General features: G+C 42.9%; 3 protein-coding genes across 3 annotated transcripts; all 3 read right to left on the bottom strand.

The window, feature by feature from the left end:
* Nucleotides 1–43,636: 43,636 nt before the first annotated feature.
* On the bottom strand, nt 43,637–44,632 carry LOC134286565 (uncharacterized). Its single transcript, XM_062848195.1, has one exon. The coding sequence runs from the start codon at nt 44,630–44,632 to the stop codon at nt 43,637–43,639; it is 996 nt and encodes a 331-aa protein (XP_062704179.1).
* Nucleotides 44,633–44,742: 110 nt separating this feature from the next.
* LOC134286566 (uncharacterized) lies at nt 44,743–46,317 on the bottom strand. Its single transcript, XM_062848196.1, has one exon. The coding sequence runs from the start codon at nt 46,315–46,317 to the stop codon at nt 44,743–44,745; it is 1,575 nt and encodes a 524-aa protein (XP_062704180.1).
* A 102-nt stretch (nt 46,318–46,419) lies between these two features.
* Nucleotides 46,420–48,469, bottom strand: LOC134286567 (uncharacterized). The gene is made up of 3 exons (XM_062848197.1): nt 48,001–48,469; nt 47,135–47,933; nt 46,420–46,894 (listed from the first exon to the last, which is right to left on the bottom strand). Exons 1-3 carry the CDS (start codon nt 48,467–48,469, stop codon nt 46,420–46,422), a joined length of 1,743 nt encoding a protein of 580 aa, XP_062704181.1.
* Between the last annotated feature and the right edge of the window lie 12,479 nt (nt 48,470–60,948).

Here is a 60,948-nt window from a genome sequence, read left to right on the forward strand (position 1 = left end):
CATTGATAACGGTTGTAGATCTTCAGGTCTTTACTCGTGGAAGTTCTTAGAGAACCTACAACATCTATGGAAATTAGATCCTTACAGAAAAAATGTTCATGGACTTGTAGCATGTTACAACGTATTAGAAATGTAACAACAATCCATTGATTACGCTTGTAGATCTTAAGGCCTTCACTCGCGGAAGTTCTTGGAGGTGCTAGAGCATCTTCGGAAATTATTTCTCTACAGAACTATGCTTCCTGGACCTGAATGACGCTACACTGTATTAGTAATGTGACAACAAACCATTGATAACGCTGGTAGATGTTCAGGTCTTTACTCATGGAAGTTCTTGGAGGTACTAGATCATGTTTGGAAATTATTTCTCTACAGGACTATGCTCCCTGGACCTGTAGGACGCTACACTATATCAGTAATATGGCAACACACCATTGATAACGTTTGTAGATCTTAAGGCCTTTACTCGCGGAAGTTCTTGGAGGTCCTAGATCATTTTTGGAAATTATTTCTCTAAAGACCTATGCTCACTGGACCTGTAGGACGCTACACTGTATTAGTAATGAGATAACAAACCATTGATAACGCTTGTAGATATTCAGGTCTTTACTCATGGAAGTTCTTGGAGGTCCTAGATCATCTTTGGAAATTATTTCTCTACAGAACTAGGCTCCCTGGACCTGTAGGACGCTACACTGTATTAGTAATGTGACAACAAACCATTGATAGATAACGCTTGTAGATATTCAGGTCTTTACTCATGGAAGTTCTTGGAAGACCTAGAACATCTGTGAAAATTATTTCTATACAGAAAAATGGTTCATGGACCTGTAGCATTCTACAAGGTATTAGAAATGTAACAACAATCCATTGATTACGCTTGTAGATCTTAAGGACGTTACTTGCGGAACTTCTTGAAGGTCCTAGATCATCTTTGGAAATTATTTCTCTACAGAACTATGCTCCCTGGACCTGTGCGACGCTACACTGTATCAGTAATGTGACAACAAACCATTGATAACGCTCGTAGATCTTCAGGTCTTTACTCATGGAAGTTCTTGGAGGACCTAGAACATCTGTGGAAATTAGTTTCTTACAGAAAAAATGTTCATGAACCTGTTGCATGGTACGACATATTAGAAATGTAACAAAAATCCATTGATTACGCTTGTAGATCTTAAGGCCTTAACTCGCGTAAGTTCATGGAAGACCTAGCATATCTTTAGAAATGAATACTCTTCAGTACAATGCTCAACGGACCTCTGTGATGTTACAATGTATCGGTAATGTAGCAAGAAACCATTGGCTATGTTTGTAGTTCTTGTGGCCTTTACTCGCGGAAGTTCTTGGAGATCAAAATTGGAGGTCAAGTTTGAAAATTATTTATTTACAGAACAATGCTCCGTGGACCTGTAGGATGTTGAACAGTATCAGTGATGTAACAACAATCAATCGATTACACTCGTAGATATTAAAGCCTTTACTCGCGAAAGTTCCTGGGTGTCCTGGAACATCTTTCTCTACACCACCATGCTGCATGCATGGACCTGTAGGGTGTTGACAGTCTCCTAGATTCTTCATTTCGTTCGTCTAGACAGTCCTTAGCACCCCAAAATATCCTTTGCGATCTTCCTTTGAAACAGTATGCACTCTGCTCCCCATAACCCATCCCTTCCCCCCTTCCCCAATAACCCCTAGATTCAACCCACTACCCCCCCCCCCCCTTTCCTTATTAACTCTCTAAAACAAACCTCGAATATCTGAAGGTGAGGACATTTCAAATATTTTCAGATTCCCCTTAGTTTTTTTACACGGATTCCCGAATTAGCACGGTATTTTTTTACATGGTTTCTCAAATTAACACGGTTTTTTTACACGGTTTCGCGAATTAACAAGGTTTTTTTTACACGGTTTCGCGAATTAACACGGTTTTTTACACGGTTTTTTTACACGGGACCGGGCACGGGACGTATCCCCCGTGTAAAAAAAGACCTTAGTGTATTTACCCGTTTTATCCAATTCGATTGGGCAATAACGGGTGGTCACTAAATAACGGGAATGCTTTTAGCAGCTGATTAAAAACAATAGATGCGTCCATAGAGTAAACATTTTTTAGACAAAACCATCGTCTATCTATCCACAAAGTCAGCGTATTTTTTATTTTGTGTCAACTTATTCTGTTCTGCAGAAAACGACATTGAAACAGGAAGCACTACCAAAACGCCTTGGACGGCTGTACTGATTGCTCAAAACAACCGTAAAAAAAAGTTAATAGTAAACCATTATAAAACTAGAACCCGCCCGGTTTTGAATGAATTCCACATTTCGGCATCCCAAGAAACAGATCCTGAAGGAAATAGAGGAAAACTAGCAAAACCAATAAGCATGATATCATTTCACATAATAAAATCTTCTTTTGTGACATGGGCTGGATAAATTAATAGAATGCCTTGTTAAATAACAAATATTTACATCAAATCACATTTACACATTGAACAACATGTAAATGGTTCGTTATAAAAAAAAATAGCACAAAAAAAGTTCAACAATGAACCGCAGTGCACAAATTACATCGACACGTTTTGGTTATCACCAAAAACCAGAAAAATAACATTTTTTGGAAATTTCTATAAATGTCATTTACGGGAAAAGGCTACAACCAAAGCAAAAAAAAAAAACAAGTCAGTATCCCCATTTTTTCTTATTACTGTTTGAATGTGTAGATGCTAAAGGTAGCTGAGAAACCATTTATTTTGACCAACGATTTCACAGACGCAGAAAATGCGTGAAAGTAAACTCTGAAAAGTCGTACAAAGCAGTTGCTCCAACATCACTGCAAAAAAATACTGTACAAATTACGACGTTCAACTTTCTTAAATTTTATATTTTCCATGGACGTACATTGTTAAACCTTTATGATAGTTAAATTCAGATTGCCATTTTTAAAGATCATATATTTTTAAGAGCACATTCAAAGCATTCCCGTTATTTAGTGACCACCCGTTATTTGCTTATGCAATCTGAATAGCTTTTGAATTGGCGTGCATTTTTGTGTGCAGAAAAATTCGCGCTAGTGTCCGTGTGTTAAAATGTCACTTGTCTCTATGGAGAGCAACTCATGATTGTGGATCTTGGTGAATGGTAGATGTGGCTGTTATTTGGGTGATGTTGTTGATTGCTGTAATTCTCCCTACATAAGAGTGCAGATCAGAGCGAATGGGTCTCTGGCTAAAAAAGAAGCGAACAGGTCTCTGACTGCAAAACGAATATAGTGGAGCGAGTAGGTCTCCAGCTGAAACAAAAGCAGCAGAGCGAGTAGGTCTCTGGATGCAAAACGAAACAGCGGAGCGAGTAGGTATCCTGCTGAAAACAAAGTAGCTGAGCGAGTAGGTCTCTGGCTACAAACAAAGCAGCGGAGCGAGTAGGTCTCCAGCTGAAACAAAAGCAGCAGAGCGAGTAGGTCTCTGGGTGGAAAACGAAAACAGTGGAGCGAGTAGACCTCCTGCTGAAAACAAAGTAGCTGAGCGAGTAGGTATCTGGCTACAAACAAAGCAGTGGAGCGAGTAGGTCTCCAGCTAAAACAAGACCAACAGGGCGAGTAGGCCTCTGGGCGCAGTACTAAAACAGCGGAGCGAGTAGGTGTCCAGCTAAAAATAATATGAATGAGTATCTATGGAAAGGAATATTTGAGGAAGCGTATGAATATAAGCGCAGTTTCGAGTTCAAAAGGAATCGCTCAAGAAACTTCTTGAGCGATTCCTGGTAGAAACTTTCTATGATGACTGCCATCTGAATTGTCATTTCTTCGCAACTGCGTACTGCGATGGAAGAAAAACGGTTTCTTGGGTAATTCAGGCAAGGAATTTCCCATGCATCAAGATAGGCCGAAAAATTCCTTCTGAACTGCAAACAGCCCTATACTCTGAAACGAATTATGAACAGTTGGAAAAGAAAATATAGCTAAGGAATATCTAAGAAAGTATTGGAATATGCTCTGGACACATTGAGCCTGGAAAGATAAATCCAAATGAGCGTGTCTGAGATCAGAAATTATGAATAGTTAGAAAAGGAAACCTAGCATGAACAAAATCTAAGGAAGCGTTGGAATATGTTCTGGTTTTGATACTCGATTGGACACATTGAGTCTGGAAAACTCAATCCAAGGGAGCGTGTTTAAGATTAGAAATTGTGAATAGTTTGAAAAGAAAACCTAGCAAGTAGAACATTTAAGAAAGCGTTGGAATATGTTCTTGTTTTGATGCTCGATTGGACACATTGAGTCTGGCAAACTCAATCCAAGAGTGCGTGTTTGAGATCAGAAATTTTGAATCGTTGGAAAAGAAAACCTAGCAAATAGAACATCTCAGAAAGCGTTGGGATATGTTCGAGTTTTTATGCTGGAAAACTCAATCCAACAGAGCGTGTTTGAGATCAGAAATTGTGAATAGTTTGAAAAGAAAACCTAGCAAGTAGAACATCTAAGAAAGCGTTGGAATATGTTCTGGTTTTGATGCTCGATTGGACACATTGAGTCTGGCAAACTCAATCCAAGAGTGCGTGTTTGAGATCAGAAACTTGGAATAGTTCGAAGAGAAAACCTAGCAAGTAGAACATCTAAGCAAGCGTTGGCATATGTTCTGGTTTTGTTTGTTTATTTGTTTCTTTATTATACGTAACATAAGACTTACATCTTTTCGCGTTACAAGAAATTATCATAGCTGACGAAGTGTGGTATTTTTGTTAGGGATGTATCATCAATAACTATTCAAAAAAAACGAACAATTTTACAATTATACATTACAGACAAAAACAACTAGAAAACTTCTCGACACCTTTTTATGAATGCTGCTTTACCGACAATAGTGGAAATATCTTGTGGCAATTCGTCCCAATAGACAACGAAAAATGACCTTCCATATTGTGTGGTAGAATACCTTGGCAAAACAAGTTGGTTCAATCTATTACTTCGAAATGGGCACAGCTTGCTGTAGAGATAATCTGGCGTTTTACTGGTGATTACCTGGTGAATGATAGTAATCGGAAAATTATCTAAAGAGTATCCTAATAAACTTTTTTGAAGGTGGGTTACGTACCTATTAAGTTTATACACAAAGCGAACACATGAATTTAACGAAACTTTTAATTTATTCATTGCAAACGCAGAAACATTTGTTAGCAAATAATCTATAAGCATGAAGTGTGGTATAATTAACGCCTTGAATAGTTTAAGTTTCGTGTTAGTATTTAGATCGTACGCCCAAGGATAAATAGATCTCAGCGCTGCATATATCTTTCCACACTGCTTGAAAATTTGCCTATCCCAACAAAGACTCGAATCTATAATGATTCCTAAGCTTTGTAACCCGTGGTTACAATTTTGTGTACTTTTGTCGTTACGTGCATTCCACCCACCTACACCACTGTGTTTTGGATCATTTTAATTTGTTTGTTTTTATATTTACTTTTTATTTGATATTTACTTAGTTAGAATGTAGGGAAATTGTATCGCACTTATTGTATCGGTGAGTCATTTGACCCCCGATCTCCCCCTCATTGCACACATCGACAGCAGCAGCAGCAGCAGAAACAATCGAGTGCGGTGTGTGGCTGTTTTGTTTGGATTCAGGGGAAAGTTACGAACCGCGAAGCGCGACGGACACAATTTGACTCCCGCATCAATTGGTCCGGGAAAAGTGCAATCAAATCCCCGTGTCGTTTTATTTTCTGCTGGATGGCAGTTCCCAGCCACGTCGGGAGTGCGCGTTAATAGTCCCCACGGAGGAAAGTGCCGGCCCGCGGTTCGGGAACATTAGAGTGCTGTGATAGTTCAGTGCGAAAAGGGTACGAACCGCCACCATTTTGGGAGTGCTAAGTGCAAAGGAACAAATCGCCTCCCGGTGGTTCAGTTAAAGGTTCGAATACCCACCGTTCTCGCTACGGCCGTTCAGCCGAATGAGCCAGTCTCACGGCCGTAGCTAAAAGCCAAGGAGAACGAAGGTAGGTCAGTGCAAAGGGGCGTACTGCCAACGATAGTTTACTGCGGTAACTATCGGGACCACTACGCGGAGTAGACCGGTCCGGTGTTTATACACCACCGTCGCTAGGGGGGATCCGACAAAGGAGCCCGCTCTTCCCCCTAGCTAACTGCCAAGGACGGTTGCTTCGGCAACCCCAGTGCCCAAAAAAGAAGAAGAAGAAGAAGGAGAAGAAGAAAGAAGAAGAAGAAGGGCCCCAACGAGTGACGTCGACCAGTGCCTTGGGGAGAACGGGGCAAAACAGGTCAGGCGTAGATAATAGAGTTTTTATTGCAAAATTTATTTAATAATATTTTATACATTCAATTTCATCCGAAGTCCTTAATTTAGTGGAAGTACCATGCTATAGGCCGCCCTGCCGGGTAACAGCGGGTAAGGGCTGAAAGCCCTCCTTACAGCTTGTAGCTTGATCTACAAATGGAATTCTTTGGTGGTCTAAGAATAGTTCGGGTAAATCAATGTCAGATCTTCTCCTAGAAAGAGTAATGAAAAGAGCGTTGGTTTTTGAGGCATTGAGCTTTAAACAATTAGCTTTCGACCAATTACTAATGTTCAGCAGTTCTTCATTTAGCAGGACATTAATTTGTTCGAGACTCATATTTGCACAGTCAAAGTATATTTGCACATTGTGGTACCGAGATCCGAAGCACACGCGTCTAAGCATCAGAATGACTGAATGTGTTCGCTCCGCGGTTAGTCGAAGCGTCGGTATCAGTGAGGTGGCACCAATACACAACCCACACATATATGCGGAGGCGGGATATACTAACGACTTTCGCTGTCTACCACATCCCCTCCTTTATAAATAAAAGGCTATTGCTATAATTATAACATTCCACATAAGTATATATATACCGGACAGTTCATACTCTACAACTTTCGCAATCATTTTGAACGTCAGAAGATTCGTCATCTGGACTTCTTGGGATTCTGACCAGATCAGTTCTTATTATTATTCCGATTCAGACATCCTTTCCAAGTCAACAATGTCAATTTTGTAAGTTATCTCTATCTCCAATCCACCTCTCCTTGAGGAAGTTTATCACTAGTTGACTTGTTGGATGATCGCTTTGTATAAGAACGCTGCATGTTCACGCCCCTTGTTCAAAAACTCCATTTGTGAAGCAGTAATCAGCGAAATCGGCAGAAGGAACTGCTATCCAAAAACTCACCATAGCCTCGTAAGAGCTTTTCGATTTTCATTAAATTCATTCGCCGCTTCATTGGCAGTGGAGTGCAGAGCTCCGTTGCATTAACTTCTCTATCCACCATGGCACTCTGCACGGTGCAACTTGCATATTGGTCTAAACTAGGTCACCAAGTGTCTCGCAGGTGAACTCTCTCCCAATACTCCATCGACCAATCAACGTACTAACGATGGCAAGCACCACCATCCCGTTTCTCAAGGCTCATAGATGAAATAGATAACAAACATACAATCTCAGAGAACAAGAATAGGTACTCATACGTATGGTAGAACTCGATTTCGCCTGGACCGACCCACAGTACTCAGCTACCAATGTGTCTTTCACGGTCTGCAGCACGCCATCATTCCTATAGTAAACATTTAACCTCTAAACCTCAGAAATGTCATCTGTAGCAGCTTTCTCAATCCATTCCTCACAGAGGGAAAATCAGCCAACACTGGAGCAATACATTGTCAAATGCATACCTGTGAAAACTCCTAACAAGAACAATCTTTGACGATGAACCTCTTGTTCGAACGACTGTAAAGTTTGAAGTCTGTGGTCTGAGCCATTCCATTCCGCAAGCATTCATTGGACGATATTTCTTTTCTAACAAAAACGGTATACCAATAAAGCAACTTGTAACAGCTTCAACTCTCCGGAATTCAAAAGTCATTCCTTCTACCGTTCAAGTCTCGATAGAGGACGCGATGCATAGCAGATGACATGAGATTGTTCTTGATTCATCTGCATCAGCTCTGTACTGCGTCCTACTTCTAAAGATGCAGCAAATCCGTGATCCACGATATAGACTTCTCGAAAAAGTTGTTTCCGATGAGCATTGGAAACTGTTCCAAGACAGTTACAGCCCTCGTATAGGACGAACATCGGTTGCTAAAGCTTAGTATGAAGCGAGAAACATTCGATACAAGTCCAAGAAAAATGTGGAGTTCCACCTTATTCCTGTGTGGCTGTCAGACAAAGATCCTTGAGAGGAATTGCACAAAAGGTTCACCCTCAATCCGAAGAAATGCACAACGTAATGAAATACTTCACTCTTGTAAAACCTAACAATAGCCAAAGAAAGATTCAATCACTGAACTGCACATATCAATCCACAATCTCAAGCTTTTTTTTTGTCATCACTATGAGTACTAAGAGTGATACTCGGGGCTTGAATTTGTAACCAATCCGATGTTTCCTGAATATGAATCATTGAAACGAACTTTGCTGACATTTGCCGCATCAAAACAAAGGAATCACCATATATGGGCTTTAACATTGTCACGGCAGTCGAGTTATGTCAAACACACAGGTGGCCCTATCTGTTCATTTCATAGCGGGCGTGTTAGTTATTTTAATGATCCATTCTCGACCAAGAATGGTATTTGGGCAATGGTAGAGCGGCAGAGCGATGGGAGATCCAAATGATTAACAAGCAATACCAACAGTAAATCTTTGGTTCATGTTTACCTTCTCTATATCAAAGACTATTTTCGCAATCCTTCAACCGCTAGCAGGTATGCGACTATCGTTCTACGGACAGTGAGATTACAGCAGACAGAAGATCGCTTGAGAAAAATCTTGAGAAACGGTACTCTACATGGTTGACACGCTTCCCAAAAGACCCCGAAAAATAAACTCGTTAAAGTTTCAGTTTTTTTCCACAATACCTAGAAGTAACTGTTGGCCACCTGCAAATGATAAACTTTAAGACAATTTCATATCCGTCCATATGACATCAGAGACTGAGACAAAAACCGTATCATTTCACCGCTTTGAATGGTCGTCTCTCTCGGCCTTGAATCCATTATTCCTCTGCTGTAATAGCTTCTACGTTGCGTCGTCCACTATGTGCTGGATACATTCGTGAACATTTCGAATCTTACTGCTCCCATTTTCGTTTGAGCCTTCCAACCTTACTGTTTTTTTCCGCTGCAGTCATCAATCATTTACGAGCCACTAAAATCAGTGAATCTATACTTTTCCTATCTCGAATGGCAGAGTATGAGAAAATCTGAACTGCGGATGACTTTAGGATCAAAAACATGTCCTAGTCGAACATCTTGAACAAATCCTCCTGTCAACAAGCCCATGTCTTACGAAATGAGAACCACCGCAAACCCGTCATACACCAGTATGAGAATGAAATCAACTTAAGAAACACTTTTCCGAACTGTTTTTTTAAGTGACACCGACATGAAAGAACATCTTCCAACCAGTGAATCTAATCACATTCATGTTTCTTTATTCACGTACTTTTCTCTATTCGTTTGTTTTCGATGGTTGAGTGAATTTAATCACCATTTACATAACTCAAGTGAATTTAATCCAAGCCCCTGGCAGCAATGAAATTTATCGTAGCCAACATCTAACTGCCTTATACTCATATTCGTGCAAATTGAAACGAGCGTGTTATCAACAAACGTTGCTTTTGTTTGATGTTGTTAGCCACACACGAAATGCACATGCTACATGCGTGTTTGTTGCGTTGCTTTATTCAGCTAATCGAATGCTCCTCTTACCGTACATTGATATTAAAGCGAGTTTGAAGTGTTTTGTGATCATAAGAGGTGGAAAAAATGATTCCAAAAATTGATCAACAAACCAAAATAAACGTTAAACAAAAAATTGTTGATGTTTTTGCATTTGACAGTGGGCGCTATTTACTAGCGCCCAGGACATCCTGTCTACCATGATTCCAATGCATTGATATAGGCCGTGTCGGGGGCCTGATTTAATCACTTTATATTCCTTCTCATGCGTATCAGTGAATCCAATCACATCTCCTTACTGTTACCTTTCAAAAAGGTTACATTTTGTAAATAATATTATTTCCTTGTTAATATTTGTTTTCTTTTTTTGTATAGTCAATATTATTTCATTTTGGATATTCTTTGCATAATTATTCATAGATTGAAGAACTTTATTACTATTTACAATTGCGAAATAAAACAGAATCTAAACTGAAATAATCGAATTATTAGAACTTAAAAAAACATCGAAAGTTGCTTTCCTTGGACATCCCCATTATTTCCATAATTCCCACCCTTTGATCACCACCTTGTTACCAACCGTTACCGACTGGTTGTCATAACCAGTGACATTTCGCCATGTCCTTCATGGTAGTGGTAGCAGCTCGATGCCCATCACTGCACCGACAGGTGGAAAAAACTGCTTGTCACCGTAGGAGCAGTCTCTATTAGTGAACGCGTCGAAATAGGCAGTGTACCAGAACTTGTGATCTAAGGGACATAGGACGAGTGCCGTTTTGAACCCGACGCAAAGTGACCGCCGAATTGATTAAGTGCGTGAGTGATTTCGGCCGTCGTCACCAAGATACGCTGTGAGAAAAAGTGAAGCTTGTCCATCGACCGCCATTTTGTTTGGTCCACCTCTTTGGCACGTGCAAGATCGCCACCCGCGGTGCAACCCTATCAACTCAACCGGTGTGCCATTCAGCACGTTCTTTGGCCCGGTAATTCGTTGTGCTATCCAGAACGCCCGCCAGTGCGTCATCCATCACCCTCGGTGCCGTTTGATCGACTGCCGGCGTGCCATCCAGCACGTTCTTTGGCCCGGCAGCGAGGATCCCCGAACCCTCCAGCACGGCCCGATTTCATCATGCCATCCAGAACACCCTGGGCGTCATTCAACTCCCTCGGGGCAGTTCCATCGACTCCGCCGGTGTGCCATCTAGTACGTTCGTTAGCCCGGCATCCGAGTCCCGCCGAACACCAGCAAGACCCGGCTCGCCATTGTGACATCGGGAACATCCACCGACGTGCTGTCATCACCCCTGGTCCGGCCATCTCGGAAACAAGCCAAGGACTATCCCAGACGTTTGCGGTGATGCGCCGAATACAGCCACGTAGTTTTGAAGAGCGACTGGCCCGCCTGGTAAGACGGACCGAACGGCAAGAAACCTGTTCCCCGGGACTTCTCCCTGGATACTCTGGTATGTGATTTTCCTTTTATTCCTTTCCCACAAAATGAAACAATCAAAATGAATACATGATGTCAAATTGAATTTTAGCGAATTTCTCATTATTTCGCCAATCAATTCCCTATTTCACTCTTTTTTCCGTTGATTGGTCCACCTTGGACATTTTTTTTTAAGGGAAGTCGTTTCGTAGCCTCCCAATTCCTCTTCGGAGCCATTGTATCGACCCTGAGGCCCAGGACGAAGCCTGGGGGGCCACAAAAGGGTGGCCCAAGTAGTAGTGAAATCTAACAATTGGCGCCCAACGCAAAATAAAGGAAAAGGTTTCCATTTTAACCTTAAAGTGGAACCCTTTTCAGAGTAGCTCCGGGAGGAATTGGAATCCTTTATATTCCAATTGTTCTTTTTATGAATAGTGAAGTGAATTGTATCGAAATAGTATTGTGCTAAACGGAATTCTTTTGTTCTTTTGGAATCGTTCGGATGATGAGAACTACTGCTGTTAATCGTTCTTTTCCTTTCGATTCGTCTTTATAAATTAGCCGCTTCTCTTTATAACAGAAAAAGTGAATTAGTCTATTAGTAGAGTTTAATGAATTATTTTTGAAATTTTGCTTCCTTTTATACACAGTGCCTCTAATTTAAAAGTCTTTTGTAAATATTTTTTCTTTTTTCATTTTTATACTTTCTAGTGTCTAGTTTAGCATAATATATGCTGGATTGATTTATTAATTTTTTCTTTAACATTTTTTTTTGGTTTTTTTTCCTAATTTAATAGAAATAAGCTATTATTTAAGCCACTTCTTCGTTTTTTTTGGGCGAAAAGTAGCTGTACTGTTTTTTTTTGTAGGTTTAGCTTATTTTGTTTATTTTTTTGGTTTCATTTCTTATTTTTAATTTTACATTCTCATTTGAGATATGGCGGAGGCATTTGAAACACAATTCGCACACGCCGTTGAGAAGATTCGGGAATGGTACCACGGCTTAAGGGTGGACCATTTGTCTCCAGAGGAGTTGGACTTCGAAACCAATATTCGTTCGATCGTCATTCGGGATGATCCCACCTACTCACGAAGGCGAAGGTGGCTCCGTGAGCATATGAAAACTGAGAAGCAGAATGATACTATTATTGAAGAGGTAGTTTTAGAGGGGAATAGTGAGGAAGTTGTACAGTTCTGTCGCCGCAACTTCGACGAACTTTTTGCAGGGTTGCAGCAGAGCGATAAGAATTCAAGGGTAAGGGGCAAAGCAAAATTGCTACATTTCGGTCACCGGCTTATCCTTTATATAAAGCACTTTAGGGATTCGGAGGAAACAGAAAGTTTCCTCAAGTCAATGCTTGTTGATGTGGTGGATCTGTTGGACCGGTATTTCTACACTAAAACCTCTGCATCTGAACAGCACAATCAGGAGGGACTGGAGGAACAAGCTCTGATCGACTTGTTTCGTTCGGAGAATGTTTCGGCAGTTCCACCTCTTCGAAATGCAGATCCAGGTGCAGACGTTTCAGTGAGTACTACTGCTTCAGGAATTCCTGCAGTAGCTAACCAGTTTGAAGGCAGCGACTGTGTACGCTCTTTACTAGCTCGCATTAATGAGTTGGAAGCGAAAATGGCCAGGATGGGAACACCGTGTGAAGAAGAAGCTCAGCACAATGAAACGGAGCTTCCGAGTGGAAGTTCACAGCCACTGGTGGGTGCGCCACCAGTTCTTCAAGTTTCTTCAGCTCCTCATTCCTCTTTCACACCTTTTCCGGGATTCACCAGCCTCTCGCAAGGGTTGAGCTCTTCGGTAGCTGCCAATCCTTCTAGGCCGATTACTAGTGTAACTTTTTTGTTACCGCAAAGTCATCCTACTGCACAGCCGCAGCCACCTTCATCGTGGCACAGCTACCTTCAGAACCATCAACAGCCGTTTCAACCTCCGATCACCAACCCATGGTTAGGATTCCCTGGTACCTCTACCGTACCATCATTGAATCCTGTTCCGGGGTCCACGGCTATGAGCCTTGGACATCCTGGGAATCCATGGCTTGGAAATCCCACTTTCACTACTCCGCCGGTCAATCCGTGGGCTGGAACCTCAGTTCCGATATCAACCCCATTCGCTCATCCTTCGCTCGCTTCGTTGAATCCATTGCCTCTGAGCAACCCGGCGCGGCATACTTTGCCCGTGTCCAAGTGGACAGTTACGAAATACGATGGCGAAGATCAAGGGTTGAAATTAAACCAATTCCTTGGAATGGTTCACGCCATGGCCGTCGCAGAACATGCTTCGGAAGCTGAACTATTTGATTCGGCGATCCACCTTTTCAAAGGGTCAGCATTGCAGTGGTACATGACCATGCGTGCCACAGGTCGTCTGATGAACTGGCAGCATTTGGTTCTAGAACTTAGGAGGACTTTCATGCACCCTGATCTAGACACGCTAATCAAAATGAAGGTGTATCAGCGACACCAGTCACGAAACGAGACCTTCCTACAGTTCTATCACGGTATGGAGGAGCTTTTCGGGACAATGAGTGTTCCCTTGCCGGAACACGAGAAAGTCCAAATCCTTCTTCAGAACATGAGGATTGATTACAAAAAACAACTCAATTTCCTCCCTATTGCTGATCTTCCGACACTTGTGTCTGCTGGTCAGAAAATCGATGCCGTGAACTTCTCAGTCTCCAACAAGGTTTTTGGACCTGAGAAGTCGGTTAACGTAGTAGAGTACTCGGAACCGAAGAAATGCTTATCCCAGGATAAGCCCAATAAATCCTCTACTCCACATCAACAAGCATCGTTGAGAAATACGAAGGCCCACTCTCCTCCACAGACCAATCAGAATCGGAAGGGTTCCGAAACCGGAACCGATACCTCTCGCGGACCAGCTAGGGCACCAACCACCTTGGAAGACATGATCAAGTCTCATAAACCCTTATCCAGCCGCCCGCTGAACCCAAACTACTAAGCGTAAATCCCCCTCCATTTTTTGAAGTGGCCACCGAGAACCTTTATCCGGAAACGCCTGCTTCCTACACCATCTCATATCCACATGCCAATGACAACCGTCCATACATTTCGGTTCACATTTTTGGGATTACTGTTTCTGCCTTACTTGACAGCGGGAGTAATCTCACGTTGATCAACGATGCAGTGTACAATATGGTTAAACCTAAGCGCTTATTCCCTCTCCGTGATCCACCCGTCTTGCGTACCGCAAACGGAGAAGCGCTCGAGGTTCGTGGTAAAGTTTATTTACCTTTTTCATGGAACGGCACCGTCAGGGTTGTTCCGACATTAGTCATCCCGAATCTGGCAATAAACTGCGTTTGTGGAATGGATTTCTGGAAGAAATTCCAAATTCAACCCACAATCGTAGGCTGCGCTACGGTGGAGTATACGGGAGAAATCTCTACCTCGACTTCGTTGCCTTCATCTTCTGTTTTGACTGCTTCAGAACAGCAGACAATCGATCAGATCAAAACCCTTTTGATACCTGCCCGTCCGGGAAGGTTAACCACTACTCCTCTGGCGGAGCATTCAATCGAACTCGCCGAAGAGTGGCGAAAAAAACCGCCGGTCAGGCAATTCCCCTACGTAATGTCTCCCAAAACGCAAGGTTTGGTGTCCGTGGAGCTGCAACGTTTGCTCGACGCTGGCATAATCGAACCCAGCCATTCTGATTGGTCGCTGAACTGTGTACCCGTTATCAAGCCTCACAAGGTTCGGCTCTGTTTGGATGCGCGCAAGATCAATGAACGAACTGTTCGTGATGCTTACCCCTTGCCGCACCCCTGTCGAATTCTTGGCCAACTTCCCAAGGCGAAATACCTTTCAACGATTGACTTGTCGGAGGCTTTCCTGCAAGTTCCGCTGGAGAAATCTTCAAGGAAGTATACGGCCTTTAGCGTGCAAGGTAAGGGGTTGTTTCAGTACACCAGAATGCCTTTTGGTCTTGTAAATAGTCCAGCTACGTTGGCAAGACTGATGGACCGAGTTCTAGGCCATGGTGTACTGGAACCTTATGTCTTCGTTTACCTCGACGATATCGTCGTAGTAACGGAGACATTTGAGCATCACGTACAGCTCCTTCGTGAAATTGCGCGCAGGTTAAACGGAGCCAACCTTATGATAAACCTGGAGAAGTCTCAATTTGGGGTGCCGGAAATTCCCTTCCTAGGGTATCTCTTGAGTTCGGAAGACCTTCGTGGGAATCCCGATAAGATACGACCGATCGTCGAATATGAAAGGCCAACCACTATTACCAAACTCAGGAGATTCCTTGGGATGGCGAATTATTATCGCCGGTTCATCCCAAACTTTAGTGAGACTTGTGGGCCTCTCCTAAAGTCAAAAACCAAGGTCATCGGTTGGAACGAAGCCGCGGAGAGAGCTTTCTGCAAAATCAAGGAGCAGCTTATCAGCACTCCTATCCTGGGGAGCCCGGATTTTTCTCGGGAATTCGTCATCCAAACGGATGCCAGCGACGAAGCCGTCGCTGGAGTTCTAACTCAGCAGCAGGAAGATGGTGAGAGAGTCATCTCATACTTCTCCCGGAAGCTCACCACTCCGCAGAAGAACTATCACGCTGCTGAAAAGGAAGCTCTCGCCGCTCTTCTCTCAATCGAGGCGTTTCGGGGGTACATTGAAGGCTATCATTTCACCCTCGTGACGGATTCCTCCGCACTCACCCACGTTCTGAAGACGAAGTGGAAGGTGGGATCTCGATGCAGTCGGTGGAGCTTGGACTTCCAGCAATTCGACATGACAGTAGTACACCGTAAAGGCAAAGAAAATGTGGTTCCGGATGCTCTGTCGCGTAGCATTGCTGTAGTCCAAGATTCACCGGCCTCCACGTGGTACTCTTCTTTAATGGAGAAGGTCACCAGTCGTCCAGACGACTTTGTCGACTTCAAGGTCGAGAACGGCAAACTTTTTAAGTTCATTACAGCCAAAAATGTACCCTTTGACTCTCGATTTGAGTGGAAGGAGCTTGTTCCAACTGATGACGTCCCCCGGGTGCTACTAAATGCACATGATAATAACTTTCACCCGGGGTTTGACAAAACGCTATCTCGTGTCCAACAACGCTACTATTGGCCCAAAATGGCCAAGGATATAAGGGCGTATGTACACGCTTGCCCAACCTGTAAGGAGGTCAAACCTTCCTATGTCCAAACTGCCCCCGAGATGGGCAAAATGCGTTGCGCGTCCCGACCATGGCAGATCATTTCTATGGACTTCGTTGGTCCGTTGCCACGTAGTCGAAAGGGAAATCAGCATATTTTAGTAATATGCGACTACTTTTCCAAGTGGGTAATGATTCACCCGGTGAAGAAACTGGATAGTTCAGCCGTGTGTGTGATTTTGAAAAATCAGTGGTTCTATAGGAATTCTGTCCCTGAAACCATTATCACCGATAACGGCAGCTCTTTCGTTTCGAAGGAGTTCAAAGAACTATTAGACCACTTCAAAATCACACACTGGCTGAACTCCCGCTATCATTCCCAGTCGAACCCCGTGGAGCGAGTGAACCGAACACTTAACGCGGCCATCCGCACTTACGTCCAAGAAGACCAAAGGATCTGGGACACCAAGATCCCGGAGATCGAGCTGATGCTCAACACCAGCGTTCACTCCTCCACTGGGTTCACTCCGTATTTCATTACCCACGGACACGAGATAGCGGAACAGGGATCCGATCATCGTCTTTCTCGACACGACGAGGAACTTTCTGCGGATGAAAAGGAGGAAAGGCGCAAGCAGGCGTTCGCCAAAATCCACGAGATCGTTCGCAAAAACCTCGAAAAGTCTCACGAGGTCTCTCGGGACCGATACAACTTGCGAAACCGTACTTTCGCGAAATCTTTTACGGTGGGACAGCTGGTCTACCGCCGGAACATGAAACAGTCCTCGGCGGCTGAACATTATAACGCCAAGTTAGGGCGTCAATATCTTCCCTGCAAAGTGAAGGGCAAGATAGGCTCGTCTTCCTACGAATTGGAGGACTTAAACGGGAAAAATTTGGGAATCTGGCCAGCTGTTCACCTGAAACCTGGATGATATCAATCCACGTAAGTACAATAGATCCTGCTTCGCTTTCCTCCAACCGATCCTCCGAATTCCCTAAAAAGGACTTCACGGCCGGTAACATAGACCGAATACTCACCTGCTGCATCCTGTTTTCCTTTTCATTCATGCCTGTTCGTCGATGTCGTCAGAGCTATTATGTTTTTATTTATACTCCTCTTCGCCTCATTCGCAACACCATCTGCTTCTCTTCTATTTTGTTTTGTTCTCTTTGTTCTTCCTTAAACAGGGTCGAACTAAGGAGATTGTTTACATTTTGCGTAACGCCTCCCAGGTGGCGAATTTCGATCGTAGTTTTATGGTCCAACCGAGGGGTCTAGAGCGTTGTTGCTAGGCCTCCTCATATTTTTTAGTAATAGGGTGCCCTAGAATCTTAGTTTAAAGAATATTAGCGTGTGAATGAATTGTGTGTTGTCCTGGTGTGTCAAGTTTTGATCCAGACAACCGTGTGAATGAGATGAATGAATGAATGTAATTGTATGAATGGTGGGGAGAATGACTGTGTATGAGTGTATGCGTATATTTTCTGTTTCCGAACGAAGTATTCGGTGAAAAACAAGGAAGGGGCAGATTTCGCAAAAGTTTATTTTCTCTCCTAAGTAAAAAAAAGGTTTTTTTAATAACTCAAAAAAAAATAAACAAATACAATTACAATCATAATTAAAATAAAAGTTGAATTTATGAAGATTTGATGGTGAGAGGATGGATAAGAACGCTTTTTTTCTGACGAACATTTTTCTGGAAGGCTGTTTTTCAATTTCATATACTATTTCGATACAAATCAATCATCGACCTTATAGCCGAGCAGCAAAAGAGAGCTTCTTCGCTGAACTCCTCAATCGTCCCTTCCTGGTGGACAGTCTCTATTATTAAGTGTTATGTGATTATGTGGGAAAGAGTTCCTCTACATGGACAAAATCATTCCACATAATCAGCTAACACTTAACAAGAGGAGGGCCACAATTTTATGACTTTTCCCGAGTGGACAGTCTCTATTATTGAGGGTTGAGTGATTATGTGGGAAAGAGTTCCTCTACATGGACAAAATCATTCCACATAATCAAACTAACGTTCAACAAGAGGAGGGCCACAATCTCCCGGTGGACAGTCTCTATTATTGATTGTTACGTGATTTTGTGGGAAAGAGTTCCTCTACATGGACAAAATCATTCCACAAAATCAGCTTAACAATTAACAAGAGGAGGGCCACAATTCCCGGTGGACAGTCTCTATTATTAAGTGTTATGTGATTATGTGGGAAAGAGTTCCTCTACATGGACAAAATCATTCCACATAATCAGCTAACACTTAACAAGAGGAGGGCCACTAAAACAAATCCATTTCCCCGTCGTCCCCTAAAAAAAAAAACAAGGTTTTTTTTTATCTGGAGTGAGGGATGAATGTTACCTTTCAAAAAGGTTACATTTTGTAAATAATATTATTTCCTTGTTAATATTTGTTTTCTTTTTTTGTATAGTCAATATTATTTCATTTTGGATATTCTTTGCATAATTATTCATAGATTGAAGAACTTTATTACTATTTACAATTGCGAAATAAAACAGAATCTAAACTGAAATAATCGAATTATTAGAACTTAAAAAAAAACATCGAAAGTTGCTTTCCTTAGACATCCCCATTATTTCCATAATTCCCACCCTTTGATCACCACCTTGTTACCAACCGTTACCGACTGGTTGTCATAACCAGTGACATTTCGCCATGTCCTTCATGGTAGTGGTAGCAGCTCGATGCCCATCACTGCACGGACAGGTGGAAAAAACTGCTTGTCACCGTAGGAGCAGTCTCTATTAGTGAACGCGTCGAAATAGGCAGTGTACCAGAACTTGTGATCTAAGGGACATAGGACGAGTGCCGTTTTGAACCCGACGCAAAGTGACCTCCGAATTGATTAAGTGCGTGAGTGATTTCGGCCGTCGTCACCAAGATACGCTGTGAGAAAAAGTGAAGCTTGTCCATCGACCGCCATTTTGTTTGGTCCACCTCTTTGGCACGTGCAAGATCGCCACCCGCGGTGCAACCCTATCAACTCAACCGGTGTGCCATTCAGCACGTTCTTTGGCCCGGTAATTCGTTGTGCTATCCAGAACGCCCGCCAGGGCGTCATCCATCACCCTCGGTGCCGTTTGATCGACTGCCGGCGTGCCATCCAGCACGTTCTTTGGCCCGGCAGCGAGGATCCCCGAACCCTCCAGCACGGCCCGATTTCATCGTGCCATCCAGAACACCCTGGGCGTCATTCAACTCCCTCGGGGCAGTTCCATCGACTCCGCCGGTGTGCCATCTAGTACGTTCGTTGGCCCGGCATCCGAGTCCCGCCGAACACCAGCAAGACCCGGCTCGCCATTGTGACATCGGGAACATCCACCGACGTGCTGTCATCACCCCTGGTCCGGCCATCTCGGAAACAAGCCAAGGACTATCCCAGACGTTTGCGGTGATGCGCCGAATACAGCCACGTAGTTTTGAAGAGCGACTGGCCCGCCTGGTAAGACGGACCGAACGGCAAGAAACCTGTTCCCCGGGACTACTCCCTGGATACTCTGGTATGTGATTTTCCTTTTTTTCCTTTCCCACAAAATGAAACAATCAAAATGAATACATGATGTCAAATTGAATTTTAGCGAATTTCTCATTATTTCGCCAATCAATTCCCTATTTCACTCTTTTTTCCGTTGATTGGTCCACCTTGGACATTTTTTTTAAGGGAAGTCGTTTCGTAGCCTCCCAATTCCTCTTCGGAGCCATTGTATCGACCCTGAGGCCCAGGACAAAGCCTGGGGGGCCACAAAAGGGTGGCCCAAGTAGTAGTGAAATCTAACATTACACACGCTAGTGAATTGAATCACTTCACATTTTATATTTAATATAAGTAGACCATTCATGAGCGGGAGAGAACAGCTGTAGAACACCAATCAGTTATACATATAAAATCGAATGACTGCAACCTGAATGAAGCATGGAATGGTCCCGTATAGTAAGCGCAATACCTAAAACAACACCTCATGTGCAGTCTACGAACACCCAGTGCATGTTTATTCCAGACATATAGAAACATATAGAGACACCCAGACAACAATAGGCAACTATTCCTTCTCAGACAATCCACTTACAAACCTCTTTTCGTTCTGCTCGTGTTCATCCGCATCACCCCCAACTGCAAGTTTTATGCGTGCACCAACCTTGTAGTTACCTATCACAAAGTATCCATCGTCCATACCATGAAAATCGGGAGGCTACGGTGGGCGGGACATACCACCAGGATGTCAGATAACTACCCGGTAAAAATGGTTCTCAAGGGCAATCCAACCAGTACAAGACGACGTGGTGCGCAGTGACCAAGATGGATCAATCAAGTGGAGGACGTTTAGTGGACCCTTCGCAGAATGCGTGACCGGCGACGCACGACCATGGACCGAGTCGTATGAAGATGACTCCTACGTACAGCAGAGGACACTCAGGCCTTAGTCTGGCCGTTTAGGTAAGTATCTATCCAAAAAGTGAAGACAACATCCAAATTAATTGCTAAATGCATTCCAAGATCATCAAGGTTGTTGCCTTCAGTGCATAACCGACCCTTGCTATCATCGACAGATCATCGACGGTGTCAACTATTACCATATTCATCCAAGCCAAAATGTGAGCACCACGAATCATTGAAACTAAAATAGGAAGTAATGGAACAAAGAAAGAAAACTAATTTTCAAGTACCCGAAACACTCTGTGTCAAATGGGAAAAAAACTGTGTCAACTTAGGTTAAATCTCTGCAATGTAGGGTGCATGTCGGTGATTTGACCTGACCCACGAGCTGGCTAACGTTTGCCACTATGAGCGGAAAGATTCACCTTAGTTTCTCTATTGGCAGTGCAGTGTCGTAGAGCGAAACCAAAAATGAGAAACACAAAAAATAACAGTCATACAAGAAACCTCAATACAGACACCTCATTGCCCACTATAAACCACTGACTGCGCTATCAAGGTCAACACTCAATGTTCACTTCTCTCGAATCACGTTCCATCCTGCATGCTTCGTTCCTATTAGACTTCCTTTCCGAACGCTCAAACAACCAGTGATCGGAATCACACGGTCGAAAATCCAATTCACGGTCAAACTCTCACAATGAAAACAAATCTCTCACTTTGGCTCTCCGTGCATTTGTTCGTCGGACTCACCCATGCCGTCGTTTTTCATCCGTCCATAGAGCAGCAATACTGTCATACAAGTTACCACTGCTACCAGTGCACGGCTGACATCACATTCATACACGCATCGCAGATGATGCGCGTAGCGCGCGCACTTTGCTAAGCCCACGTGGTAGCGAGTGTGAACGCTTAAATCTGAACATGTGAGCTTGTCGCGTTTCAACAGCACACGGCTACCGCTGACCCACACTCCATTACACCGTCAAGCGTCACTATTGACGACCAAAGAAAACAACAAAAACCTCCTCCGTGCAGCACAAATGACGCCATCCAAAACCACTCTTATGAATAGGCTTGTACATACCTTGAAAACCGCGAACGATGCTAAATATGAATGAACTCGCCTGAAGCAGCTTACCAAAACACTAAAACATCCTGCAATACAGCGGGCAAGGATTGCACATAGCAGCCACTCCGTTAGCCCGCAAGCCTTCCTGCATCAAATCACAATTTCAATGGCCCACATCACCAAATATGCCGCTTCAAAAACCATTATTTTGTTTTATTTTTCACTTCACAGAGCACATATTCCAACTTTTCTTTCATTTTATACTTTTTTTTTTCACCGTTGGTCATATAGATTGCCGAACATTTATTTTTCATCACTGCATGTTTCATTTTCAACATGGCGTATCACGAGCGTGGTCGATCACAATTTTCCCCATCTTCATTTACGCTTTTTTTTTTCATTATTTTCACATCGATTTTTTTTTTGTATGGCTACTAGCGTGGAACATAAAAAGACATTTTACTCCTGTACACTTTTTGAGTTCCATTTTAGCCCCATAGCAACTGTGCAAAGTTTCAGCTCAATCGGAGAAACTATATTTTAGCGCCAGCCGTTTTAAGTTTTCATACGATTTGCTATGGGGAAAATCACTTTTTCAAAGAAAAATCGCCCCAGGTTGCCCCTTAAAAATATATCGATGAATGATTTCTTTTCGGAATTTTAAGAGGAACAAACCCTCCGAAGAGCGCAAAGCGATCTAAGGCACGTGGAGAAAGTTATTGACTGAAAACCGAATGGCATGCAAACGCTGTTTAACACGTAAGGAATAACAATAAATAATAAAATCTCGTCATTTTATCGATCGGGTAAGGCTTAATAACTTTTTCCACGAATGTCGCATCGCTTTGTGGTCTTGGGAGGTCTGATTCCTCGTGAAGTTTTCTACATAAATCATTCAACGGCTTATTTTTAGGGATCAATGGGTGACCTCAAGCGATTTTTCTTTGAAGAAGTAAATTTTCCCCATAGTAAATCGTATGAAAAATTAAGAATGGCTGGCGCTAAAATATAGTTTCTTCGATCGATCTGAAATTTTGCACAGTTGATATGGGACCAAAATGGAACTCAAAAAGTATACAGGAGTTGCAATTTTTCCATTTTTTATATTTTCTGATATAAACCGTGTACCAGGCTAATGGCTACACACATTATTTTCACTTAGGACTGGCCTTCCACAAGTTGTGGACCACAACCTATTTATTTTATTTTTATTTTTTTCACCCTCGTCGCCAACTTGTGGTACCGAGATCCGAAGCACACGCGTCTAAGCATCAGAATGACTGAATGTGTTCGCTCCGCGGTTAGTCGAAGCGTCGGTATCAGTGAGGTGGCACCAATACACAACCCACACATATATGCGGAGGCGGGATATACTAACGACTTGCGCTGTCTACCACACACATCATCTGCAAACATATGGATGTAACAACGTTTCAAAATGTTGGGAAGGTCATTCACATACAGCGAAAACAGAATTGGCCCCAACACCGAGCCTTGTGGAACTCCCGATAAAATGGGCAAGAAACTAGAAAGAATGCCATTATGGAAAACAGCTTGTTGACGTTCCGACAAGTACGATCGTATTAAACAGACAGCAGTATCAGAGAATCCAAAATTATTTTTAAGTTTATTATATAACTGAACATGCGATATTGCATCAAAAGCTTTAGAATAATCTAACAGAATCATCACTACGGGGTGACCACTATCTAAAACAATAGCAATGTCGTCAATAGGAAGCAATCAGTGAAGTACTAGATTGAAAGTAGTGAGCTGGATTTTTGTATGGTGAGATGATCAATTCTCCGTTTCTGCAATGAAATGGTGCAAACAGCGTGTGGGTTATATGATTTCTTGGCTAATTTGATGCTGTTTGAGCAAAACTTTGGATAACTGTGTTGTTGTATTATTTTTTCTTGCAACTTCAACAACACAGTTATCCAAAGTTTTGCTCAAACAGCATCAAATTAGTCCAGAAATCATATAACCCACGCTATTTGCACCATTTCATTGCAGAAACGGAGAATTGATCATCTCACCATACAAAAATCCAGCTCACTACTTTCAATCTGGTACTTCACTGATTGCGTCCTATTACTTTAAGCATTGCCGTTTTGTTACTATAACCAGATCGGTATCCCGATTGGTACGGAGAGAGCAAGTTTTCTCTATTTACATAAGAACAGATCTGATTTTTTATCACACGTTCAAATGCTTTTGACAATGCGCATAAAATAGAAATCGGACGCATATTTGATAAAGAATCTGAATTTGGTTTCTTTTTTATCGGAATTATTTTTGATAATTTCCATCCCTCGGGAAATGTGCTGGTATTAATGATGCAGTTGAACAAGTGTGTAATAGGTTTGAGAATAATTGGTAAAATAAGTTTTATAAATTTTATGGGTATTTCATCTAATCCAACAGCATTTGACTTAATTTCGTATACAGCATTGACAACATCTATCTCGTCGATTTCATTAAAAACAAATGTTGATCTAACACATACATTATATCAGTCCTTGGGCTGTTACTTGAGTGGGAAAAATTAGATGTAAAGAATCTATTAATATCACTAGCTGAATGGTGACATGCTTCATCGTTCTTCTTTTTAATAAGACCTAAACTTTTTATTTTGTTCCAAAACTGATCACTTGTCATTTCTGAGTCAAACAAACTATCAAAATAAGTTTTTCTAGCTTTTTTCACCAAAGCGGTTACTCGGTTACGCATTCTTTTATACAAATTAAAATCAGTCTGTTCATTGGATCTCTTCCACATACGATGCATAAGATTTCGATCAATGATAGCACGTTGAATCTCGGCATTAAACCACGGGTTATATGGTTTCTTGGGACGAAATGACCTCAGAGGAACAGAAGCCTCAAATAATCTTTTGATGTTATTGTTGAAAAACTCTAGTAACATATTTGGGTCATCCGAGTCAAAAAATTGATGCCAAGGAATTTCATAAAAATTATCAAGCACAAAAACAGGATTGATGTTTTTGTAGTCCCTATATGTGACGCTCCTCTCACAAACCGTGCAATCATAGTCAAAAGAAGCAAATATAAGATCGTGATTGGATATTCCCGGAACACTCACTTGATTAAAGGGTGCTATTACACTCTTTGCCCAGATGCCAAATATTTGACCACTTTTGACAGATAAATTTTGGCAGGTTGTTTGGCTCTGCGTCGTCCACTATGTGCTGGATACATTCGTGAACATTTCGAATCTTACTGCTCCCATTTTCGTTTGAGCCTTTCGACCTTACTGTTTTTTTCCGCTGCAGTTATCAATCATTTACGAGCCACTAAAATCAGTGAATCTATTCTTTTCCTATCTCGAATGGCAGAGTATGAGAAAATCTGAACTGCGGATGACTTTAGGATCAAAAACATGTCCTAGTCGAACATCTTGAACAAATCCTCCTGTCAACAAGCCCATGTCTTACGAAATGAGAATCACCGCAAACCCGTCATACACCAGTATGAGAATGAAATCAACTTAAGAAACACCTTTCCGAACTGATTTTTTTAAGTGACACCGACATGAAAGAACATCTTCCAACCAGTGAATCTAATCACATTCATGTTTCTTTATTCACGTACTTTTCTCTATTCGTTTGTTTTCGATGGTTGAGTGAATTTAATCACCATTTACATAACTCAAGTGAATTTAATCACTTTATTTTCTTTCTCATGCGTATCAGTGAATCCAATCACATCTCCTTACACACGCTAGTGAATTGAATCACTTCACATTTTATATTTAATATAAGTAGACCATTCATGAGCGGGAGAGAACAGCTGTAGAACACCAATCAGTTATACATATAAAATCGAATGACTGCAACCTGAATGAAGCATGGAATGGTCCCGTATAGTAAGCGCAATACCTAAAACAACACCTCATGTGCAGTCTACGAACACCCAGTGCATGTTTATTCCAGACATATAGAGACATATAGAGACACCCAGACAACAATCGGCAACTATTCCTTCTCAGACAATCCGCTTACAAACCTCTTTTCGTTCTGCTCGTGTTCATCCGCATCACCCCCAACTGCAAGTTTTATGCGTGCACCAACCTTGTAGTTACCTATCGCAAAGTATCCATCGTCCATACCATGAAAATCGGGAGGCTACGGTGGGCGGGACATACCACCAGGATGTCAGATAACTACCCGGTAAAAATGGTTCTCAAGGGCAATCCGACCAGTACAAGACGACGTGGTGCGCAGTGAGCAAGATGGATCAATCAAGTGGAGGACGTTTAGTGGACCCTTCGCAGAATGCGCGACCGGCGACGCACGACCATGGACCGAGTCGTATGGAGATGACTCCTACGTACAGCAGAGGACACTCAGGCCTTAGTCTGGCCGTTTAGGTAAGTATCGATCCAAAAAGTGAAGAAAACATCCAAATTAATTGCTAAATGCATTCCAAGATCATCAAGGTTGTTGCCTTCAGTGCATAACCGACCCTTGCTATCATCGACAGATCATCGACGGTGTCAACTATTACCATACTAGCTGACCCGACGTGGCTAGCCACGTTAGCTAGAAAAAAATGTTTTTAAAATTCCAGTTACACTTTTTCAATGAAACTGTTTTCGAGAGAATGCTTCTCTCTTGAGCGTTTAGTAATCTCCAGAAAGTTCTCAAAATTTAATGAATTCTGATTTTCCAGAACTTTTCAGAAGGTCCATTGGACATTTTTTTTTCTTAAACGAATGATATTTGTTCCAGAAAATTCCAGAAGGTTAGTTTTCTTATTCTTTCTGAAACATTCAGTAACTTCTGGAAAGTACCTGGGAAGTTTAATGTTCCAGAATATTCTAGAGATTTTTCTGTTTTCATTTGGAATGCTCAGTAGCTTCCAGAAATTTCTCAAACATTTTATGAAATTGGTTGTTCCAGAACCTTTTTAATGGGTATTTTTCATTTTTTCTGGAACGTTCACAAACTCTCAGACACTTTTCGTAAATTTAAAAAAGTTTGCAGAAGGTCTTTGTCTTGTTTTTGTCCAGTAACTTCTCAAAAGTTCTAAGAATTATGATTATCTAGAACATTTTCGTAGATTATTATTCTTCTTTCTGAAACATTCAGTAATCTCTAGAAAGGTGTCGAAATTTAATGAATTATGGTGTTCCAGAACATTTTAGAAGGCCTTTTACTTCTTTCTTGGACTTCCATTAACTTCCAGAAAGTTCTTGAATTTAAGAATGAAAAGTGTACAGAACATTCCAGAAGGTTCTTCTCCTTTCTCTGATTGAAACGTTCAGTAACGCACAGAAAGTTTTCGATATTTGAGGAAGTGTGATATCCAGAATATCTCAGGAGATTGATTTACTTTTGTAACGTTCAGTATCTTTCAGGAGGTTTCTGGAATTTTTATGGATTTTTATGTTCCAGAACATTGTAGAGGTTCCTTGCTCGTTCCCTAACGTCCATAACCTTTTCCCAATATAATAAAGTTTCATGCTCTAGAACATTCTAGAAGGTTCTTTTCTAAAGCGTTTAACAACTTAGAAGTGGTTATTAGAAGACGAAGTTCTCAGTTAATAACTGAGCTCATTCATAGACACTAAGCTGAGAAACAGGGTTTGTCCCAGTTGGGATGTTACGCCAAAAAAACGTGTTCCATAATGCTGCAGAAGGGTCTTCTTCTTCTTCTTTCTGAAGCGTCCAGAAACTTCAAGGGGATTCTCGAAAATTTAAGAAGTTCCATATTTTAGAGCATTCCAGAACGTTATTTACTTTCTGGAACTTCCAGATAGTTCTTAGAATTTTTAGAATATTGATGTCCCAGAACATTCCAGAAGGTTCTTCTTATTATTCCTAGAAAGTCAAAAATATCCAGAATGTTCTCGTACCTTTTAGAAATTTGATATAACCACAGAGAACAGACATCCATGCTAGAACAAATTTCATTCGGAAAGTTGTGTAAGGATTTGAATATTTACTTGAGTAAGGTTGCAAACCAATACACGATGACAACACTAACGCCACCAAACACCATATTGCCACAGTCAGTGGTGAATTGAAACATTTCAAGTGGTGAATTAAATTAGTATGGGAAATTAACCGATTGCAGCGCCACGCTATTGCCACTTGTGTTGCCGATTTCAAATGGCCGTTAAATTCCTTACACAGTTTCGGGACTGGACTTGGACGTCTGTTCTCTGTGATATAACTATGGTGAAACATTTCAACGAAACATTTCAAAGCGTTACGGACAGACAGACAGGCAACGCTGGGATTTTATATATATGATTCATCCAAGCCAAAATGTGAGCACCACGAATCATTGAAACTAAAATAGGAAGTAATGGAACAAAGAAAGAAAACTAATTTTCAAGTACCCGAAACACTCTGTGTCAAATGGGAAAAAAACTGTGTCAACTTAGGTTAAATCTCTGCAATGTAGGGTGCATGTCGGTGCTTTGACCTGACCCACGAGCTGGCTAACGTTTGCCACTATGAGCGGAAAGATTCACCGTAGTTTCTCTATTGACAGTGCAGTGTCGTAGAGCGAAACCAAAAATGAGAAACACAAAAAATAACAGTCATACAAGAAACCTCAATACAGACACCTCATTGCCCACTATAAACCACTGACTGCGCTATCAAGGTCAACACTCACTGTTCACTTCTCTCGAATCACGTTCCATCCTGCATGCTTCGTTCCTATTAGACTTCCTTTCCGAACGCTCAAACAACCAGTGATCGGAATCACACGGTCGAAAATCCAATTCACGGTCAAACTCTCACAATGAAAACAAATCTCTCACTTTGGCTCTCCGTGCATTTGTTCGTCGGACTCACCCATGCCGTCGTTTTTCATCCGTCCATAGAGCAGCAATACTGTCATACAAGTTACCACTGCTACCAGTGCACGGCTGACATCACATTCATACACGCATCGCAGATGATGCGCGGAGCGCGCGCACTTTGCTAAGCCCACGTGGTAGCGAGTGTGAACGCTTACATCTGAACATGTGAGCTTGTCGCGTTTCAACAGTACACGGCTACCGCTGACCCACACTCCATTACACCGTCAAGCGTCACTATTGACGACCAAAGAAAACAACAAAAACCTCCTCCGTGCAGCACAAATGACGCCATCCAAAACCACTCTTATGAATAGGCTTGTACATACCTTGAAAACCGCGAACGATGCTAAATATGAATGAACTCGCCTGAAGCAGCTTACCAAAACACTAAAACATCCTGCAATACAGCGGGCAAGGATTGCACATAGCAGCCACTCCGTTAGCCCGCAAGCCTTCCTGCATCAAATCACAATTTCAATGGCCCACATAACCAAATATGCCGCTTCAAAAACCATTATTTTGTTTTATTTTTCACTTCACAGAGCACATATTCCAACTTTTCTTTCATTTTATACTTTTTTTTTCACCGTTGGTCATATAGATTGCCGAACATTTATTTCTCATCACTGCATGTTTCATTTTCAACATGCATCGCTTTGTGGTCTTGGGAGGTCTGATTCCTCGTGAAGTTTTCTACATAAATCATTCAACGGCTTATTTTTAGGGATCAACGGGTGACCTTAAGCGATTTTTCTTTGAAGAAGTAAATTTTCCCCATAGTAAATCGTATGAAAAATTAAGAATGGCTGGCGCTAAAATATAGTTTCTTCGATCGATCTGAAATTTTGCACAGTTGATATGGGACCAAAATGGAACTCAAAAAGTATACAGGAGTTGCAGTTTTTCCATTTTTTATATTTTCTGATATAAACCGTGTACCAGGCTAATGGCTACACACATTATTTTCACTTAGGACTGGTCTTCCACAAGTTGTGGACCACAACCTATTTATTTTATTTTTATTTTTTTCACCCTTGTCGCCAACTTGTGGTACCGAGATCCGAAGCACACGCGTCTAAGCATCAGAATGACTGAATGTGTTCGCTCCGCGGTTAGTCGAAGCGTCGGTATCAGTGAGGTGGCACCAATACACAACCCACACATATATGCGGAGGCGGGATATACTAACGACTTGCGCTGTCTACCACACACATCATCTGCAAACATATGGATGTAACAACGTTTCAAAATGTTGGTAAGGTCATTCACATACAGCGAAAACAGAATTGGCCCCAACACCGAGCCTTGTGGAACTCCCGATAAAATGGGCAAGAAACTAGAAAGAATGCCATTATGGAAAACAGCTTGTTGACGCTCCGACAAGTACGATCGTATTAAACAGACAGCAGTATCAGAGAATCCAAAATTATTTTTAAGTTTATTATATAACTGAACATGCGATATTGCATCAAAAGCTTTAGAATAATCTAACAGAATCATCACTACGGGGTGACCACTATCTAAAACAATAGCAATGTCGTCAATAGGAAGCAATCAGTGAAGTACTAGATTGAAAGTAGTGAGCTGGATTTTTGTATGGTGAGATGATCAATTCTCCGTTTCTGCAATGAAATGGTGCAAACAGCGTGGGTTATATGATTTCTTGGCTAATTTGATGCTGTTTGAGCAAAACTTTGGATAACTGTGTTGTTGTATTATTTTTTCTTGCAACTTCAACAACACAGTTATCCAAAGTTTTGCTCAAACAGCATCAAATTAGTCCAGAAATCATATAACCCACGCTATTTGCACCATTTCATTGCAGAAACGGAGAATAGATCATCTCACCATACAAAAATCCAGCTCACTACTTTCAACCTGGTACTTCACTGATTGCGTCCTATTACTTTAAGCATTGCCGTTTTGTTACTATAACCAGATCGGTATCCCGATTGGTACGGAGAGAGCAAGTTTTCTCTATTTACATAAGAACAGATCTGATTTTTTATCACACGTTCAAATGCTTTTGACAATGCGCATAAAATAGAAATCGGACGCATATTTGATAAAGAATCTGAATTTGGTTTCTTTTTTATCGGAATTATTTTTGATAATTTCCATCCCTCGGGAAATGTGCTGGTATTAATGATGCAGTTGAACAAGTGTGTAATAGGTTTGAGAATAATTGGTAAAATAAGTTTTATAAATTTTATGGGTATTTCATCTAATCCAACAGCATTTGACTTAATTTCGTATACAGCATTGACAACATCTATCTCGTCGATTTCATTATAAACAAATGTTGATCTAACACATACATTATATCAGTCCTTGGGCTGTTACTTGAGTGGGAAAAATTAGATGTAAAGAATCTATTAATATCACTAGCTGAATGGTGACATGCTTCATCGTTCTTCTTTTTAATAAGACCTAAACTTTTTATTTTGTTCCAAAACTGATCACTTGTCATTTCTGAGTCAAACAAACTATCAAAATAAGTTTTTCTAGCTTTTTTCACCAAAGCGGTTACTCGGTTACGCATTCTTTTATACAAATTAAAATCAGTCTGTTCATTGGATCTCTTCCACATACGATGCATAAGATTTCGATCAATGATAGCACGTTGAATCTCGGCATTAAACCACGGGTTATATGGTTTCTTGGGACGAAATGACCTCAGAGGAACAGAAGCCTCAAATAATCTTTTGATGTTATTGTTGAAAAACTCTAGTAACATATTTGGGTCATCCGAGTCAAAAAATTGATGCCAAGGAATTTCATAAAAATTATCAAGCACAAAAACAGGATTGATGTTTTTGTAGTCCCTATATGTGACGCTCCTCTCACAAACCGTGCAATCATAGTCAAAAGAAGCAAATATAAGATCGTGATTGGATATTCCCGGAACACTCACTTGATTAAAGGGTGCTATTACACTCTTTGCCCAGATGCCAAATATTTGACCACTTTTGACAGATAAATTTTGGCTCTGCGTCGTCCACTATGTGCTGGATACATTCGTGAACATTTCGAATCTTACTGCTCCCATTTTCGTTTGAGCCTTCCGACCTTACTGTTTTTTCCGCTGCAGTCATCAATCATTTACGAGCCACTAAAATCAGTGAATTTATTCTTTTCCTATCTCGAATGGCAGAGTATGAGAAAATCTGAACTGCGGATGACTTTAGGATCAAAAACATGTCCTAGTCGAACATCTTGAACAAATCCTCCTGTCAACAAGCCCATGTCTTACGAAATGAGAACCACCGCAAACCCGTCATACACCAGTATGAGAATGAAATCAACTTAAGAAACACCTTTCCGAACTGATTTTTTTTAAGTGACACCGACATGAAAGAACATCTTCCAACCAGTGAATCTAATCACATAGGAAGTAATGGAACAAAGAAAGAAAACTAATTTTCAAGTACCCGAAACACTCTGTGTCAAATGGGAAAAAAACTGTGTCAACTTAGGTTAAATCTCTGCAATGTAGGGTGCATGTCGGTGCTTTGACCTGACCCACGAGCTGGCTAACGTTTGCCACTATGAGCGGAAAGATTCACCTTAGTTTCTCTATTGACAGTGCAGTGTCGTAGAGCGAAACCAAAAATGAGAAACACAAAAAATAACAGTCATACAAGAAACCTCAATACAGACACCTCATTGCCCACTATAAACCACTGACTGCGCTATCAAGGTCAACACTCACTGTTCACTTCTCTCGAATCACGTTCCATCCTGCATGCTTCGTTCCTATTAGACTTCCTTTCCGAACGCTCAAACAACCAGTGATCGGAATCACACGGTCGAAAATCCAATTCACGGTCAAACTCTCACAATGAAAACAAATCTCTCACTTTGGTTCTCCGTGCATTTGTTCGTCGGACTCACCCATGCCGTCGTTTTTCATCCGTCCATAGAGCAGTAATACTGTCATACAAGTTACCACTGCTACCAGTGCACGGCTGACATCACATTCATACACGCATCGCAGATGATGCGCGGAGCGCGCGCACTTTGTTAAGCCCACGTGGTAGCGAGTGTGAACGCTTACATCTGAACATGTGAGCTTGTCGCGTTTCAACAGTACACGGCTACCGCTGACCCACACTCCATTACACCGTCAAGCGTCACTATTGACGACCAAAGAAAACAACAAAAACCTCCTCCGTGCAGCACAAATGACGCCATCCAAAACCACTCTTATGAATAGGCTTGTACATACCTTGAAAACCGCGAACGATGCTAAACATGAATGAACTCGCCTGAAGCAGCTTACCAAAACACTAAAACATCCTGCAATACAGCGGGCAAGGATTGCACATAGCAGCCACTCCGTTAGCCCGCAAGCCTTCCTGCATCAAATCACAATTTCAATGGCCCACATCACCAAATATGCCGCTTCAAAAACCATTATTTTGTTTTATTTTTCACTTCACAGAGCACATATTCCAACTTTTCTTTCATTTTATACTTTTTTTTTCACCGTTGGTCATATAGATTGCCGAACATTTATTTTTCATCACTGCATGTTTCATTTTCAACATGGCGTATCACGAGCGTGGTCGATCACAATTTTCCCCATCTTCATTTACGCTTTTTTTTCATTATTTTCACATCGATTTTTTTTTGTATGGCTACTAGCGTGGAACACAAAAAGACATTTTACTCCTGTACACTTTTTGAGTTCCATTTTAGCCCCATAGCAACTGTGCAAAGTTTCAGCTCGATCGGAGAAACTATATTTTAGCGCCAGCCGTTTTAAGTTTTCATACGATTTGCTATGGGGAAAATCACTTTTTCAAAGAAAAATCGCCCCAGGTTGCCCCTTAAAAATATATCGATGAATGATTTCTTTTCGGAATTTTAAGAGGAACAAACCCTCCGAAGAGCGCAAAGCGATCTAAGGCACGTGGAAAAAGTTATTGACTGAAAACCGAATGGCATGCAAACGCTGTTTAACACGTAAGGAATAACAATAAATAATAAAATCTCGTCATTTTATCGATCGGGTAAGGCTTAATAACTTTTTCCACGAATGTCGCATCGCTTTGTGGTCTTGGGAGGTCTGATTCCTCGTGAAGTTTTCTACATAAATCATTCAACGGCTTATTTTTAGGGATCAATGGGTGACCTCAAGCGATTTTTCTTTGAAGAAGTAAATTTTCCCCATAGTAAATCATATGAAAAATTAAGAATGGCTGGCGCTAAAATATAGTTTCTTCGATCGATCTGAAATTTTGCACAGTTGATATGGGACCAAAATGGAACTCAAAAAGTATACAGGAGTTGCAGTTTTTCCATTTTTTATATTTTCTGATATAAACCGTGTACCAGGCTAATGGCTACACACATTATTTTCACTTAGGACTGGTCTTCCACAAGTTGTGGACCACAACCTATTTATTTTATTTTTATTTTTATCACCCTCGTTGCCAACTTGTGGTACCGAGATCCGAAGCACACGCGTCTAAGCATCAGAATGACTGAATGTGTTCGCTCCGCGGTTAGTCGAAGCGTCGGTATCAGTGAGGTGGCACCAATACACAACCCACAAATATATGCGGAGGCGGGATATACTAACGACTTGCGCTGTCTACCACACACATCATCTGCAAACATATGGATGTAACAACGTTTCAAAATGTTGGGAAGGTCATTCACATACAGTGAAAACAGAATTGGCCCCAACACCGAGCCTTGTGGAACTCCCGATAAAATGGGCAAGAAACTAGAAAGAATGCCATTATGGAAAACAGCTTGTTGACGTTCCGACAAGTACGATCGTATTAAACAGACAGCAGTATCAGAGAATCCAAAATTATTTTTAAGTTTATTATATAACTGAACATGCGATATTGCATCAAAAGCTTTAGAATAATCTAACAGAATCATCACTACGGGGTGACCACTATCTAAAACAATAGCAATGTCGTCAATAGGAAGCAATCAGTGAAGTACTAGATTGAAAGTAGTGAGCTGGATTTTTGTATGGTGAGATGATCAATTCTCCGTTTCTGCAATGAAATGGTGCAAACAGCGTGTGGGTTATATGATTTCTTGGCTAATTTGATGCTGTTTGAGCAAAACTTTGGATAACTGTGTTGTTGTATTATTTTTTCTTGCAACTTCAACAACACAGTTATCCAAAGTTTTGCTCAAACAGCATCAAATTAGTCCAGAAATCATATAACTCACGCTATTTGCACCATTTCATTGCAGAAACGGAGAATTGATCATCTCACAATACAAAAATCCAGCTCACTACTTTCAATCTGGTACTTCACTGATTGCGTCCTATTACTTTAAGCATTGCCGTTTTGTTACTATAACCAGATCGGTATCCCGATTGGTACGGAGAGAGCAAGTTTTCTCTATTTACATAAGAACAGATCTGATTTTTTATCACACGTTCAAATGCTTTTGACAATGCGCATAAAATAGAAATCGGACGCATATTTGATAAAGAATCTGAATTTGGTTTCTTTTTTATCGGAATTATTTTTGATAATTTCCATCCCTCGGGAAATGTGCTGGTATTAATGATGCAGTTGAACAAGTGTGTAATAGGTTTGAGAATAATTGGTAAAATAAGTTTTATAAATTTTATGGGTATTTCATCTAATCCAACAGCATTTGACTTAATTTCGTATACAGCATTGACAACATCTATCTCGTCGATTTCATTAAAAACAAATGTTGATCTAACACATACATTATATCAGTCCTTGGGCTGTTACTTGAGTGGGAAAAATTAGATGTAAAGAATCTATTAATATCACTAGCTGAATGGTGACATGCTTCATCGTTCTTCTTTTTAATAAGACCTAAACTTTTTATTTTGTTCCAAAACTGATCACTTGTCATTTCTGAGTCAAACAAACTATCAAAATAAGTTTTTCTAGCTTTTTTCACCAAAGCGGTTACTCGGTTACGCATTCTTTTATACAAATTAAAATCAGTCTGTTCATTGGATCTCTTCCACATACGATGCATAAGATTTCGATCAATGATAGCACGTTGAATCTCGGCATTAAACCACGGGTTATATGGTTTCTTGGGACGAAATGACCTCAGAGGAACAGAAGCCTCAAATAATCTTTTGATGTTATTGTTGAAAAACTCTAGTAACATATTTGGGTCATCCGAGTCAAAAAATTGATGCCAAGGAATTTCATAAAAATTATCAAGCACAAAAACAGGATTGATGTTTTTGTAGTCCCTATATGTGACGCTCCTCTCACAAACCGTGCAATCATAGTCAAAAGAACCAAATATAAGATCGTGATTGGATATTCCCGGAACACTCACTTGATTAAAGGGTGCTATTACACTCTTTGACAAGATGCCAAATATTTGACCACCTTTGACAGATAAATTTTGGCAGGTTGTTTGGCTCTGTTTGTTCCTATGGGCCTTTTCATTTGACGTCTTAAATCAGCTGATTGTTCGGGCGTTTGACAGTTCTTCTATGAAGATGACACGTTCTTGTTAGCAGCTGTTGTTCAAGCTTTGTAAACAAATGCATGCACGGATCTGTCACATGAAAAGGCCTATTCGTTTTTCAAGAGTGACAAATATTTTTGTTTGCCAGGTACACCTTGGTCAAAATTTAACTGTCAAAAGTGGTCAAATATTTGGCATTGGTCAAAAAGTGTCATACTAGATAAAGCGAATGAGCTTATCTGGCATGTTTGTCAATATTAGGTCAAGCTGAGAAGCTCCATTACTATGAAAAAAAAGTTGGTTCAATGCCAGAATTGATGAGATCGAGTGAATCGAGAACAGATATAAAATTACTAACTTTTCTAGTACAACAGTTTAAAACATTAGTATTAAAATCTCCTGACAAGATAATGTTGTCGTATGCTACACCAATTGTACTTATTTTATCAAAAACTAGCTGTACCCGGCAAACTTAGTTTTGCCTACTGCGTTTTTTGACGTTTCAAGTCTCTAGTCAAGTCCAAGTCCCCGTTCAAAATGCACAAAAACCCGATTTTCAAAAAAACTCCAAATTTCTTCATGTTTCAGGCCTCATAAACCTTCCTTGGGTGAAAACTAACAGAACAAAACTTAGACGACCCAAATCGGTCCATCCGTTCGCAAGTTATGCGCGGTCCCACGTATGCCACTGCATTTTTATATATATAGATATATAGATTAACTCATTGCACGAGAGATTGGGCGGATTATAAAACACACCTAGCAATATTCTAGAGCGGGCTACAACAAGCTCGATAAAAATGAATTCCGTGTTATCAACGTCTACCGCATTGCAAGAAACTTCAACGATTCTATGTTTTATACGACTGTTGATAAAAATTAGAATACCTCCACCTTGTTTTCTAATTCGATCATGCCTTACTGCACTATAACCATCAATAGAAACATTACTATCGTTCACTTTATCATTCAACCATGACTCAACAATGCAAATGACATCGACATTGGCTGTCCTAATAATAAAGCATGTATCCGCAATAATCGGGACACAGAAGTACGGCTGTAGCTCTGTAATGAATCGGTAATATTGACCAAATAATTGACTGAGAACTCTTTGGTGTATGTTTATTATTTGTGCCAAATTTCATAAAAATCTATGCATTACTTTTAACTGTAGATGAAAAACAAACAGACGTGGTTTTAAGCATTTTGTACAATCATGACCAATTTTCATTCGCATAATAGATGGTTCTTCTACGCTACAGTTCAAAGTTTTGTGATGATAATTATAAAATTTCGTTAGCAGCTTTGATACTTATAGAGACACTTTTTTGCAAAATTTCATTAACTTTTATCAATTAGTTTGAAAGCTACTGGTGTTGATACGGGTGAGTGTTAGTGAAAATTTGTCGTGTTTTCCATGTGCGATATTTGCCAATTCATAACTTTTGAATTTCTCTGCCAATTTTCATGAAATTTTCACAGAAGGTAGTCACATATGTGTATATTATGCCTGCAAAACTTGATGATTTTTGGTATAGTACTTTAAATAGTACAGTCAAAACAATAAAGGGTGCTGACTAATCGCTGTTTGAGGGGCTAAAATCACGTTCAGTCCCAATACATGTTTCGACTATAGAATTGTTGATAGTCCATCGATGTTTTTGAAATTTTGCCTATGCAACAAATGTAGATTGAGAGGTTTGTGTTCAAAATTTCAACCATTTCCTTTGCCAAATTCAAAAGTTACAGCGCTGACAAGCAAAACTAGGGGCTGTACAAAATTCAATGGCGCACATTCTTTCATTGTTACAAAATAAAGTACTGCACCGATTCACATGAAATTTTGTAGGTTAAATCAGTGGTCACCAAACTGCGGCCCGCGGGCCGCATGCGGCCCTCGAGAAGGTTTAGTGCGGCCCGCAAACAGATTTTGAAATATGTTAAAATGAGGCCCGCTAAAAGATTGCATAACTAGAAGGAAAACTTTAACAGTATTTTATTTATTGTTTTGAAATATTAGCACCTTGCACCTAGCCTTGCATAAAGTTCTTTAATCCTACAAGCTTTTCCGAATCAACAATGTGTTTTATCAAATTATTCTGAAATTCACTTCGATCACACTTTTGCCAAGAAAAATTACTGATCATTAAAAAGTTTGAAATGGGGGTTCTTAAAATATATAAGTTTAGTTCAATTAAAATTTTCTATGCTACTCTTGTCCAAAAATATGTTAAACTCGAGAAGTTTACCCATTTCTAAAAACATAGCCGATTATTTCCCACGTTTAAGCTTTGAAACTCTAAGAGCTGATAAAGGAATATCAGCTTTATTGTGGTAGATTCAGCATTTTTCAAACTCGATATCCCAACTAACATTTTTGCTATATTAAAGCTTAAACAAGCTTCCCTTCAAAAGCGCATGCTCCATAAGCTTTTATGCAGCTACTTTTGTTAGTAGGGTATGGAGAAAACATCAAATTGAAGTTAAATTTAAAAATGTTCTTCTCAAAAGTTAGTCTCAGTCTGGTATTAAAAACACAGGATTAAGGCAAAACTTAAAAAAAAAATCATTGTAAAATCAAGAAAGGCAATCGCTTCCTGTGTTATTGCTACTTGATCTTTTGTACACCATGTTGTTCCCAATGGCTTAATTTTATTATTGGCGATTACTTTGTATAAAGAAGCCATGCGGAAATGGGTCATTCGGGTAACTGACTTTCGGAGAATGGGGCATTTTTAAATATTGAAAAATGTACTAAACGAATTATTGATACCTTGAGGCCCGCAGTCTCATTGCAAAATTCAGTTTTGGCCCGCATGGACCCTAAGGCTGAGGACCACTGGGTTAAATGAACACATCTTAAGATGCTATTAGGCCAAATTTGAGCAATTTTAATGTATTTATTGCAGAGTTACAGCTGTATTTCTGTGTCCCGATTATTGCGGATACAGGCTTTAGACTGTAATTCATCAAATTTAATCATTCTTCTCGCACAAATACTTTGTACATTCATACAGCAGACTGATAGCTTGTTCGAAGGTTATGCAGACTTTAAGGTGCACCCCAGGAAGACTCACATCCGAAAGGGAGCTGTTCAATGTACCGGAATCAACCATTATCATAGTCAGGGACAGATAAAGCAACATCCAAAAAAAGGTGTCTGTGAGAAGCAAAACTTAAACTAATCATATGCCTAAATACATCCATATTCGATAACATAAATCATTATGACTCAAAAAACTTCCTAAGTGATTTTGAAAATCAGCAAAGACGATTAGCACTTTCGTAATAGCAGATCACAGCGATGAAGCAGAACAACAGCAACAGGCAGCACCAACCACCTTGAACACCAACAGCACCAGCAGCAGCTCCAACAACAACAACAACAGCACCAGCTCCATCAATAGAAACACGATCAGTATGTATAACTTTCAGTGTGCAAGAAGGCCAGAGAAATGTGCTTTCAGTTGAGATATGGTTATTTCGATAAGGTTGAGTATTTCATTCACATAACCGCGCAGTAAATCTTGCATCATCTTGGCCAGGTCGGATAAGCTGAGATCTTCATGGTGTATGTTGCTTGTCAAATCCGTGATTGTTTCGGGTGTGCAGTTGTAGAGAGGCGAATTGGCGAGATATCACAAATTCACAAACCGAATATAAAAGCGTCTTTTATGGTCAAAATCGGTTACCAGGACTGCTCTGTCCAACTATAGATCACAGATTTAAGTTAACTTTGGAACAATATTGGCAATTTTTCACGACATGGATCAACCACTTTTGGAAGTTTTTCTGCCACAACTTTTACTCACGCTCCATTACAATTTCCACACTTCCACTCGATTTTTGATGCTCAATTGGACACATTGAGTCTCGAAAACTAAATCCAAGAGAGCGTGTTTTAGATCAGAAATTTGTAATCGTTGGAAAAGAAAACCTAGCATGTAGAAAATCTAGAAAAGCGATGGAATATGTTCGAGTTTTGATGCTCGATTGACACATTGAGCCTGGAATACTCAATAGATGCGAGCGTGATTGAGATCAGATATTGTGAATAGGGCACTGCACTGTTTTGATTTTGTATGGGATTTTGACGTTTCGTGGCCTTGTTGTTTACAAAATTTCTGTAAGAGTGAAAGAGAAGGAGATAATTTCATGCACTGCCCTATAGTTGGAAAAGAAAACCTAGAAAGTAGAACATCTAAGAAAGCATTGGAATATGTTCTGGTTTTGATGCTCGATTGGACACATTGCGCCTGGAAAACTCAATCCAAGAGAGCGTGTTTGAGATCAGAAATTTGAAATAGTTGGAAAAGAAAACCTATCATGAAAAATATCTAAGAAAGCGTTGAAACATGTTCTGCTTTTGATGCTCGATTGGACACATTGACCCTGGAAAACTCAATAGATAAGAGCGTGTTTGAGATCAGAAATTGTGAGTAGTTGCAAAAGGAAGCCTAGCAAGTCAAACATCTGAGAAAGCGTTGGAATATGTTTTGGTTTTGATGGCCGATTGGACAAATTGAGCCAGGAAAACACGTTTATTTGAGATCAGAGATAATGGATAGTTTGAAAAGAAAACATGGGACATGATTGGTTTTACCCTTCAAGACAGTATCTTAAAAACAGTTCCTTAAGAAGAAGATTTCGTAAAATAAGCTTGACTTAATTTATTCGATTTTTTTTGTTCGACAGAGAACTAAGAGTGTGGTTAAGTTAGAATTTTCAGTTTTAGGATAAGTAGGGTAAATACAGTAAGTTTTGAAGATGGAATTGAATGATTCTAATTTCAATGTATACTTTACGGAATTTAGTTTACTTCACTCAAACGAGTGAGGTAAATAAGCAATAGGGTCCTAAAATTAAAGACGAAATCTCGCTTATATTGAATAATACGATCAAGCATGGTATTCTAATCGGAATTGTACTTGACTTGAACTTGAAAAACAAAGGAATAATGAGAAAAATCGAAATAAGTAAATTGGTAAATAGTTTTACTTTGACATTTGAGGTCAACTTTGTGTGACTGAGCTCGACATTTTTCGCACTGGGATTTCAAAAATGTTCCTATCTGACATACACGGTGAAAAAAATCACTCAAAGTATGTGTTATAAGCTAGGGACGAGACAAAAGGCTAAAAAAATAAAAATTATATATTTTCAACTATGGTTAAAAAAAAACGTTAAAAATGAGTAAATATGTACTCTTGAACCATATATTGTGGTTTAAAACAAGAATCCCGATAGGACTTTAGGAGCCAATTGTAGTTCAATATACAAATATTGTTGAAATATATTGATTGTGGGCATTATAGATTTTTTTTTGCATGATTGCTTTATGCTAAAAAAAAGTTAAACTTGAAGGTGTTGTATTAGAATTAGAGAATGTTAAAAATTTAATAAAATACATATGTACTCACATTTTTACTCTAGCTTCATTATTACCATTAAAAAGAAACATTATCATATCTGCCCTAATAAACCAACACCATACACGCTCCGTAATGGAGACGGTTCAACAATACCGCGTACTATTCGAATTGTATGTATGTAAACAATACTGTTGCTTTGAGACATGTTTAAAAACTTAAATTGTAAAGATGGTATGGAGGCATGACAATGAAAATTACCGAAAAACCTTATGATGGTATCTTTATTATGACTGACTACAGTGAATGTTTTAAATTGCTTGTAAAAATTTTTTTTTAATTTTTAGGATAGAGAAAGAGGCGAATGTAGTGAGTAGAGATTTTATATCAACATAACTTATATTAAGCAAGTTTGAGGAATAATTTATTTGTGTTAATATTAGGTAAGAATATTTGAGCATGCTATTTCGTTGAAGTAATTATTTTTTTAGTGCAAAATACAAACTTTATTCGCGACTACGAAAATTGATGAGCCAGGAAACACTCTTTCTTCCTGCGGGGTTTCTTATGGGAGTATGAGTGAAAAAAGCTCCATCACTTTCTCACAGAAAACCGCAAACACAGAGAACAGACATCCAAGTCCAGTTCCGAAACTGTGTAAGGAATTTAACGGCCATTTGAAATCGGCAACTCAAGTGGCAATAGCGTGGCGCTGCAATCGGTTAATTCCCCATACTAATTTAATTCACCACTTGAAATGTTTCAATTCACCACTGACTGTGGCAATATGGTGTTTGGTGGCGTTAGTGTTGTCATCGTGTATTGGTTTGCAACCTTACTCAAGTAAAGATTCAAATCCTTACACAACTTTCCGAATGAAATTTGTTCTAGCCTGGATGTCTGTTCTCTGTGCCGCAAACAAAATCATCACCTTCGAAGTCCCCAGCTCCGAAAAGTTTATGCGCGATGTTGTGCAGTGTACTTTATGCGAAAAAAAAACATCGCATAGCCTGCGCATGAGAGCTTTTGTTCTGTGCTTTCATTGGAGCAAAAGCTGGCTCGAGTCTGCCGTCCGCCTCGCCGTCGGCTCGTTGATCATACAGCCAACGCGTGAATGAAATGGATGATTATGAATGATGTGAGTAAGTGAGATAGGTAAACTCGAGGTACATGTACCTCGCATGACGGTGCGTTGACTCGAGGGGGACGACGGCTGCCGTGAATGAATAGGATGTCAGTTTTTAACTAAATTTGTAGCGGTAGGATGCATTTTTGATGCGCTGCGAAATGAACGCGAGTTTTTGTATGAAATCGTGCGGATACGACAGCATGCACAGCAAAGAACAACACAATACTGAACACTAAACACCCGCGCATCTATTGTTTTGATTTTCACGCGAGACAATAGCGAACGCGATCGATTATGCTGAGATACTCACCCCTTACAGGAGCGATGCATGCACAGCAAAGAATAACACAATACTCATATCCTCATTTTGCCCCTAGCATTTGAAAAAAATTCCAAAGTTTCCTCAGGAATCCCCAACATTCCATGAAAAAACCTCGAAATCTCCTAAAATCCTTAAAACTGTTTCCAAGTTCTCAGTTTTCCTCATTTTGCCCCTAGCATTTCATAAAAATTAAAAGTTTTCTTTTGAATCCTCAACATTCCTTAAAAAGAACTGTTGATCTCAATCGTTCAGTGGACTGTAATTATTCTGGGTTAATTTTCGGAATTAATCTTCGGCACACAAAAGCACTTGTGTCTCGTTTGACTTTCGTTCTATTCTAAAATGGAAACAGAAATAATTCAAGAAAAATAAACACAGTTAATCCATTTCGGTGTTGTCTGATTTCAGTACAGTGGCGTTTCGGTTTTATCACTAATCATTTTAATCACTACTCGCCCAAATTCACGGTTTTCCGTTCGATTTTATCATGATTTTCATTTTGTTTTTATCACACTTGTTTTAAAACATTCCGCAATCAATATAAAATCAATACAGCATTGTCCAGTCCACCAAAACAGGTAATAAATGTAAGCTACGACTTATATATTTTGCAGCTGAACAATTTTGGATAAAAAAATTACATTTATTTCTCGTTTCGCCAAATTCACGGTTTCGTTTATATCACGGTAAATTTTTTTTGAGCGTGATAAAACCGAAAAACCACTGTAATTGAAATATTGCACCCAACATTCTCCCCGGCGTTGGAATCTAGGATTTCAACACTTCCTTCCGGTCCAGATCTTGATCGTCGTCCAATGGTAGAAGACAAATTTCCGTTACGGCACGTTTGCATTCTCCCCTATTAGTCTTGACCGTCACGACTCTAGTAACGTTGTCCTGTCCAGTATGCAGCGCTACAATACGTCCTAGAAGCCACTGCGCTGGCGGAGCATTTTTGTCAATCAGCAATACTAAGGCTCCAGGTTTGATCTTGGTCAGATGATGCCACTTCTGGCGATTTTGCAATTCCGGTAGATATTCAGTAGTCCATCTTTTCCAGAACTGTTGTTGCATACTCTGAACTAGCTGCCATCTTGATAACGTCGACTCCCTGAGGTTGAGATAGGATGGTTCGGGAATAGCCTGCATTGTTCTTCCGATCAAAAAATGTGCAGGCGTAATGGCAGTCAGATCGCTTGGGTCATCAGAAACTGGCGTCAACGGCCTTGAATTCAAGACCGCTTCAATTTGTGTTAATGTTGTATACAGTTCCTCAAACGTTAAACGACGAGTGCCCACGATCCGCTTTAGATGATGCTTGATGGACCTTACCCCCGCCTCCCATATTCCACCAAAATGTGGACTACGAGGGGGGATGAATCGCCAATCAATTCCCTTACTGCTATAGAACTGATTCAGTTGCTTCTGATGTAGGTCGCTTTCAAAAAGTCGTCTCAACTCTTCCAGCTCGCCATCCGCACCCACAAAATTCGTTGCATTGTCCGAAAAGATCGTAGACGTTAGTCCCCGTCGGCTAACAAACCTTCTCAACGCTGCCAAAAATGCCTCCGACGATAGATTTGACACCAGCTCAATATGTATGGCTCTCGTGCTCATGCAAACGAACAGGCACACATAGCCCTTCGTTACCATCGGCCGCCTTGCCTGTGTGGTCGATTTGGTTGAAAATGGACCAGCGAAGTCAATCCCAGTTCGAGTGAAGGCCGGCGCCGGTTGAACACGATACGACGGTAGATTACCCATCAACTGGGTCGTTTTGATTGGGTCTGCACGAAAACAAGTAGTGCAAGAGTGAATTACCTTTCTAATGGTTGATTTTGCATTCAAAGGCCAGAAACGTTGTCTGATTACTGCTAGCAGTGCCCGCTGTCCCAAAGGTTTTCGATGTGCAGATGTCGGATCAGATTTTCGGTTACGGGATGTTTGGCAGGGAGCAACATCTGATGGCGACTGTCGAACGGAATTAACGCATGCTTGATACGCCCACCAACTCGAAGAATATAGTCGTCAGCGTCAAGGAATGGATGTAGTGTTTTCAATCGATGCTTCTCGTTTTCACCTCGTCTCAAGGCCGCTATCTTGTTGGGAAAGGCTTCAGCTTGCACCAGTCGAACAATCACCTTCAATGCACGAGTTAGCTCTCCTGCTTGGAGAGGTCCTTTTATCACTGTTTTCTGTTTCGATGCAACAAATAACGCAAAGCGTATCAAGTAGGCCATGTGCCGCTGCAACTTGCCAAAATCATTAACGTCATCGAATAATTTCATTCGCTGATTGGTGGTGGTTGTGAGCACCACCGACTTCTTCAGCTCAGGCAGCATTTCGTCCGGAAGAGTTGTAGCAGTATCAAGGTTCGTCGTGATGGAAATCGGTCCATTCCACCAGAGCTGTTTCCGCATCAATACACCTGGTTGCTCGCTTCTGGAAATGATATCGGCTGGATTCGAGTGTGTATAAACGTGATTCCATTGGTAATCCTTCGTCAATTTCTGCACTTCCTTCACACGGTTGGACACGAAGAGCTGTAATTCACCGGGTGACTTCCGAAGCCAACTCAAGACAATTTGTGAATCACTCCACAAATTCACGGCAGCAAAATAGATTTTAGTGGATCCTACAAACTTATCGGTTAGACGCGACAGCAGAACAGCAGCGAGTAGCTCCGACAGCGACGTTGTGATTGGTTTCGATTGGCTTGATTGCTTCGGGAGAATTCGAGATTTGCTACAGATGAGCTTCATGATGGAGGTGCCATCCGACTGCAGCATCCTGGTATACAAACAAGCTCCGTATGCTTGCTTTGACGAATCCGCGAAACCGTGAAGTTCAACACGGATGGCAGTTGCCGACAGGATCCAACGTGGAATTTGTAGATCATTCAGCTTCATCAACTCTTCACGGAACGCCTTCCAACGGTTCACCATAGGTTGAGGTAACGGGGAATCCCAATCGATCGTTGTATCGGCGATTTCCCGAAGAAAGAGCTTGGCAGTCGTTAACACCGGGCCGATTAATCCCAGTGGATCGTAGATCCGCGCGACATCACTCAAAACCTTCCGACGCGTCAATGGTTGTTCTGGGCCAGACTCGTCTGGAGGCACACAAAACGAAAACCAATCTTCTTTGGGACTCCAAGCGACTCCTAACGTTTTCACTATAGACTCCGAATCGATGTTGGAAACATTCACCCCTTCTCCTTTCAGTTCAGCTGGGACATTCTGGAGGATGACATCCGGATTCGAACACCACTTGTGGGCATCGAGACATCCACGCCGCAAAAGCTCCACCAGTTCATGTTGCAACTGACATGCCTCTTCCAACGTTTGTGCCCCTGTTAGGGCATCGTCGATGTAGAAACACTTCTCGACGGCAGCGGCCGCCAGTGGGAATTCTTCTGAATGTTCGATAGCCAGCTGCTTAAGTGCCATGGTGACTAGAAACGGCGATGAGGCAAGCCCATAGGTTACAGTTTGCAGCTCGAAAAACTTCAGCGGTTGATCAGAAGAATCCCTCCACACTATGCGTTAGTCCTACTTCCTGTCCGGCTGCTGCACACCAATCTGCCGAAACATTTTCGGCACGTCTGCGGTAACGACGTAACGTAGGCAGCGAAAATTCAACAGTATCGCCACCAGATCATTCTGCACAATTGGTCCCGGGATCAGGGCATCATTTATGGACGTTCCACTGGAAGACTTCGCCGATCCATCAAAAACAACTCGAAGTTTCGTAGTTGTGCTCGACGGCTTGATGACGCAGTGGTGAGGAAGATAAAAACCGTCTTTATCACTCATTGTTGGGTCGATTTCCTGCATATGGCCCAATCGCTGATACTCATGAATAAACGCTGCGTATTGCTGTTTCAGTGAAGGATCCCTGTCTAACTTGCGTTCTAGATTTAGGAATCGTTTCACCGCCATCGTCTTCGATTCGCCTATGTCTGCCTTATGCTCGTTGAACGGGAGCCGAACGAAAAATCGGCCAGCATCGTCCCGCTGGAAAGTGCTCCGGAAGTGCTCCAGACATTCATCATCCGTCATAGGGGCTATCCATAAACCACGTGGTCATGAGGGGGGGGGGGGGGTTCGGCCAATGACCATTTTGTATGGACACATAAAAAATTTTGTATGGACAAATGACCACGCGGGGGGGTTTGAAAAGTCCCAAAAAATGACTACGTGGTTTATGGACAGCCCCATAGTGGTGCTTCGTTGGTAATCGGCAAGTCCTTCTATTTCCCAGAACCTGTTGAGCAAATCACCCAGGTTCTCAATTTCGACTACCGTGCAGAGGGCCCGCTGATGTCGCTTCTCTGTTGTTGGAAAAGCCCCACCAACTATCCAACCGAGTTCAGTTTCTGTCACTGTTGGATAATCCGAAGCTAGCTTCAAACGATTTGGTTTCTGCAAGTCCCAGAAAACGTCTGCTCCGATCAAAACGTCGATACGATTCTTCTTGAAGAACAAGGGGTCGGTGAGCTCGATTTTATCCGGAACTGACCATTTGCGAACATCCAGATTTCGCGTCGGCAAGTCACCGATGATCTTCGGTGTGACGAGGCAGTCCAGCACAATGGAATAGTTGTTGATTCGGGATGCAATCTTCAACTGGATTCTGGTTCTTATTCTGGTGTTCTTTCCGTCCAACCCACTAACAAGGTAATCAGCAGGTTCCTTCCGCAAGGCCAGCATATCGGCAAACTGTTCCGTGACGAAATGCGACTGAGAGGCACAATCAAGCAAAACCCTGCATGGAAACGGTAATCCTGCACCACCGTAAGCAATGACGACGGCGGTGGACAGTAGACATTGATGCTTCGACGCTTCGTCGTGGGTACAGAGTGTTGATGTTGCCTCTACCCGATCAGTTTCAACTACCGAAGCCGTTTTCACCTGCGGTTCATCGACACGGCTGCCGACTTTTGTTTCAACATCTGACGTTTTCGCTGCCACATTCTTGCCATCTTCAGGGTGCAAGAACGTATGATGGCGCTTGCCGCACTTTTTACAGGAACTCGACGAAGGGCACTCATTTGTACGATGGCCTTTTTGAAGGCAATTGTAGCAGGAACCACTTTTACGAAGAATATCGTACTTTTCACTGACACTCACTTTTTTTAAAGTCATCGCATCTCCACAGTTCATGTTCGTTTTTGCACACTGGGCACTTTTGTCCAACTGTTGTAGCCAGCGTATGTCTCTTCGCCGCCGGACGGCATGGTTTTGCAATGTCCGCACTAATTTTCGTGTTCATGCTGATCTTCTCCAACACCTTACAGCGCTCCTTCAAAAAGTTCATGGTTGCCCCATACTCGGGGAGCTCACCAGGAATTTGATTGGTTTCCCAAACTTTTCTCGTTTCGTTGTCCATTTTCGATGAAATCAGGTTGACCAGCATGGCTTCGCCCAGCCCTTCGACAGGGAGGTCCAAATTCTTCAACGCGTCCACATTTTTCGAGCAATTATCCACCAATCTCCGCAACTCAACCGCGTTTTCCTTCGCAATCTTCGGCATTCGATTCAACGCTTCGATGTGGCGATCAATGATCAGTCGTAGATCCTCGAAACGTTCGGTGAGCATCTCCCAAACAGCATCATAATCGTTGTTATTGATGATGTCTTGGTCGATGATCCCTGCCGCCTTTCCCGTCAGTGCATTCCGGAGGTGATACAGTTTTATTGCCGGAGATTCATGGTTTTGCAATGTCCGCACTAATTTTCGTGTTCATGCTGATCTTCTCCAACACCTTACAGCGCTCCTTCAAAAAGTTCATGGTTGCCCCATACTCGGGGAGCTCACCAGGAATTTGATTGGTTTCCCAAACTTTTCTCGTTTCGTTGTCCATTTTCGATGAAATCAGGTTGACCAGCATGGCTTCGCCCAGCCCCAGCTTCGACAGGGAGGTCCAAATTCTTCAACGCGTCCACATTTTTCGAGCAATTATCCACCAATCTCCGCAACTCAACCGCGTTTTCCTTCGCAATCTTCGGCATTCGATTCAACGCTTCGATGTGGCGATCAATGATCAGCCGTAGATCCTCGAAACGTTCGGTGAGCATCTCCCAAGCAGCATCATAATCGTTGTTATTGATGATGTCTTGGTCGATGATCCCAGCCGCCTTTCCCGTCAGTGCATTCCGGAGGTGATACAGTTTTATTGCCGGAGATTCGTCCTTGTACCGTCCCATAATTGTTTGGAACATGCACTTAAAAGACAGCCAGTTCTCATAGGAACCATCGAACTGCGGCAGTGGAACTTTTAACGGAGGCAGCTGAGCATGGGAGGAAGCGGCTGGTGCCGAAGGAGCGGCGTTGGCGGGTATAGTGGATCGAGATTCTTCCTTAATAATCGGCGCGATCAACGAATTCAGCTTTATGACGAGGTTGTTGTATGTTGTCTCGAACACGATGATTTCTTCTTCTTGCTCATCACGAGTCTCGTCAGAAAGAGGCAGTGCATACATCAACTTTTGCAACTCATTGAACTCGGCATAACAACATTCCGTATTCTTCAAGTGAAGTTGCAGGAAGTGAATGTTTTTGAGGTTAGGGTTCGGATTGTCTTCAGTGTCCACTAATGCTCGTTGCACTCGCGAAAGCTTTGACTTTACTGCCCCTCTCTGACGCACTAGCACTTCATATTCTTCTACCATCGTTTTGAACTCTTCTTTCTTCTTCTGTTCGGCGATTTGTTCACTAATCGGCGTGAATTATTTTCCTGTTGGCTTTTTCGATCCCTTTGGCGTCTTCGTCGACGCCATCGTGCATCCGAGCGAGTGGCTAGAACAATGGCTGCCTTCCTCGCTACATTCGGCCGACGGTACGACCAAGCGTTCTGTTTTCAGAGAAATCCACGGTTTTCTTCTAAATTTCTCCGTTCACTGCTTCATCCGGTGATGAAGGACCAATGTTGATCTCAATCGTTCAGTGGACTGTAATTATTCTGGGTTAATTTTCGGAATTAATCTTCGGCACACAAAAGCACTTGTGTCTCGTTTGACTTTCGTTTTATTCTACCAAAAAAGACCGTCGCATAGCGCATAAAACGGAAACAGAAATAATTCATGAAAAATTAACACAGTTAATCCATTTCGGTGTTGTCTGATTTCAGTAATTGAAATATTGCACCCAACAAGAACCTTGAAATCTCCTAAAACTTTTAAAACTTTTTCCAAGTTCTCAGCTTTCCTCATACTGCCCCCAGCATTTCATAAAAATTCAAAGTTTCCTCAGGAATCCCCAATATTCCATGAAAAGAACCTCGAAATCTCCTAAAGTCCTTAAAACTGTTTCCAAGTTCTCAACTTTGCTCATTTTCCCCAAGTATTTCAAAAAAATCCAAAGTTTCCTTATGAATACTCAACATCCCCTAAAATGAACCTCGAAATCTCCTAAAATCCTTAAAACTTTTTTCCAAGTTCCCAGCTTTCCTCATTTTGCCCCTAGCATTTCCTAAAAATCCAAAGTTTCCTTATAAATCCTCAACATTCCTTAAAATAAACCTCGAAATCTCATAAAATCCTTAAAACTTTTTCCAAGTTCTCAGCTTTCCTTATTTTGCCCCTGGCATTTCATAAAAATCCAAAGTTTCCTTCTGAATCCTCAACATTCCTTAAAATGAATCTCGAAATCTCTTAAAATCCTTAAAACTTTTTCCAAGTTCTCAGCTTTCCTCATTTTGCTCCTAGCATTTCATAAAAATCCAAAGTTTCCTTATGAATCCTCAACATTCCTTAAAATGAACGTCGAAATCTCCTGAAATCTTTACAACTTTTTCCAAGTTCTCAGCTTTCCTCATCTTGCCCCTAGCTTTTGATAAAAATCCAAAGATTTCTCAGGATTCCCCAACATTCCATGAAAAGAACCTCGATATCTCCTAGAATCCCTCAAACTTTTTCCAAGTTCTCGGCTTTCCTCATACTGCCCTTAGCAATTCATAAAGATCCCAAGTTTTCTCAGGACTCCTTATCATTCCATAAAAAAAGCATAATATCTCCTAGAATCCATAAAACTTTTTCCAAGTTCTCAGCTTTCCTTATACTGCCCTTAGCATTTCATAAAAATCATAAGCTTCCTTATGAATCCTCGACATTCCTTAAAATGAACCTCGAAATCTCTCAAAATCCTTAAAACTTTTTCCAAGTTCTCAGCTTTCCTCATTTTGCCCCTAGCATTTTTTGATAAAAATCCAAAGTTTCCTTATGAATCCTCAACATTCCTTAAAATGAACCTCGAAATCTCCTAAAATCCTTAAAACTTTTTCCAAGTTCTCAGCTCTCCTCATACTGCCCCTAGCATTTCATAAAAATCCAAAGTTTCCTTATGAATCCTCAACATTCCTTAAAATGAACCTCGAAATCTCTTAAAATCCTTAAATCTTTTTCCAAGTTCTCAGCTTTCCCCATTTTGCCCCTAGCATTTCATAAAAATCCAAAGTTTCCTCAGGAATCCCCAACATTCCATGAAAAGAACCTCGATATCTCCTAGAATCCCTAAAACTTTTTCCAAGTTCTCAGCTCTCCTCATCCCCTAGCATTTCATAAAAATCCCAAGTTTCCTTAAGAATCCCCAACATTCCTTAAAATGAACCTCGAAATCTCTTAATATCCTTAAAACTTTTTCCAAGTTCTCAGCTTTCCTCATACTGCCCTTATCAATTCATAATAATCCCAAGTTTCCTCAGGACTCCTTATCATTCCATAAAAAAAGCTTGATATCTCCTAGAATCCCTAAAACTTTCTCCCATTCTCAGCTCTCCTCATACTGCCCCCAGCATTCCATAAAAATCCAAAGTTTTCTTATGAATCCTCAACATTCCTTAAAATGTACCTCGAAATCTCTTAAAATCATTAAAACTTTTTCCAAGTTCTCAGCTTTCCTCATACTGCCCCTAGCATTTCATAAAAATCTAAAGTTTTCTTATGAATCCTCATCATTCCTTAAAATGAACCTGGAAATCTCCTGAAATCCTTACAACTTTTTCCAAGTTCTCAGCTTTCCTCATTTTGCCCCTAGCATTCGATAAAAATCCAAAGTTCCCTCAGGATTCCCCAACATTCCATGAAAAGAACCTCGATATCTCCTAGAATCTCTAAAACTTTTTCCAAGTTCACAGCTTTCCTCATACTGCCCTTTGCAATTCATAAAAATCCCAAGTTTCCTCAGGACTCCTTATCATTCCATAAAAAAAAGCTTGATATCTCCTAGAATCCCTAAAACTTTCTCCCAGTTCTCAGCTCTCCTCATACTGCCCCCAGCATTTCATAAAAATCCAAAGTTTTCTTATGAATCCTCAACATTCCTTAAAATGAACCTCGAAATCTCTTAAAATCATTAAAACTTTTTCCAAGTTCTCAGCTTTCCTTATTTTGCTCCTAGCATTTCATAAAAATTCAAAGTTTCCTCAGGAATCCCCAACATTCCATGAAAAGAAGCTCGAAATCTCCTAAAATCCTTAAAACTGTTTCCAAGTTCTCAGCTCTCCTCATTTTCCCCTAGCATTTCATAAAAATCCAAAGTTTCCTTATGAATCCTCAACGTTCCTTAAAATGAATCTCGAAATCACCTTTAATCCTTAAAACTTTTTCCAACTTCTCTGCTTTTCTCATTTTGTCCCTAGCATTTGATAAAAATCCAAAGTTTCCTTATGAATCCTCAATATTCCTTAAAATAAAATCTCATAAAATCCTTAAAACCTTTTCCAAGTTCTCAGCCTTCCTTATTTTGCCCCTAGCATTTCATAAAAATCCAAAGTTTCCTTATGAACCAACAACATTTCTTAAGGTGAAGATATGATGAAGCCACACCTCGAGTTTTCAAGAGCACAAATCTGAAGAACCGAAGGTCGGTTTGCGCTGAAAATTTGATCGATTGATCACTAACAGCGGGTAACCAATCGATTACCTTTTGAGCTCAAACTGACAATCGGTTCTTCAGATTTGTGCTCTTGCAAATTCGAGTTGTGGCTTCGTCATATATTCACCTTAAAATGAACCTCGAAATCTCCTAAAATCCTAAAAACTGTTTCCAAGTTCTCAGCTCTCCTCATTTTTCCCCTAGCATTTCATAAAAATCCAAAGTTTCCATATGAATCCTTAACATTCCTTAAAATGAACCTCGAAATCACCTTAAATCCTTATAACTTTTTCCAAGTTTCCAGCTTTCCTCATTTTGCCCCTAGCATTTCATAAAAATCCAAGGTTTCCTTATGAAACCTCAACATTCCCTAAAATGAACCTCGAAATCTTTTAAAATCCTTAAAACTTTTTCCAAGTTCTCAGCTCTCCTCATACAGTGTTCGCGCCCATCGGACGCTCCGGTGGAAAATGTGCCCCACTTTCCCCTACGAGACTGAACAGCGTCACTCGAGCTCCCACAAAAGTAAACACGGCGGCGACAACGATCCCAGTGCGGGACCACTCACCACCGACGATGATGATTGATGATGACAGTTGCGAGCGCGCGCGCCTCATCGCGGCGGCATGTGCAGGCCGCTCGTGAGTGACCGTGAGTTACTTCGTTCAGGCAGTGTAGCCAGATTGGTGGAATGTTCTGGAATGTTTCATACCGGGAATATTGTAGAACATTTTAGATGCCTTCCGGAGTGCTATAAAAGGAGAGCACCACCACCGACCAACGAAATAGTATCATTTGACCCGGCTAACGGTCAAGTAGTGTTTAGTAATACCAGTGAAGTGAAGTGTACTTATAAGCGTTGGCGTGGCTTGGACAACGCCAAGTAAAGTGGAATAAAGTGTTTTCAAGTGTAAACTCGTGTGTTCTTTCTTGCGAGAAAGAAATTCCCGTTTGAGGCACTGCGGAGCCCCAAACATTTGGTCCGTCCGAACCGGATACCGTACCTGTGGAGTGGAACCGGCCTACAGTCCCCGGTTCACCGCCGAAGCGTCCTGCTGGTCATCGAGGCGACCAGTCGAGGAATCCCTGCCGGTCTGTGGACGATCGGCACCAACGGTGACTTCTTTGCCGCCGGCAAAGACACCATCCATCGAAGGATTTCTACCGATCGACGAGTCGGTCGGTCCCAGCGAGTCTTTCTGCTGGTCGAGGCGTGATCAGTGGAAACGAGACCCTTTCCTCTGGAGGATTTTCCGCCGGTCAGCGAGGAGATCGGCACCAGAGAGTTGTTCCCCTGGTCAACGAGGCGACCAGTCGAGGAATCTCTGCCGATCATCTGTGAACGGTTGGCATCAACGGTGACTTCTTTGCCGCCGGCAAAGACACCATCCCGTCGAAGGAATCCCGCCGATTGACGAATCAGTCGGTCCTGGTGAAGCGTCCTACTGGTCATCGAGGCGACCAGTCGAGGAATCCCTGCCGGTCTGTGGACGATCGGCACGAACGGTGACATCTTTGCCGCCGGCAAAGACACCATCCCACCGGAAAATTTCTACCGATCGACGAGTCGGTCGGTCCCAACGAAGATATCTGCTGGTCGAGGAAAGATCAGTGGAACCGAGATCCTTTCCCCTGGAGGATTTTACGCTGGTCAGCGAGGAGATCGGCACCAGCGAGTTGTTCCCCTGGTCAACGAGGCGACCAGTCGAGGAATCCCTGCCGGTCTGTGGACGATCGGCACCAACGGTGACTGCTTTGCCGCCGGCAAAGACACCATCCCGTCGAAGGAATCCCCCCGATCGACGAGTCGGTCGGTCCTAGCAAGGCGTCCAGCTGGTCATCGAGGAGACCAGCCGAGGAGTTTCGTACCGGTCAACGAGAGATAGGTATCAACGGTGACATCCTTACCGCCGGTTAGGACACCAGCGTATTGAAAAGTCGGTCGGCCGCAGAGAAGCGTCCTGCTGGTCATTCAGGCGACCAGCCGAGGAGTTCTGCCGGTCAGTATACGACGAGCATCAAGGGTGCAATCTTTGCCGCCGGCAAAGATACCAACGAGAAGATTTCCTGCCGATCATCGAGGTCCTCGGCCCCAGAAGAAGTGTTTCCCTGGTCAACGGGCGAGAGGAATTACCGCCGGTCAGTGGACGATCGGCACTGGATGTGTCATTCTTGCCGCCGGCAAGACAACCAAGGAGACAATTTTATACCGATCAGCGAGCCTTGCTATCGGTACCGTAAAAGCCTTCTGCTGATCAAGGAGGTATCAGTGGAAGGACAGCCCGTGCTAGTCACCAAGGACAAGATCGTCCGCCGATCAGTGAGGTGTTCGGTCCTAACAAAGTCGTTCCCCTGGTCAACGAGGTGACCAGTCGAGGATTTCCGCCGGTCAAAGGAGATCGGCACCGTCGGTGAATTCTTGTGTGAGCACCGAAAAAAGGACTTATCGACCAAACACCGTCCGTACAAGTGAAGATGAGACACCACACACCGGAATTTGAAGCACCCGCCATGCATGAGATACAGCTGCTCATCCATCTTCGTGAACAGGTCTCGCGGAAGACCCGGCACATTTTGGGAAACCTGGTGGAGGCAGAGCACGACCCGTCGAAGATAAGATCATCGCTCCTGCGGGTGTACGAGAAGAAGCTAGGCACGTACTACCAGGAGTACGCCAAGCTTCACCAGGAGATCTTGGATCGCATCCCAGCATCGGAGTTCGAGGATCAGGGTGACCTGGAGATGGACTTCTACCGGCTGCACACCGAAGCGCTGCTAAGGGTAGAGCAGTCGGTGGGAGCTTAAGATGGCGTTTCTTAAGCGAAGCATGTTCTAACATCAGTGAGGACTCACCACCTTTGGCATCGCAAGGTGACCGAGCATCATGTGCGCTGCACACGAACTGTTCAAGCGGGGTTTGCCTAGGCGTGGCGGGGGTTCAGCAGTGGGCTCTGCTGGGCCTCTTCAGAAATACCACACATCCGGAAGCATCAACCCTGTTCAAGCGAACCGGCACCGCTTCCAAAGTGCCATAGCCTAGTCAGGGGTGCCTCGGGCACATCAGGAGCGATGTCAGTAAGCTCCTGATTACGATATACTGGCGCGCGACGATACTGGTCAACGAGATGGTACACTCTAAGAGGACCGCGGAGTAGAGGAGTGCTGGTGGTGACGGCATTCTATCCTCTTAGTAGGGCCGGGTGACACTGACCTGAAACGACGGATGGGCTAATGTCGGAGCCGCCTTCCGTCCCATAAAACCTTGGCAAGGCCTTAGAGTACGTTCCCGAACTGTATCCAGCTTAGGAAACTAACTGGGTGGAGGTAGGTTCAGTTGAAGTATCCTGATTTGCGCTGATCCTGGCTCTGAGCTCAGGTCCCATAAGGGCCTGTGCCAACCCGTGGGTGGCCTCCCTGCTTGCATAGATAACCACCGGGATCCTTGGGCGACTACTTCAGTGGCAGTGAGGGATAGCGGCTCTAAGGGGGACCCTTACAGCAGTGATGGAGACGTATCTAATTAGGGAATCTGAGAACGTGGAGGGTGAGGTGATCAACCCGTTCGCGAAAAGCGGACTGGTCAGATCACCAACGCAGGCGTCGAGGGTAGAATCCCCGCAAGTGTCGGAGTACGGCACTCCGAGGGTCGGGTCGGCAATAGAGGACACGCAGATGAGTGGAGCCGAGCTCACGCGTGCGCTGACTCGCAATAGGGATGGACTTCCGAAGCTGCTGGTGGTCTCCGAACAGCTCGACGAGCTGATCGGATACACCAGTGGGCGGAACAACATCAGCAAAGACCTTAAAAAAGGTCTGCTGAGGCTCCGCGATTCGGTCGCCCAGGCCCGGAGGGAGTACGATCTCCTGTTTGATCGTAGTGCGGGTAGAGAGGAGAGGTCCACGCAAACGGACCGCTCCTCCACGGAGAGTGTGTGCAAGGTGCAGCCAGGTGGGGCTGCAGAGAGCGGAAAAATCTCGGCCCAAACCAAACGGCCGAGATCGATGGACGAGGAGCGGCCGGTGAGTGGCAAACGCCCGCGTAGTGCGAGCAACGCCAAGCCGGTCGCGAAACGGGCTCGGGGCAAAGAGCCGAAACCCCGAGGCGAGACTGCTAAGAGCGGTAGCAGTGACCAACCGGTCCAAGGGAAGGTGAACCCTTGGATCACGGTTGGCAAGCGCGGGCGCGTAGAAAGGGAGAAGGTTTTGAGCAAAACCAAGGCGAAGCCTGCGCGTAAGCGTACCAAAGGCGACGCACTGGTGCTCAAAGCAGAGGGCAATAGCTACGCAGAGGTGCTGCGGGCTATGCGGAGCGAGGTTCGTCTCTCGGGACTAGGTGCGGATGTTAAAAGCATCCGGCGCACTAGGACTGGAGAGATGATGCTAGAGCTGAAGAAGAATGCCGTTAACAAGGGCTCTTCCTACACGGCTCTAGCACAGGAGGTGCTTGGTGAAAAAGTGCGGGTGAGGGCTCTGACGCCGGAGACGACCATCCAGTGTAAGAACTTGGATGAGATCACCACCGCGGAGGAGCTCTCTGCTGTTCTTAAACAGCAGTGTAATGTGGACGCGCCATGCGCATCGATCCGCATGAGGCGAGGCCCAGCAGGTATGCAGATCGCGACGATCAAGCTTCCAGTCGGGGAAGCGAAGAAAGCGACTGCTAAGGGCATGGTCGAAGTCGGATGGTCGGAGTGCCCGCTCAGTGTATGTGAGCCGCCGGAAGTGTGCTTCAGGTGTTTCGGACGAGGCCACAAGTCGTGGGCATGCAAAGGCCCGGATAGGAGCAAGCTCTGCAGAAGATGCGGAGTAGAAGGCCACTTCGTCAGGGAGTGTAAATCGGCGCCAAAGTGTCTGATATGCACGACGAACAAGGGCCATGTGACGGGTGGGCCTAAGTGCCCAAGCATAAGTGGACGTAACGGCCGAAAATGACGCAAGTCACACAGTTGAACCTGAATCACTGTGAAGCCGCGCAGCAGCTGTTGTGGCAATCCGCCTCGGAGTCGAGTATAGACATCGCGCTTCTTTCGGACCCATATCGCATCCCCCCCAATAACGGGAACTGGGTTGCGGATAAGGCCAAGAAAGCGGCGATCTGTACGACCGGTCGGTACCCGGTCCAGGAGATAATCTCCACGACGTGCGAGGGCTTCGCGATCGCAAAGATCGGCGGAGTCTACTACTGCAGCTGCTATGCCCCACCTAGGTGGCCGATAGGTCAGTTCTCGTCCATGCTAGATTCGCTTTCAAGCGCTCTAGCTGGACTGAGCCCCTTGGTCATCGGTGGGGACTTTAACGCGTGGGCGGTCGAGTGGGGCAGTCGCTCTACGAACGAGAGAGGTTGGGCTCTACTCGAAGCTATGGCGGGATTGAACGTTGAGATCGCGAATGTCGGCAGTGTAAGCACTTTTAGCAGAAACGGTGCGGAGTCCATCATTGATGTGACCTTCTGGAGCCCAGGGCTTAACCCTAGCTCAGACTGGAGAGTTGATAACGGGTACACGCATAGTGATCACCTGGCGATTCGATACAGTATCGAACAGGGCGGTAGACGGCAGCAGTCGAGGATAAGCGACACTCACCGAGGATGGCTAACCTCGAGTTTCGATAAGCCGGCATTTGTGGAGCGGATGCTCATGGAGCAGAATACAGACTACTTGTCTAGCGACGGTCTAGTTGGTACCTTGAGACGAGCGTGTGATGCGGCAATGCCGAGGCGATCCATACCCAGGAATGGACGAAGACCGGTGTACTGGTGGTGTCAAGAAATCGCGGAGCTCCGTGCATCTTGCCACAGGGCAAGGAGAAGGATGCAGAGAGCCCGGACCGACGAGTCGAGAGCGGATCGAGAGGCGGCATACAGGGCGGCAAAGTTGTCACTGAACAAAGAGATCAAGGCGCGTAAGCGGGCGTGCTTCAACGATCTCTGTCAGACGGCCAACACAACCCCCTGGGGTGATGCGTACCGCGTAGTCATGTGCAAAACGAAAGGCACATCTGCACCACCGGAACGCTCTCCCGCGATGCTGCAGAGGATCGTGGAAACGTTGTTCCCGCACCACGAGGTGAGACCATGGGCACCCACACCACAAGACCATCCTGGTCCGAGTGAGGTTCCTCCAGTGACGAATGAGGAGTTAGCCGCAATTGCGAAATCACTTAAGCTGAACAAGGCCCCGGGCCCGGATGGCATTCCGACGGTGGCTATCAAAGCGGCCATCGAGGCTAGCCCTGACATGATCAGATCGGCTATGCAGAGATGCTTGGATAGAGGCGAGTTTCCGGAGAGGTGGAAAAGGCAAAAGTTGGTTCTACTGCCCAAGCACGGGAAGCCACCAGGCGACCCGTCGGCTTATAGACCAATTTGCCTCCTGGACACGGCCGGGAAACTCCTGGAGCGGATCATTCTGTCAAGGTTATTGGTCTATACCGAGAGGTCGGACAACGCGGGGCTATCAGACAGCCAGTACGGGTTTCGCAAAGGTAGATCGACAGTGGATGCCATTAGGTCGGTGACTGGATTGGCCGAAATTGCGCTGCAGAAAAAGAGGAGAGGCATACGGTACTGCGCGATCGTAACGCTAGACGTTAGAAACGCCTTCAATAGTGTAAGCTGGGCCGCCATAGAGAGCGCCATATCTCGCTTAGGGGTCCCGGCTGGCCTAAGGCGTATTCTGGGTAGTTACTTCCAGAACAGGGTGCTGATTTACGACACCGAGGAAGGCCAAAAACAGTACAATGTCACTGCAGGTGTACCGCAAGGATCCATCTTGGGTCCGGTACTGTGGAACGCGGCATATGATGGAGTACTGAGGCTAGCACTACCACCGGGAGTAAAGTTGGTTGGCTTCGCCGACGACATTACCCTGGTGGTATACGGTGAGTCGCTCGAAGAGGTGGAATTGACGGCAGCGCATGCGATTGACATAGTGGAGGGCTGGATGAGGTCGAGGCAACTGACACTCGCACACCACAAGACAGAGGTGGTGGTGGTGAACAACCGCCAGTCTGCACAGCAGGCAGTGGTCACCACGGGCGGGTGCTCGATCGAGTCCTGTCGCTCACTGAAGCTCCTTGGAGTCATGGTTGACGACAAGTTGAGCTTCAGTAGTCATGTCGAGTATGCTTGTAAGAGGGCGAGTGTAGCGGTTATGGCATTGTCTAGGATGATGTCAAACAGTTCGGCAGTTGTCTCGAGTAAGCGGAAGCTGCTCGCGTCAGTCGCGGTGTCCATACTACGGTATGGCGCCGCCGCATGGTCGAACGCGCTCAAGCTGCAGAGGAATGTTGACCGACTGGAGAGTGTACATAGGCTGATGTGCCTCAGGGTGGCCAGTGCATACCGGACTGTCTCGAAAGACGCGGTATGCGTGTTAGCGGGCATGATGCCGATAGCACTGGTGTTGGCCGAGGATGTTGAGTGCTACGATGAAAGAGGTACGAGAGGCGCGCGACGAAACGCCAGAACTTCGTCTATGGTGAAATGGCAAAGAGTCTGGGACTCTTCAACAAAGGGTAGGTGGACACACAGGCTCATACCGAGCGTGTCCCGGTGGACGTGTAGACCCCATGGCGAAGTGAACTTTCACCTGACACAATTTCTGTCGGGCCATGGGTGCTTTAGGTGGTACCTGCACAGGTTCGGGCATGCAAACTCACCCTCATGCCCGGAGTGTGCAAACAGGGCGGAGACGGCGGAACATGTACTCTTCGAGTGCCCGCGTTTTGCGGAGCAGAGGTCGAGCATGTTAGAGGTATGCGGCAGGGATACTACTCCCGATAACATTATTGAGAGGATGTGTACGGGGGTGGACGAGTGGAATGTCGTGTCGAACACGGTATCCACAATCGTGCTCCACCTCCAAAGGAAATGGCGGGCCGACCAACAGTTAGTCGAGTTGGCCCCCTAGAGATATGCCGAGTGTGATGGCTGACAGATGAGCGAGAGTGCGAAAGCACAGTCCCCCCCCTCCTCTACGAAGTAATCCCTAACGGGCGTGCCGCGGAGCAAGGTCAGGTAGTGCAGAATGTGGTTTTCCTACGGTGTTGCTAACCAACAGGTTTCCTCATTCTATAAAAAAAAAAAAAAAAAAAAAAAAAAAGGGTAGAGCAGCTATCCGCGAGCTTGGCTGGTGAGTACGAACTCAGCAAGAGTGAGCGCCTTGGTTTGGAAAGCTTCCAAAGCAGGCAGTGGTCAGAACCTG

Source organism: Aedes albopictus, chromosome 2, assembly GCF_035046485.1.
Source record: "Aedes albopictus strain Foshan chromosome 2, AalbF5, whole genome shotgun sequence".
Classification (NCBI taxonomy): domain Eukaryota; kingdom Metazoa; phylum Arthropoda; class Insecta; order Diptera; family Culicidae; genus Aedes; species Aedes albopictus.

Coding starts and splice junctions, on each gene's coding strand:
- LOC134286565 (XM_062848195.1), bottom strand. CDS start 44,632: ATGGGTAATCTACCGTCGTATCGTGTTCAACCGGCGCCGGCCTTCACT.
- LOC134286566 (XM_062848196.1), bottom strand. CDS start 46,317: ATGGCACTTAAGCAGCTGGCTATCGAACATTCAGAAGAATTCCCACTG.
- LOC134286567 (XM_062848197.1), bottom strand. CDS start 48,469: ATGCTCACCGAACGTTTCGAGGATCTACGACTGATCATTGATCGCCAC. Junction 47,934..48,000: donor ATGCGATGACTTTAAAAAAA/GTGAGTGTCAGT, acceptor GCCTTCAAAAAG/GCCATCGTACAAATGAGTGC. Junction 46,895..47,134: donor CTGGGTGATTTGCTCAACAG/GTTCTGGGAAAT, acceptor GCACTTCCGGAG/CACTTTCCAGCGGGACGATG.